Here is a 70426-nt window from a genome sequence, read left to right on the forward strand (position 1 = left end):
GAGGAGGAGCGCGCAGGCGCAGCAAAGCAAAGCAAATCTACCCCCACTCCACTCCTCCCCTCCCTAGCCTTCATCATTCCTCGCTCCCTCGCCCGCTCGCCCCTCCCCTTCACGAGATCCCCATCCCTTCCCTCTCCTTCCTCCCCCCCATGCCGCCGCACTAGCCAGGGAGCGAGCCAGCCACCCCCCACCCCAGCCGCCGCGAGATCCACAGGCGCTCGGCGGAATGTCCCACCGCCCGCCGGCGCCAATGCCGGACACCCTCTCCGACGCCTTCGCCGCCGCCGTGCTCCTCTCCTCCACCGACAAGCCCGACACGCTCCCGCCGGGCCGCCTCTCGCCCGTCTCCCCGCTCCCGTACTCCTCCTCCAAGCACCCCACCCCGAGCTCCTCCTCGGGCTCCTCCGGCTCCGTCTCCCGCGCCCCGCCCGCCCATGCCTCCGGCCTCGCCTCGCGGAGGAGCCACTCCGGCGAGATCCCGCTCCCCTCCGACGCGCCCCCGCGCGGGGCCGCGCGCCCGGGCCACCGACGCACCGGCTCCGGCCCGCTCATCTTCACCTCCGGCGCCAGCGCCTGCTCCAGCTCCGCCACCTCGCCGCTCACCAACGCGCTCCCGGCGGGGAACATCTGCCCCTCCGGCCGCATCGCCAAGCCGCTCCCCTCCTGCTCCGCGGCCACCCCGCCGCCCCCGCCCCCGCCGCGGGCGTCCCGCCACGACGTGCTCGGCTCGGGCACCGCCAACTACGGCCACGGGAGCATCGTCCGCTCGCGCAGCGGCGGCGCCGCGCCGGCATCCGAGGACGACGCCATGGTCAGGCGGGCCATGGCGGCCGCCGACCCCGAGGAGGTCAAGAGGGCCGGCAACGAGCAGTACCGGAAGGGGTGCTTCGAGGAGGCCCTCAAGCTCTACGACCGCGCGCTCGCACTCTGCCCCGACAATGCCGCGTGCAGGGGCAACCGCGCCGCCGCGCTCATTGGGCTCCGCCGCCTCGGGGACGCCGTCAAGGAGTGCGAGGAGGCGCTCCGGATTGATCCGTCGTACGGCCGCGCGCACCACCGCCTCGCCTCCCTGCACATAAGGTGAATGGATTGCTTTGCTTGCGTGGGCGGCACAAAGATCGCTTCTCGGATCTGTGGCTTTCGTGCCATTTTCCTTTTCCCTTTCGGCATTGTCGGTGAAGGCAGAGCTTCGTGTACAGCATGGACTGTGCTTTGCTCGGACGATCTCAGTCTCACCTAAAGAAAATCATATGCTAGAGTGGTTTGCCATTGCCACGATGATGTATCTCGAGTTCAATCCTAAACTTTGCTATTTTTAGTAGAGCTCACAAAACGGTCATGGGTATGATGGTTCAGTATTGGTTGCTCATGGGGGGCTATTTCCACAATAGGCTCAATGTATTTGTGAGTGCTATCTTACTTTAGAATGCTAGGCATCCATGTGGAACCAGGTCCATTTGATTATTGAACGCTGCCTTGTGTGTCGCTCTCCATTCCCTTCGTATGTATCTCGGAATTAGTTGCTTTTCTAGTTTCCAGAGAACTAGAAATGCTAGTTTGGTATAAAACCACAAATAGTAAACCTATAGACGTTCAATGCAGTCCTATTAGCTAGTTTTTTAAACCTGATTTCCTTGTTTGGTGTATTGTTCATGGTCGTTTCTTTTGTGCAGCCATCATTGATCCTTTGTATTGTTCTCATGAGTTGGACTGATTGATTATGTGATTCCTGAATTATTCACTTATGCCACTTTCTTTTATCTGATCTTACTGAACTTCAGGCTAGGACACATTGAAGACGCTCTGAAGCACCTATCCCTTGCAGCCCCACAGCCTGACCTCCTAGAGTTGCACAAATTGCAAACAGTGGAGAAGCACTTGGGGAGATGTCTGGATGCACGTAAGGCTGGGGACTGGAAAAGTGCCCTAAGAGAAAGTGATGCCGCTATTGCGGCTGGAGCTGATTCCTCTGCTCTGGTTAGATTCTACCCCTCACCTAATCTGATATGGTAACCGTCTCTTGGTTAAAGGGCATACCACTTATCTAATTCACATTTTCAGCTCTTGGCTACTAGAGCAGAAGCCCTTCTGCGGCTCAACCTACTCGATGAGGCTGATCTGGCTATCGCTAGTGCCTCCAAATTGGATTATTCATCTTCATCCTCCTCAGACACTAAATTTTGTGGGTTCCTCGCCAACGCTTACCTCTTCTATGTACATGCCCAAGTTGACATGGCATTGGGAAGGTAATTCTGCAACTTCACCTGTTTCCCACTACATACACACAAATAAGTTAACTGGTTAATACTATGATCCTTCTTCCCACCTGACTAAATGGAAAAATGCTGTGCTACCAAGTTATCATGTCTATGTAACTCATTCTTTCTCTTTTTAGTACATTTTTCCTGTTATAACAAACTGTAGCCAAATAACACTCGGTTGCCTTTGAGCATAGCTATGAGAGAGAGCAAAGAAGCTCGACAACCTTACTCAAAAGTATTTTGACTTAGCAGGTACTTGCAGGTTACCTGCTATAGCTTCATATCATATGATTTGACACTCCTGAACATTTTACAGGTTTGACCATGCTGTCTCCTCCATAGATAAGGCAAGGATAATAGATCCAGGAAACAGTGAAGTGGTAGCTATGCATAACAAAGTAAAATCTGTGGCTAGAGCACGATCTCTAGGGAACGAGCTCTTCAATTCTGGAAAATTTTCAGAAGCTTGCCTTGCTTATGGTGAAGGGCTCAAACAACACCCTGTGAATAAAGTCCTGTACTGTAATAGAGCAGCTTGTAGGTTTAAGCTTGGGCAGTGGGAGAAGTCAATTGAGGACTGCAATGAAGCTCTCAAGATTCATCCCAATTATACCAAGGCTTTGCTCAGGCGGGCAGCATCGTACGGCAAGGTAGCACAATTTTTTTCTGCAACGCTTTCTCTCTGTTTTTTTTTTGCCGCTTTTCCCGATTTAGACTTTGGGACTCAAAAGCAACTTTATTTATTGCTCTTTTGGTTGTTAGATGGAGCAATGGGCAGAATCTGTGAAGGATTATGAGGTTCTCAGAAAGGAACTTCCAAATGATACGGAGGTTGCTGAGGCCTATTTCCACGCCCAGGTTGCTCTCAAGTCATCTCGTGGTGAGGAGGTATCCAACATGAAGTTTGGAGGAGAGGTTGAAGCAATTACAGGAATGGAACAGTTCCAAATGGCTACATCTTTGCCAGGTTAGTCTTATAACCAGCCACATTTATTATTTCTTAATTTTGGTTCATGACTTCTTTTTTGTTGTTACTGCACAAACTTCTTGGAAATCTTATATTGCCTATAATAGCAGAAAATATTAAAAGACCATTTTTCATGTATCCATGCATAGCTACAATTCACTAAAACATGTATCCATTCCTTTAGTTCCGATAGCGAATAAGAACATCAACTTATCAAGTAATAGCCTTCCATAGAGAGAACAGTATCTGATGGAGAGCTTAGCCTTACATTGGATGCTCAACTTCAGAACAGCTCACCAACCAAATATTACCAGCATCTAATCAAGCTGATCCCAGAGTCAGTGGGTTTTGAATCTTCGGCAGATGCAAAAGTGCTGATACATAATAGTGGCCTCAGTGTCCTTAACTCCCTATCTTTCTTGTTCAGTTTGTTTGTCTATCGCAAAGGGAGCGATAGCTGTTGACCTAGGTGCGGTGCAACTGGATCTCACAAGCACCCTCCTCTGTTTTGTCGTCTGTTTTTGTTAGATTTACCCTTGACACGGGTAACAGAATCAGATCACTATTAATCGTTTGTATTGCTACTCAAGAGTCAAGACTAGGCTGTCCCATTTAACTGTTTCTGTAAACATGAATTTGAAATGTTGTGTTTCCTCTGCTGCTCATTCCTTGCACATGCAGCCGCTGATGTTGACTTGCAGATGAGTAATTATTGAACAGAACATTAGTACGACAATCTTGACCTTTTCTAATAGGCATAGGCATGAGGTTGCACCGCAGGTTGGCAGTACTTGTTACTGTTTTCTGACGTGCAAGCAATCTTCACATGGCATTTGTTTTCCTATCATTGTACTAATGCTGGTTGGAAGTACATAATTTGGTCACCTTTTGTCTTTTACTATTGGTCACTTGCTCCCTATCAGCCTTGTGCTCTAGCCTCTAGCTGTAGTAGTAATTCTTAGCTTTTCTTTATTTGATTTATTTTATTGGTCTGTTTGAAATTTACAGGTGTTTCAGTCGTCCATTTCATGACACCTTCAAATCAGCAGTGCTGCAAGATTTCCCCATTTGTGAACACACTGTGCACCAGATACCCATCTGTTAATTTCCTCAAGGTAACTAGCAACATACAAGGCCATCCACCTCACCATCCCATATCTACTTATCTAGACTACATTAACATGACATTTTGCTCTCCACTTCAGGTCGATGTGAACGAGAGCCCTGCTGTTGCACGTGCCGAAAACGTGAGGACAATTCCAACATTCAAAATCTACAAAAATGGTATGAGAGTGAAAGAGATGATCTGCCCCAGCCAACAGCTGCTGGAATACTCAGTGAGGCATTATGGGATTTAGGCCATGAAGCCGATGATTTGATGTTTCCTTCTGCCTCCAGCTTACCTGGAGCAAGCGCAGGCTTAGCTGGAGCAGAGCCAGTGAATACTGAAGTTCATCTTGATGAGCGCAAGCATGAAAAAGCAAAGAGCAACTTTCCCCGACATTTTCCACCCCACACCCCTTACATTTCCACCCTTTTCTCCATTTGTTGATTACCTACTCAATTTATTCATTTAATCTGTCTCGTCCGTACATCATTGTTGCAAAATTCCTTAGAACAAAAACACCATCTCCTGATTCATGTGAAGAACGACTGTAAATTTTTACTTCCATGTTTACCAGACAACCAAGGAAAGAAAGGTATAGATTGCATTTTGTACTCTCTAAATTCAGTCATGCAATATGGAAGTATAGGGACCCATTGTCTTTAACATTTCGTATCGTGCCTCGTGGAAACGCTGACACTGAAATGACCCGAATTCATATATTACTAGTATGGAATTGTCTGCACATTAACATTACTGAATAAATGAACTGTCAGGCTAATAAGTTGTTACCCTGGAGAAATAACGTGTTTTTAAATGTCCTCCCAACAACGCAGTTCCATCGGATGACTACGTTTGCAAGGATTTTGCTGGAGTTTTGTCAGATTTGATTGATATGTGGTAGTTTCTTAAACGGTCATTGGACATCATAAAAAATCCATGAAATTCGTACGAAATCCTTTTTAACCTTGTGGAAAGTTTGTGTGTGCCTTCAGAATTTCAAATTTCTTGGGCTTTCTTCACGCTCTACCCAACGAGTCGTTCTCAAGTTTTGACATCTTTCCTTTCGTAATCCCCGTTGCTGCAAGTGCGTTCTCGTTAAAATCATGCGTTCTGCGATTGTTGACCGTTTAGTTAGTTGTTCTCTGTACTTTAGCTACGGACACGTGGGCCCGGTGTGCATGAGGCCGACATGTCAACATCGCGTGTGGAGACTGGTTGGTTTGGCATGTTGCCTCTCCATGCATTTGTGTCCCATCACCATCTCCATGCCCATATGCGGACTGCAGTCGTTTCTTGTAGATCCCGGAACAGGGCGCACCTTTTAGCTGTTCTATGATGCATGCTGCATACTATCATGGAAAGAATCACAAGGGACATGTGGCACTGCCTGCCACGTCGGAAATACGAAAAAATGGCATGTTGGCACGTTGGTTAGAGTGACAGTCCACTGATTTTTAAGGCATTTGAGTATGCTATCACTTTTTTTTAATCACGAGACAATGTAAATGCTGGCCTTTATTCTGTCAATGGTCTTTGTAAAAAGACTAAGTTGCTGTTATTTGCTACTGTTTATTTCCATTAAAAATCTTAGAAATTTCTTAATTTGCCATCAGTTTTTTTTTTGGGAAATTGATGCCTGTCTATGATAATGTAGGCCCAGGACCCATATGTTGTTGATCAAATGAATAACAAATAAAGGGACTAGATTAACTTTACGAATAAGGAGCCAAATGAGTTTTCAATCTGTCGAAACAGATGCACAAAATCCATCAGGAAGCATGAGTACTGGAAGGGAACGATTTTACAGCTGTTCAATTCCTTTTTGATGTTTAGATACAAGAACCAATTGATTTCTGTTCTGTGCATATCAACAATGAAATTCGAAAGTTTGGACTGAGGATGTAAAAGTTACAAACTGAAACGCAGGAGGGATTGTCCTAGAAAATTTAATCTGGTCAAAATGGCAAACAAGACTGTAAATGGTTATCCAAGAAGGTGTTCCACATGGCGTGCTACAGATTTTGCAAGACTATCGGCTTCCACCTGTGTTGATGCCTCGGCATACACCCGTACCACATCTTCTGTACCAGATGGACGCACAAAGCATCGGCCGTGAGTATAGTTGGCTGCAATGACATCACAATTTGAATATCAAACACATTAACACGAAGTAAATTGGACTTACAAGAATGGGATACACAACCGTTAGATTACTTGACGTGATTAATTTGGTGCTTACCAGTCTCCTTATCTATCAATTCTTGCAAACTAGAAGGTTGACTAACTTTTGTCTCTGCGTCTGTCGTGACAATTGAACTTCGATCAATAACTTTCACCTGAAAAAAAGTAACAAGTTAACTAATTGTATTATGAGGACTCGTTTGTCCCGTAATCTTAGTAACTAAAGTCTTACATGAGAAACGAGTAGTTGAATGAAAAGAATAGGTGAAATATTTATAGTTTTCGTCATCTTCAGGGAACACAAGGAAAGTCAAAGGTCACGGTACGTACCTTCAACTGTCTGCTGGGTAAATCACTATATAGTTCACACCAATTCTGAAATGACCATCCCTTATACTGCAAAATAGCCTCCACTAGAAGCAGACCACTCAGAGCATCACCAACTGCCTGATTGATCAGCTGACTAGCTGCCATCAGTCTCATTGCAGCATGATACTGTGCTGAACCTAGGAAGGGCATCAAGATCAACCACATCAAACAAAACGTTTAGGAGGCTGAATAAGAAGAAAGAACCGATGGCAAGAGTTTACCATTTGCAGCTTGAGAGAGCTCGTTGCTTAATGACTCTAGTTGAGAAATGAAATCCTCCGAGAATACTACAGTCCCGTGTCCATTGGCTTCAAAATATATACCAATGTCATACTCTAAAGCCTTTTTGTGCAGATATTTCACTCCAGTAGGAGTGAATACCACTTCAAGGCCAAGGTTCTTGAGAAACTGTGTCGACGCTCCATTTGCATAAGCTGTCTGAACTATGCCAAGCCTTGCAGGCAATGATTTGTTTACTTGACTGCCATTTTTATTGATAATATCTAGCTGCTCTCTGATAAACAGGGCAAACAGAGATAGTATCTTGTCACCATCAACAAGATCAACCTTATTGTCACTAGCTGATGACATGCGGAAGTAGACAAGTCGATCAGCGTCACCATCCAGACTTGCACACCTGAAATGCTAGACGAAAATAGTAAGTTGACTAAAAAAAATAGACAAGCATCAAACATGACTAACAACCAAGCTCTCACCTGACACCAAGATCTTCAGAGCTAAAGCCATGAGGAGTAACTCGCTCCTTTTGAACAAAGTCAGCACCACACATGTGATTTAGTATCCCTTCTCCTTCCTTACCCGAATTCCTCACAATAATATCCAGGCCTGAAAGCTCTGCTTTTATTTGTTCGAGCTTCACCCCACCAATACCATTTGCTCCATCCACAATTAGTTTCTTGGCAAGCTCATCTCCACCTTTATCTTTTGGCACTAATTCCAACATACGCCTGATGAAATTTAGTGTTAGAAACTCACCATAAAAGACGCTAGTAGCTCATGAGAGCCTAAAGAAGCAGGACAGTTGCTAGAAAGTAACCTGAACGAGTTGATAAGTTGTGTAAAATAATCTGACTCGGAAGCCTTGATGCCTTTGTTTTTGCACCGGACCATCCAATGCAGTTGAGGGGTGGTCAAAATTCCCATATCAATTGTGTGTGAGCCAACTACCGCATTTATCCCCTTCAGTTTGAATAGAAGTCCAATTAGATTGAATCTGCAAATTGTTATGAGTACAAATGTAGCGAAGGAACAGATCGAAATGGCATACCTGCAGTGCGGCACCAAGGAGGTACCCTCCTGTTGGTCTAGTATCTCTGCCAAGCAGCACTTGCGCTCTGTGGTGGCCCCCCAATGGAATTCCCTCGTCCTTGACAAACTGAAGGACCAGCTGCGGAGAGAAGAAATGGTATTAGCATTCGCATTTGCATATGAGGCGAAAAATAACAGGCATTAGTTTGATTGCTGAATTGATGGTACATGTGTCTGGTTGTAGTTTGGGATTTGGATGCTAGCTTCAAGCACTAATTTGATTTGTTACTCCGGAAAACAAGTGCTAGTATTTATTATTCGTGTGAGAGTCAGTTTGCACAAACAGATCCTGCAACTTGATTACGTACCTACTAGAACGAAGGTGAGGAGTAGAGAAGGACTGAACGCATACCTGCAGGAGGGCGTCGGGGTCGGGGGCGTTGGCGAGGGCGTCGGCGAAGGGCTCCCAGTGCTGGGCCATCATGCCACCGTCCGGGTCGGCGATCTTGACGCCGTTGTCGCCGACGGGGTTGTGGGAGGCGGTGATGACGATCCCGACGGCGGCGCCGGCGAGCTTGAGGGAGCGGAGCGCGGCGAGGATGCCGGCGCGGCAGACGGCGGGCGCCATGGTGGCGCCGTCGGCGCGGAATCCCGCCGTGCCATAGGAGAACCTGCAGCCTGCGCCACCGATCCCATCTCATTCTCTCGTCTGCGCGGACTCGCTGCGTTGCTGATGGAGCAGAGGGAAGCAGCACGTACCGCTCGGGAGAGGGAAGCGGGACGCGACGTCGAGGAGGCGGCGGCGCTGCTCCTGCTCCTGCTCCTGATTGGCGGCCATGCCGCTCGCCGGTCGTCGTCGGTTGTTGGCTCGGATCTGACGCGATTTGGACACCACTTGTCGCCAGGGGATAACTGACTCGACTAGAGAAAACAAATCGGTCTGCCACTTCGTCAGGATCGGATCAGAATTCAGAGACCAGAAGTGCGATCACAGATTCAGTTCCGTTCAACCATCCAGGATCGCACTACAACGAAATTGCATTACTGGTAGAACTGCAACTCCTCCCTCCGGCTGCTTCCTCGTGGGTGAAGAAGATCTTCAGAAAGTTCAGAGTTCAGACAGAGGAATATGCCACCAAGCTCTTCTCGAATTTCCTGTGAAGGAGAGGGCTCAGTTACAAAAGGGGCATCACTTTCAGTCTGTCACTGCCCTCTTATTTAAGCCATGGTCCTGTTGGCGCCGCTGCCAATTCAGCTCCTCCTTCATCAAGGTCTGACTCTGACATGGGTCGTGTGGGGAAGATGAAGTACGTGGTGATGACCAGCGGCGTGGTGAGCGGGCTAGGGAACGGTGTCGCCGCCAGCAGCATCGGCGTCGTCCTCAAGGCCTGCGGTTTGCGCGTCACCTTCATCATGATAGGTAAGTTCTTCTGTGTCCTCCTTGACCTGCAGTTTCATTCATACAGGTCATGCCTGGTGTTAAAATGTTCTTGGGTTAACTCAGTTCTGAACAAAATAGATGCTCTGTATGACGTTTCAATTGTTTATGATGATATTCTGGTTATGTAACCTGGAGGGTCTGGTCTGAGCTGACGTGTTCATTTGCTGCTAGCTGCTTTGATCAATATCATGTAAAAGAACCCTTTGTCCGGATTTTGACGAAGATGGACCGTGCCTGTCCTTAGAATTCAAAAAGAAAAAAAAACAGCGGCCTTCCAGTGATGCTGTTTTATTCACTCTGGTGTTAATGATCCTGATGAACTTACTTTCAGTTATTGAAATGGAAATTTGGGTACCTCAGTTCAAAAACGGAGATTTTAGTGGTCCAAGTAATAATCATTTTATTCTAATTTTCCTTTCCAACTTTGCTGTTACGCCTACCTCTGAAACATTACATTTCCTATTTTTGAACTGTCTTCTCCAAGGAAAATTATGTTTTCTCTACTTCATTTTTTTAAAGAAAAACACTTTAATTTTTATAGCTTTACTTTTCCAGGAAAAATTGCTTGCACCATAGCCATCCTCTTTTCAAAATTTCCACAGTTCAATTTTTTGTTTCTGTACTTGGTAGCATGTGCCTTTATTTCGCATGCTTTCCCATATTCACTTACTAGTTCATGTTGCAGATCCATTTTTAAATACTGATGCTGGAACGATGTCTCCTGACGAAGATGAACACCGAGAGGTTTTTGTTTTGGATGATGGCAACGAGGTAAGGGCACTACAAACCTGTGGCTCTGTGCTACTTCAATATTTCTGTCATTGCATCTGATACACAAGTTGGTGTGGCTGGCAATATAATTTTTGGATGAGTGCTTACTTGAGCGATGCCGATCCATGAGACTTTGATATGAATGATATTTACTGTCTTCCATGCTGACAAATCGCAGTATTGTAGGTTGACATGGATATTGGAAACTACGAGAGATTCCTAGATGCTGAATAAACCGGAGACAATCTATCAGGCACTGAACTTGTCTTGTTCTTTGCAACTTGCCAACGTGTGCAAATTCCTTATCCATTTTCTCAGATGTGGTGTTTCCTTGTATGGTTCTTGCAGTATGTGATAGACAAGGAAAGAAGGGGTGATTATCTAGGGAAAACAGTACAGGTTTGTGAGTACAGTCCTGCAGTACCTATCAAAATTGCTGAACTCTTGTATATACAAAGTGCTGATGGAAGTTGTTGCACGTCTTTTTTCAAAACCTCTGAAGATTGTACATCACCTTACGGATGCGATTCAAGAATGGATCGAGCGTGTTGCTGTGATTCCTGTTGATGGCAGAGAAGGCCCCCCTGATGTTTGTATCGTTGAGTTGGGAGTGACTATAGGTCTGGGGATTCAGAACCGTTTTTAGATGACCCATTTGTGCAGTTCATTGGAGAAAACGAAAGTATATCCTTAATTGTGCAGGAGATATTGAGTCAAGGCCATTTATTGAAGCTTTGAGCCAGTTTTCATATCTAGATGGTAACATTTGTCTAGATTTTTGGTGGCTTGGTGATTTGCAGATAGTTGATTGGCTTAATTGGCTACCTCTTGTTTTCAGTGGATAATAATTTTTGTTTGATACATGCATGTCAGTCTTGTCCCTGTAATAGACATAGTTGGCGAACAGGTAGAACATGATTGAGTTTTAAATTTATTATCAGTTTTTGTTTACTGAATATCAATGATACGGAGTCATTTATTTTGGTACACCTGAAAAATGCAGAAAACGAAGCCTACCCAGTTAAGTGTTCAGAGCCTACGAGAGCTTGGATTGACGCCAAACCTTCTGGCTTGTCGTTGCGCAGCAGTATATTATCTTGCTTCTGTTCACTTGTTTTAGTTAAGCCTTTACTGTACATTGGAACATCTAATTTATCTGTATTAGTAAGCTGCCTTGATTCTTTGGTGTGCAACCTCTGAATAAAAATGTCAAGAGAAGCTTTCCCTGTTTTGCCATGTTCCGGTATGAGAATCTGAAGCTTCATAATTCATATTTTTATCTGTGTTTCGTATTGATCCATTAAAGTATTTATTCAGGCTGATTGCATTGTTATTCTAAGCAATGTTCAAATATTTGGCATGCTCCCTCTCTTCTAGTAGTACGTTCTACCTTCCATATGCTTTGTACCAATTCTGATGAAATAGTAATCTTCATACGTCCATTGCTGAAAAAGATATTACCCATTTCTGTTGTCAGGATCAGAAGGCTCATGAAGCTATTTTGGGAATTCTTGGACTTGCACGGTTAGTTGTTCGAATTCTCTCAATCTGTTACATTTCCTTTCTGTTCTCCTGCCTAAGTTCACAAAGTTCTCTTTCCTGTTTGCATTATGCAGCTTAACTGTGGAACCTAAGTTGGAAGCGTGGATGACGAATTGCATGTTCCTGTATGCTCCAATCCACTGTATCTTCCATATTTCGTAGTAGTTTTGCCAGTCTTCAGTTTATCACACCATATATGTCATCTTTCTCTTCTTTCTTCCCTATTTGATTGGAGAACAAATTTATGCAGGTCAGAATAGCAGTAGTAGTTGGTAAATACACCAATGTTTCCAATGCATACCACTCCATCCTCGAGGTGAATGACGACTCAGCAGTGTCCCTTTCACCTTATCTTAGAACATGCCAAGACTAATCTGGTCTCTTCAGATAATTGGATAAGATCCTTGATACTGACTAATTCTAGTAATGATGACGCAGTACTTCTATGTCTCATGTCTCCACAAAAATCATTATAAAATTTGTTAGCGGGTAAAAAGAATCATTATACATCGATCAAGATATGTTCTTTTTCTTAAGGCTATGCTTCATGCATATCAGTTGCGTGCCAGAGAAGGCTTGTGGTCGATTGGGTCCCAGCTTCTGACCTCGACGAAGAGACTGCGAATCAGGTCTCGCGAGTTCTGTTATACCTTTTGCTTTCACCATCACTAGAGGGTGCTGTCATGATCTAGACCTTGTTTAGTGCTAAAGTTTGGAGGTGCCAAATTACTGTTACAATACTGTAGCACACTGTAGCGTTTCGTTTGTATTTGTGAATTATTGTCCAAACCCAACTTGGGAAGTAAACAAGGCCTAAACAAGGGCCTAATCCTTACGCCTCTCTGAATGTGCTGTTGCTTGCAGTCACCTGACCTCCATGAGAAGGCACGGAGCTTGCTGAAGGTGACACTCACGAGACTACAAGCAGCAAACTACTGTAGATGTCATAGAGCACTGTGAGTTGAGTGTAACAGTGCGGAGTTTGACGCTGGCACGAGATATCCTTGTCCAAGAAGCTGCAGATGTGCGTAGGGTCAAGGAGGACTTTCTTCGGAACAGTGGACTGTAAATCTGCTAAACTGCAAGTACCAAGGAACACGCACGTACCCTTGCTCAAATTAGGCCCTCTCTAGTCTCAAGAATAAGTATGATCTTTCTTCTTTCTTTCTTTGGTGCGTATGTTTTCTCTCAACAGCTATGGTGCCAATCTGGAACCTGCCAATCTGTAGGCGAATCCTGACATGGTGAGCGAACTTGAGAGCGCTGGTGCAAAATTTGTGGGTACCATTGAAACTGGAGACAGAATGGAGGCAGCTACCTTGTGGTCATTGTTCAGAGAACCCGAATCAGCATGACTGAAACTCTGCGGCAGATCCTGGAGCTGCCTTGGCACAGGTATTTGTATTTTGTGGGCGTCCAGTTCCACCCGGAGTTCAAGTCCTGGCCAGGCAAACCGTCTCCGTTGTTCACGGGCACACACCGATCACTCTGCATCAGTACATTCTCAAAGCAGATGAAGCTAAGCATCGGTTGCAAATTTGCAATGCATGTTGGTCCTTCAGTTTTGCGAGTAGGGCATGTTGGTCCTTGGCCTGCCGAGCTGTCTTGTTTGTTGTTTCCTAGCCCAAAAACCTTCCCGTGCTGCCGCCCGGCCTGCGCACGACACGTCGACGCGCCCATCCGTACGTGCACGCACACGCACGGATGTTTTCCGGCGTGCGTCGTCGGTCAGGAGGAATCACGATACGTGCATGCGAATGCGATGCACTGCCGTCGCTTCCATCTCATCTGGCTGCGTGCAGGTGCAGCAGGAGGCTTTCAGGTCCTGCCACTGCCACTAGAGTCCAGGTGAGCCTCTCTGCACTGCACGAATGGTTCTGCTTCGGCGCGCGGCGTACGTGCAACGTGGCCACCGCATCTGGCACACGTTTGTTTTCACTGTTGAGATTCTGATACGACCAATCAAAGCCCAGAAAAGTTGTAAATAATATATCGTATACAAACTTCACGGGCAAAACGTACATGATCGGCTGATGCAATGCACCCCTGCATAAACTTTTATAGAATCACTGATTTGTGAGTGAACGTGGAAAACTTAAGTGTTTGGTTTGAGAAGTGTGTTTTTTCTGCGAAAAGTTGTAAAATAATATATCATATACAATTCTTTTTTCTGCGAATTCTAACTTTGACTTAACCAACTTGTTTGTTGTTTTTTTTTTAAAAAGAGACAGGAATATATGGTTCCAAAAATGATGGACTAATCTATTACTCCACCTCATCCATTCTAGGGATATAACCATATGATTGTTAGCTTAATAATGAAAAATTATTTCTTCCATCAGAATTCATGTTAAAGCAGAGGTAGTAGTGGGTGGCGTTAACTAGGTCGTCGTCCATAAAATTACCTATATAGATATCCTCCTTTTCCACTTGACTGCGATCATCCGATAATCCTTGTCTTCTTCTCGATGCTTCTACACCATTCGTGGGTGCTTCTCGATCACTGCTCTTGTCACATCCTATATTGACAGCGGTCACTGCAATTAATGCATCATATGTTCCTTGATTTTTACTCCCCAATAAAGTTCCAACTCTCACTTTATATTAAGTGCACCAACATTTACAACATTTAATTAGTTTCATTAAATTCATCGTCAAAGGTGTCTTGACATTGCATTTATTTGGTACTATATATGCTAATATATTTTTCTATAAGTTAGAGATGTTTGATTTAGGACAAAGCTAAAATCAACTACATTTTGGACACAGAGGGGGTAATAGGAAATGGCTGATGGTGCCGTAGCTTTCTTGTAATACTTTTAATTGGTTATATATATTTTCATTCATCCCTAATCTATTTTAAGCCACTAGAGAATACTCAAATGACAAAAGAAAATATCCCAGCTATATATGTAGGGAAAAAAATATAACTATGACTGCATGCATGCATGGTCCATCAAATGACAAGAGTACGGATGCCTATGTTTGGAGTTTGGTTGTTTGTTTGCAACAAGTTTTCAAGCTTTTGTTGAATATTAAATTTCGTCCAGGTTCGACATAATCTAGTTATATATTAAGCGTGCTAATAACAAAGAATAACGTGGCCACCAATTATATATATGATAACCCCACTTGAAGCAATCTTTGGGTAAATGAAAAACCCCACTTGAATGTATATGCAAAGTTTTATCATCAATTGGCTTGCATTGAGATGGTAGGTGCGTAATCAGACAAGAGATCTAGGAGTTGATAAGAGTGCGTGTGGCATCTTATCTTAGAGACTTGGACGAATGAGATGGAGATAGGAGAGGAGAGCAAAGACTGTGTAACAGTAACACATAAGATCAACATGTCACCGAACGACAGCGTCTAGTCGCGGCAGTCACCGAAAGACCTGCACCGGGAGCGGCCGCAGAGGATCGACACGTCAACCGCAACCGGGTGATTTTCACTGTGCGGGTAAACGGTGGTCCTTCGTCGACGTGTCGATGTCCTGGGGATGCCGGCGTGCTAGCTGTTACCGCGGCGGGGTTAAAACCAAACCAGTGGTAATTGTGGCGTGGACAGGACAGAGAGAGAAGAGAGAAGCCGGCAAAGTCTGGCGGGGAGCCAATGGGAACTCGACAGAGCCGGGGGGGTGACATGATGGGGCTGAGAGCCGTCACTCGTCGTCCTCGCATCGTTGCACAGAAAGCCCTTGCTCGCTCACTCACTGGATCATCTCTGGACTCTCTTCTTTCTAGTACTACTTCATTCACCTCAGGTAAATAATGTAAAGTAAAATCCCCTTCTTCTTCTTTAGTTTAGCTGTGTCGTATCTAAAGATTTCTTTTTTTTTCCTCTTTACTGTACCGCATACATAGTAGTAGCAGTACTTGTGCTAAGTGACAAAGAGATATATCCAGAGTAGACTAGTCAAATTCAAATTCGTATAGATGATGATGGTGGTGCAGAAACTCCAATGTCACTATCACTTGTTTCATCTACTACTAATATTATAAGTAGCGGGACGTTTACAAAAAAATCCTCATGTAAACTTGCTGGTTAAGAGTATGTAGCATAACGGCATAGGGATCGAGATGAAAATCAGTCGTCTTAATTAAAGCTTGCCGGCCAGCTCAATGAAACAGTAGGATCGGAGTAGATCATAGGGAGGAACACGGGCCTTGAGTTGTGTCTTTGATGATCTCGCCTCCTAGCAGCAACTTACCTCCTCCAATCAGGGCCGCCCGGGCCCCACCTGCTGCTCCGCTGCTTCCGCACGCTATCATCAGCTGCCGCCTAGGATCCTAGTAGCTTGCCGAGTGCTAGCTGCCTAGCTAGCTTAGCGATCGGCCTGCAGCTAGCCCAGAGGCCAGCTGAGAGAGCTCGCTTTACTGCCCGCGCGCTCTATAAGTAGAAGAAGAAGCCGCTGCTGGTGGGTGGTGAAACGTCGTGGGCGCGCGATCCATTATTGCTGGGCTCTCGCTCGTGTGCGCCGCTGGACGGAGCCGCCGGAGCGGAGGACGACGGCGACGAGGGGGAAGAAGGGAGCGAGAGGCAGCAGCGCCAGCAGCATGCAGCGTGGGGATCCGCTTGTGGTGGGTCGGGTGATCGGCGACGTCGTCGACCCCTTCGTCCGCCGGGTGCCGCTGCGCGTGGCCTACGCCGCACGGGAGGTCTCCAACGGCTGCGAGCTCCGGCCCTCCGCCATCGCCGAACAGCCGCGCGTCGAGGTCGGCGGCCCCGACATGCGCACCTTCTACACCCTGGTACGTACTGCACGTAACACGCCGCGCCGCCGCGCCGGAATTATTTTCTCCATTATTGCAAGCAGCCAATTATTAACCGTAATTTGCATCGATCAGGTGCTGGTTGATCCGGACGCGCCAAGCCCCAGCGATCCCAACCTCAGGGAGTACTTGCACTGGTAATTTTCAGCTTCTTCATCAAATTCGCGATCGCCAAAACGCATGCACGAGCCAATGCTTTCAGCAATTAGCCCACAGATCTGGCTACCTAATTCCATCAGAGCAAACGTAATCTGTGTTACCATATGAAAAAAAGCTACATCTCGATCGTCTGATGATCAAATCCGAATTTAGCTTTGTGCAGGACTTGAATTCTTTTTAGTAAACTATTAAAAAAACACACCATGCCACCCAACCCCTACCCCCTCCTCCGCCGCCGCCCCACCATCAGCCGACGTGAGCAGCATCACCCACCCCGCCGCAAATCCTGCGCTGCGAGTCCTATCAGCTTCAGCCCCAGCCACCCCACCTGCCACCCCACACACCCTCTCCTCTTCGGAGAAGTTCGTCTCCGACTCCCCACCTCCACCACCTCAACATGTCCACCTTGCCACCGTGGACGACAAGTGCGTGCCGGAGACCCCGGATTCGCGGGCCCAACTGACGGATCCGCGACCTGCCGCTCGGGATCCGCCCCCTGCCAAGCTGGATCTGAGGGCTAGCTACGCAAAGGTCGTCAGGAGGGGGCGATTCAATGCCCCCCTCCGGCAAGCGGCACAGCGTCACCGCAACGAAGCCCAGCGCGCCTCCTCCCGAGGGAACAACATTTACTCCGACGAGGTGACGAGGACGCAGCGCATTTACTCCAGCAAGGCATCAAGGATAGGGCGAGCCTGGATGCCGCGTCAGGCGCCCACACGACATGCTGCACAGGCTTTAGCGCAGCAAGGGTGGACGCCAGCCAAGAGCCGTAGAAGGCATTCATCACAGCGTGCACTGCCCAACCCACTCCGATGCGAGCCACTGCAAGGCGGTGCTTCAATTGCCTGGCCCCGGACCATCGTGCTGCTACCCGGTGCGTTGCTTCTGCTGCCGCCGCTCAGGTCACCTGGAGCAGTTCTGTAAAGCGTCTCGCCCCCCTACTGTTGGCACCCGCCGGCTGGCGACGCGACACCATCCGCAGCCCCATCCACTATCGACGCCATTGCCTCCTCCTCCACCACCACCACCACCGCCACCACCACCACCGCCGCCACCACCACCACTAGCTACGCCTACGGGAGCGGCACCAATGGCGATAGGGGATCCCAACACGCGCCCTGACGTGGAGACAGTGTTCATCTCCAACTTGTTCCACCTCAAGCACGATGCGCGGGACTGGGAATCCTGCGCCCTCGTCCTGTGGGCGCTCCATCTGCCGCGCAACGCCGGTGCATGCGACATCGCGGACCTCCTCACTCGAGAGCTCGAGCTGCAGCGAGGAGAGGTCTCCGTCAAGCTCCACCAGCTGAAGCCCTACCTGATCCGCTTCGAGCACGCTGCCCATGCGGCGGAGGCTCGCCGCCAAGGACACTTCACAGGAGGAGGCATCGACATCTACCTCCGCACCTGGAGTAGCCTGACGCACGCCCTCGGCTTCCACATCTTCTACAGGGTGCACCTCTGCCTAGATGATATCCCGTCCCATGCCTGGACATCGGAGATCGTCGAGAGGGTCGTCGGCCACAAGGGCGCGCTCTAGTGCATCATCACCAACCTCATCCAGCCGGCAGACACAAGACACATCGAGCTCTGGGCGTGGATGGCGAACCCGAGCGAGATCCCAAAGAGGGTGTGGCTCACCTTCACACACAAGCCAGCTGACAGATCCTCAGCAGTCTTCATTTCTGCCGAGCCACCACCGGAGTCATGGCAACAAGGCGCCCGCTACGAAGTGTTCATCCACATGCCACCTCTTGAGGACTACTCGGCGACGGCACGCAACCTGCAAGAAGCGATCGACAATCCGGCGAGCATCATGCCAATTCATTGGCGTTACGAATGGCATTACGACTTGGTCGATGGTGCGCCATCGGATGCGCGCTCGCGCTTCCCGACCCACCTACCTCGGCCACCGCGGGAACCGAAGGGGCGCGATAAGGAGGAGTGCCACCGTGAGCTCAGTGGCCAGGAAGAACAACGCTCATTTGACGAGCGTGGACGGCACAACGACAGTCGCGGTAACGGTGACAGGCGCGATGCCCGTGACGCCTATGATGCGGGGGCCGGGGGCTGCGGCCGCGCCCAGCGCGCATGCCGCGGGCCACAGGATGAATGCGAACGCGGGCGCGACAAGGAGAGGGCGGGCAGGTCCAGCTGCAAGGACCGCGCCTTCATTTGGCCGCTGCACCGCGGAGACGGAGATGATGAAGATGGCAGCGACTACATCCATCCAGGCCACGAGCAGCAGTACGATGATGATTACTGGGGAATCGGCAAGCACTTCTGCCGGGACTGTACCCGGTCTCCACCGCACCGCGACTACGGACCACGACATGGATGACGGCACGACACGGATGGCGAGGGACTGAGCAACATGAACAAAGCTCAACTGCAAGCCCTGTTCGCGGCCTAGGCACAAGCATTGAAGAGCTACCTTCAGGAAGGTAATCACCGCATCACCTGCTCAAGCTATTCCTGTGGATGTGTATGTGTGAAGGAACCGCTAGATGGTTGGAGCTGAGGAGTACATCAGGAAGGTCTGCTAGCTAGCTGACAGCCTGGGACTTGAAGATGTCCATGCTGGGGAACGAGCCTGGTCCGAGGCGGTGGTAGTGCCCCGCGCCTTCACCATGCCGCGGGTGGTGCTGCTCCCCGCACCACTGCCGCCGACGGTCAATGACGTCGAGAAGGCCCTGGACGACATGGTGCTAGGCATGAATCACGCCTTGGTGCGGGAGCTGACGTCGGACAGAAGCAACGGCGAAGCGGCACAGGGAGGGGCACTTGGGCCTCCAACTGTCACCGGCAGCCAAGAAGGCCGAGGCAGCCCGCGTGGAGGTGGCCTGCGCGGATGCGACCCGCGTGGCCAGAAAGTCAGTCCACGTGGTCGAGGAGGTGGTCTTTGCGACCAAGGCGGCCCATGTGGTCGAGGCTAAGGCAGCACGCGTGGAGGTAGCCCGCGTGGCTATGGAGGCTGTTCACACGGCCCAGGAGGTGGCGGTCGAGGTCGAGGTGGCCCAAGTGGTCGAGGTCGAGGCCAGGGCGGACATCGCGACCGAAGAGGCCCAGGGGGCCCACACGGTCGCAGTGGCCCAGGAGGTTGGGGAGGCCAACCAGATGGCTGCAGAGAACCCTGAAGGGGTTCTAGTGGCTCCTGAGGCCACTCCAGATGGGGCCCAGGACTTCGGCCCACACGAGGAAGAACAGCCGCGGGATCAGACTGGGATAGAATCCCTATTCTGCACCCCACGGCCGCCGCTGCTACAACAGCTGGCGCCGTGCCGTCCCCGACAGAGATGTTCCTTCGATATGATGACGGTAAGAAGAAGCGCACGACTTGCAAAGAAGCCGTCCATCCCAGCCGCGGAGCGAGCTCAGAGGAACCTATGGCGCAAGTTGGGCATCTCCAACGATGAGATGGCTCCCATCGAGGAGGTACTGCGCGACTTCATCTCCATGTTTTGCGGACTGCTTCCAGAGCACATCGTGGTGGCAATGACAGCCATCTTCGACTTAGATGATGAGGGAGCGGACATGTTGGACGAGGCCCTAATCCGCCACGCAGGCGCGGCGGTGGCGGACCTACAAGAGGTAAATGCAATGCTTGCGATCTGAACCTTCAGCGGCGAGCGTCGAACTGCACAACATGTATCAGTCTACTAAGTCTACTTTATCTACTGTTTCAAAAAACCCTGCTGGCTTTGACCTTCGGGCAATCGAACATGCACGCCCTGCTGGCCTCGACCTTTGGGCGACGACTATGTGTAATCTGAATCTAAGAACGTGTACGCGATCAGACACTACATCACCCAACGCCGGGGACTCGCTGAAAGAACGCAATGAACGGATGGAACTACGAGGCAACACGAGTGTTAAAATGTGCATCATGCCGAACAAAAACGTAGACATCCTATCCTAGAACGTCCGAGGCCTAAACGTGGCAGCTCGATGCCTGACGGTGCACGAAATACTGACATCAACACCATGCCATATTGCTTGCTTACAAGAAACCAAACTCCAAAAAGTAGACTCGGTAATGGCAAACTTCCTGGGGGCCTATAAGCTAAATAATTAGCGTACAAGCTGGCGGTAGGCATAAGAGGAGGCATTCTCCTGCTCTGGAATGACATGGTAGTAGACATCCAGAACCTGCGCATTGGATGCTACTCAATAATGGTGGACGTAACAATTAGACACTGCATGACGACCTTCACACCATCAAGACGACCCGAAAAAGAAACCTTCCTAAGACACATGCGTCGACTTGAACCATCGGACAACTCGAAATAGGGGATTTTAATCTCATCTACCGCGCAAGAGATAAGAACAACAGAAACCTAAACCGACTAATGAGAAGATTCAGAAATGCAATAAACTTATGCGGTCTCAAAGAAATAAATCTGCAAAATAGAAAATTCACACAACCATTTGGTTTCCTTATCTACGCTTGTCCATCTTGACAGAGTCTTCTGCAACCAAAATTGGGATCTTGAATTCGACAATTGCCTCCTCCACGCACTGTCATCCTCGCACTCAGATCACTGTCCTTTGTTGCTAACCAACCAAGTAGGCCTGAGGTGACCGATCCCTTTCAAATTCAAAAACTTCTAGGTGCGACTGCCTCATTTTCAGGAGGTGGTCTCCAATGCTTGGAATACACCTACTCAACACACCGAGCCATTTCACAGACTAGGTCACAAGCTCCATGCAACATCCCGGGCCTTGAAGCAATGGAGCAGGTTCATGCTATTTGAGGCTAGGATGAAGATGCACATGGCCCAGGAGGTCATATTACGACTGGATGAGGCACAAGACGTCAGGACACTATCACCGGTCGAAACATGGCTGTGGGGGAAGTTGAAATAGCGTCTCATGGGATGGGTAGCCATTGAAAAGAGGAGGAAAAAACAATGTTCTAGGATAACTTCCTTGAAGGAAGGGGATGCCAACACGAGATTCTTCCATCTAAAGGCGAACGGAAGACGTAGGAAGACCTTCATTCAGAGACTACGCAAAGACAACGGATGGATCTTCTCTCACAATGATAAGCAGCAAATCGTGCATGATCATTTTAAGAACATCATGAAAGAACCATCACCGTGAGCCATGGATCTCAACTGGCTAGCGCTGAACCTACCAACGGTGGACCTATCCTCCCTAGATAGCCCGTTCACAGAGGAGGAAATTCTACGGGCAATCACTCAAACACCAAAAAATAAAGCCCTGGGATCGGATGGCTTCACTGGTCTCTTCTTTAAGCAGTATCGGGAGACAATCAAGTCTGACCTAATTGCAGTCATCAACTCCTTTCACAACTCCCGTTGCGCAGATCTAAATTTACTAAACAAGGCCAACCTCATCCTTATTGCAAAAAGGATAGAGCGGAGGACATTCAAGATTTCCGACCAATTAGCTTAATCCATGCTATAGCGAAGATCATAACTAAGATCCTAGCCCTGCGCCTAGCTCCATTCATGAAGGAGCTTATATCGTCCTGCCAAAGTGCCTTCATTAAAGGCCGAAGTATTCACGACAACTTCCTCTACGTCTTCAAGTTTTTTTTTCGAAACTCAAAACCTTCATTGCACTAATATACAAATTATTTCAAGATACCCCATGCACGCTTTCATTGGTCTTGCACCACTAGCTAGCTTGATTTCGAACTGTTCAAGACGGAGAGGCAGATATTTCAGTTAATGATACTGATCACCTGGAACACACTAGACTTCTTTGATCAGTGAATCATTATCTTCTCTCTCAAAACCTGGAGTGTTACTATTATGTTTAATTTGTCACATGTACTACTATCCACTTCAAAGTCCAAACACATGACCAATTGCAGTTCAGATAGAAAAAATGTAAACTTGACTTTGATTCCTCGATCATGATCTGATAGTCTTTGATCTGGTATTGCAGGCTGGTCACTGATATCCCGGCGACGACAGGAGTTTCTTTTGGTATGTCATCAGAAACAATAGTGTGATTGACCAACCTAACTCAGATCGATATCAGTCCCCTGCTAATTTGAGCATATTCATAACTGAACACGCAGGTACTGAGATTGTGTGCTACGAGAGCCCACGGCCGGTGCTCGGAATCCATCGGCTGGTGTTCCTGCTCTTCCAACAGCTCGGCCGGCAGACGGTGTACGCCCCAGGGTGGCGGCAGAACTTCAGCACCCGTGACTTCGCCGAGCTCTACAACCTCGGCCTGCCGGTCGCCGCCGTCTACTTCAATTGCCAAAGGGAGTCAGGAACTGGTGGCAGGAGAATGTGAGCTCGTCGATCGGGGTGAAATAAACACTGATGATTATTGATTGGGTATATCATATATACACTGTGACAACATGGAGAAAAATAACTGCGACATGGACTATATATTGTCTAATTAATTAGCTGATCAATATGCTAGCCTTCATTTACATTTGGGAGGAGTATATTTGATAGTTCTGGAAGATTGGCATGATTATGACTACTATAAAGCAAGCAATATTATGCAGATGAGGGTTCAGCCTCATCAGTCAACATGACTACTGTCTCTCCCTTGGAAAACAAGATGCATGTCTGCCTCCTTTATGCGCTACTCCCTCCGTTCCAAATTGTAGGTCGTTTTAGATATTGTGTATGTCTAGATGCATAATAATATTTATGAACCTAGAAAACTCAAAATGACCTCTAATTTGGAACTGAGGGAGTACCATTTATTTTAGATCATCAGTTGAATTGCCACTTCAATTCTAAAATTAGAGTGTCCAGATACAGATCAAATAATCTGGAGATTCCAATCAAACAAGGTCAAATAATCGGTTCTTTTACAACGTTTATAACAATATATTGACAGCTAGATATGTAACAGCATTCACAATAAGGTTCAAATACTGTCACCATAGCACACTAACGTCCCCAACAACCTTCCTATTGGAGCGTTGCTGCCTGAAGACACCCTTCCAAATAGTCTTCACCTGCAGCTCATAAGTTCTTAGCCTGTGAGTACGTTCTTCAACATCATGCCTTAGAACAAACTTAAGGCATTTAGTTTACTGTTACCCTGACAAACAGAAATACTAGTGTATAGCAACAGGTCTTTATTTAGTGGGACAGCTACTATATGACGACGAGTTAACGAAACAGATCATCCACCACTTCCAAGTTTTGGTTCACATGTGTGGAGCGGCTCTAAAAGAGCCTGGCACCGATCATCTACTCTCCACCACTTGTGATCCAGCATCTGCTGATGAATGTCGCTGCTGCCACTGCACAGCTCGTCGACGTCGTCCACATTCTCGCCGCCGTCACCGCTGCTACTCTCGACCGGGCTGCCTGCTGGCTGCAGCACGCGCTGAAAACAAGCAAAGGTTTTAGTTTTTACGCGTCGTGTAGAGAAAAACCTTGTGATGAAGATGGACAAAGAAGGCGGCTTCGCATATGAATGATTATTGGACGTTTAATTTTGGATTATGCACTCACAGTCTCGATTCATGTCGAAGCTGATGCTCGAACGCGTCGAGGTCGGTATCCACGGCGCAGCACTCGTTCCCGTCGCCGCCACCGCCACTGCCGGGGAAGCAGACGAATAAGTAGAGGATGAGATTGAGGATTCCAATCCTTGTTCATGCATGACAAGGAAACGAATAGATTCATGTCGCATCGCATCAGATGAGGAGCGTACCTCCAAGTCAGTCAGACAGGGGCTGCAGGGAAATAGGCCCATGTCGGCCCAACTTGCGGGAGAAATCGGCCCAGCACATGGGGAGGTCAGCTGCGCAGATTTTTTTTCTTTTTTCTTTTCCCTTCTAATCCTTTTGTGAGTAATTCATCATGTCCTAGTTTCATGTCTTCCAAGTACATTGCCACTCCAATATTGAAATTCCTAGTACATGCTTGAAACAAGGGAATTGATTAAAAACCAATGCAGCGACTACATTGCCACTTCTACATTAAGAGGAAGCTCAAATACAGATCAAAGAAGGGCCGCACAAAGACCACAAAGTACTCGCACCCGTATTATGTACATTCGATAATGTTTTCTAATGTCTGAGTGTACTTGCTATCCTGCTCTGCAGCCCGGGTCGGCAGTCGTAGCATGGCAGCAATTTTGACGATCCAACCGAAGAGTAACGCCCCAAACAGTCCAACTTCAGCTTGTTGTGGGACATGTTTCTGATTTGGGCCAAACGTGGGACGAAAACTGAGGAAGGGGCAAACAGGGGACAAAGCTGGAGATACTAGGAAGAGAATGGAGATGACTCTTCAACTGAAATCTGGCTTGTGGGCTTTAGTTCCCAGTTGCGTAGATTGCTATCTGTCAACTCGGACTTTGATATGTACAGGGCCTTGTTGTGGAACTTGTGAAGTGTTTTCCGGTGACCGACGCTTATGTAAGTAATGCCTGCAGCCTCAATTTGACTGTATAGATGAGCCTGTGGCACAAAATAAAATCAGAGTCTACTTTGTTCATCCACAAAATAGGATGGTTTAGAACATCAACCCCTTCCCTTTTTTATCCTCAGCAATGGGGTGAAAACATTCGTGCAATTGGTGGGTTGTAAATAAAAGCCTAGCATTTTCCATCGTTCAAGGAAAACAAGTATAGCAGCAGGACGAGAATTATTACCTCATTTGCTTCATCTAGTGCACTTGTTGACTCATCTAGTAAGACCAAAGTGGGTTTAGCAAGTAACAACCGAGCAAATGCAAGTCGCTGCTGCTCCCCTAGCGAAAGAACACTGGCCCAATCATGCATGGAGTCCAAGCCATTGAAACGAGGCAATATATAGCCCAGCCTCACAACCTCAAGCACTCTGACCAGTTCAGCAGTTGAGGGCATCTCCGGCTTGGCACCAACTCCCTCTGATGTGGAAACTTCAGATAGAAATGGAAGAGGATCTGGTAGTCATTTTTACAGAAAGACTTCAGCATAGCTGCACATGCATATTTTGGGAACTGTTGCCAAGAGTACTTTGACACTAGCAAAATTTGTGACGATTGCTTTATTCCACAATCCAACAACAAAAAAATGTAGTACTCATGCACATATAGGAATAGAATGGTGGATGCAGTCATGTGGTCACATGTACATGTGGTTCTACATTTTCCGTGATGCAAAACAATAGGAATGAGAAAAGGCAGAAGAATCGACCGGATCGAGTTCTGCCCATACTGACTTTTACATTTTACATTACTTCCATTTGACGAGATGATCTGAATAGTATTTTTATTAAACTTGCTAAATTCTAATCTATCCCCATAGTGTTAGTTCCTGACCTCTTCCAAACATGTGATATCGTGTATGATAGTATAGTGCATATCCTTTTAATTATTAAGACTGTAATGCTCGCAGGTCCAAATTTCTAACTTTTGTCCTCACTTCCCTCAAAATGGGTTTATATACTATATAAAAACTTTAAGCTCAACTAAACTGATTACCATAATTCCACAAACACAGGCAACTTAGACTGTAGCACTCATCACAGCATCCAAGACACCACAAACAGAAGATTAGTTAACTGACAAGTCATTAGTATGAATGATGAGTGGAGAAAAGAAATGGAACATGTTCAATGCACACGAACTATGCATCTATAACTGAATCATTTCTTTTAGAATACCAAAAACCACGACAAACTCAATAAATATAGCCAACACCATGAAATATCTATCACAATTCACAAATCGCCCCTCAGTACAAGTGCAATAGTGCAAAGGGCAAACCATGCAGGCATTCATCAACATAGAAATGTTCTATTATAAAAGGTTGAAATCTGTCTGTCAGTGCATGGGTCTGTTTGGCAATGCTCCAACTCCAAGATCCACTGTGTCAGGATTTTGAGTTTATAGAATAAAATGAACTAGTTTAAAGCACTGTTTTAAATCCAAAACAAGAACAAATGACACAACCAAATACCCTCAGTTTTCCCAAGAATATCTGGAGCCAGGGCTGAACAGTTTCAAGAATTATTGGTGCTGGAACTCTGCCAAACATGCCTTATGATATCCAACTTTAAGAGTTTAGATTAAAAAAACAACTTATGTTGGCACAAACAATAAAAAGGAATATTCGTATTGTCGCCTGAGTAATGTTTTTTTCTTTTTCATGTTTTCTTTCTTTATTTTATGAGAAACTCACTGTTTTCAGCAGCATAAGGATAGTTACCTGTACTTTCAGCATCATTATTTGGTGAATGATGAACATCTTCACTCCATGTAGGATAGAGTAATTGTTGACGAAGTGTGCCCAGAACCATATATGGTCTTTGCGGGACAAAGAATATGCCATTGTCTCTTCTTTGCTTGGAACTTTGTAGTACTTCTTCACCCTCTAACTTCATATTGGATGGCTCATCAGAACTTACATTTGAATTTTCAAACTGCATAGAACCTCTCACATGGTATATGATGTCCCCAGTACCACTAGTCCAGAGGCCAGCCAGAGCACGCAACAGCGAGGTTTTCCCACTTCCACTAGGACCCATCACCTAAAGGTTAAGATAAGCATATCATCCCAATCAGGAGTCAGTACTAACATTTAGTTTGCTGATTTAAAGTAGTTCAAGAAACCAGTACCAGTAGGTGGTCCTTGTCTTTTAGTTCCAAATTGAGGTCAGTAATAAGAACATTTCCGCTCCTCGGCGTTATCAATGTCAAATTGAGGATCTCTAGAACCATGCATGGATCAGATTGTGTTAGTGATCCATTAGAACTAACAACAGAAGACCTGCTCTTGAAAATAATGTTGATATCATCAACACTATCATTTTGGGATGATAGAGAAGACTCATTTCCATCCAATAGATCATCAAATTCACCTGTAATGAAGAATTTAATGTCATTCAAGTTATCAAAGGGAGGGAGGGAGGGAGAGAGGGAGATAGAGAGGTCACCTAGACGATCGATAACTGCTGAGAATGCACTAATTGACTGGAATTGGAAAACAATGAGAGAAAAATCACTAAGGATATGATTGAAAGCAGACACTGATTGGTTGATCACTCCAAACTCAATTTTCCCTGAGAAGTACATTGGAGCTACAACTGCAGCTGGAAGGATCTGAATTAAATACCGATAACCACTGGTGAAAAATTCCAGATTCCGAGAAGCTATCAACAATTCCTGCAACATAACATAAACACATACGTAACAAATGTTTCTGGCTAAAAATAAAAAATAAGGAGCTGCAGAGAGTGCCACTTCAAGAATAATAGAAATACAGAGCTAATTACTCTAGTGACCAACTGAACTGGTTTTGAGATTTAAAATCTAGCTTACTCAATATTTTAATACTATAAATAAGAATTTTACTATTGTGGCATGGTAATAAAATGTATTGGTAACAAATTTACTCAAACTTAGGCAGCAGCATTTCAATGCCAAAATGTAACCTATGTAATGATTACCGTATTTTATTTCACCTTCCATTGCATCTTCATCTAGAAGTTTTTTTGGAACATCTTATAATTATAAACTATAGTATTTCATTAGTAATTTAGTACAAATGAAAAATTATTGCCCAATGTGAGTGGTGATTTACATGATTATCAGAGCTGACTCCAGACAAACCATGATATAGAACTACTAGTAAACTGCTTTACCAATGCCATTAAGCATGCAAATTATCTTAATATAGTTTCAGGGAGAACGGAAGGGAAGATTGAAAACGAGCAAGTTTATGCGATCCGATCTTGGTTGATTTCCAAGTTTCACTCTAATCCAACTGTCAGCATGCTGGAACCATCAACTAATGGTAACTGGTTCAGACATGACTTTGAGAGTGCCGGAACAAACAAACAAACAAGAACATATGGCGAAAGGAAAGAAGTGCTTACACTTAGGTTGTCAAAAGCCCTTCTGAATCGATCCAACAACAGTTTCAATTCGTTTTCCTCACCTCCATAAAAAGCAATTGATTCAGCATTTTCTCTAACACGGACAAGTCCATACCGAAAATCAGCTTCTTTCTTCTCTTGCATGAAGTTCAAGTTGACCAAATTCTGTTGATGAAAGCATAAGCTAATTATCAATTGTTTGAAGAAAGAAAATAGTGTGACCAATGTAATATACTTCAATGCACGTTAAGATAAATAATGTTGACTAGTAACTTACTTTACCAAGGAAGACACTAATAGCAGTGCCCCCAAGAGAGTAGACAACAAGAACGATGAATAACGGTGGATAGATTCCATAAAGGATGTTGCTAAATGATATCAAGTCCACAGCAGCATTGAAAAGTGTGAGAGAAAATGCAAGCGCTGTTCCAGTGAATGCGCTGAGATCATCGTTTATCCTTTGGTCTGGATTGTCAATTATTGATTGAGACTGAATCTTATAGAAAGTTCTGTTATTGAAATAACGCTTCATGTAATAACTTGTCATCCAAGATCGCCATCTCAATGAAAGGGTTTCTTTTGCATAATCTCTCAATACAAAGAACTGCAGAATAGTGGAAGCAGTAATTTGGCAAATTGAGTTAAAAAAAATCATAACATCAAGTCTACAAAGAACATAGTTGCACACACTGCAAAATGAAACACAAAGCAAAGAAAGTACGTTTATCTATTGGTGGGTGCTAATACTAGCAGAAGCAACTCCCAGGACACACGCTGGAAACCAGGGATGAAGTTAAAGAAACTGGCAGTTTAGCCATTCAGTGTGGTAATTACATGATGTTCAGCTGTACAAATTTTGCTGGGACAAATTGTTGAAGGAAGAGAAAGCCTTTCAGATAAAAAAATGACCAGCAATGTGCTGGTATCTTTGGCACAGCTAGGAAATTATCAAAACTTTGAATCTAGATAGCCTAGGAAAAGAGGCTTTATTATTTTGGCAGAAAATTCTTTCCCTTTTGGTTGCCAATAGTGAAATGAAGTCTTATCCAGGCGATAAAAACAGTTGAAATTAGGCTAACAGCATGAAGAGCAATACCTAAAAAGAGCAGCAATATGCTCACCGGAATTCCTCCAGCAAAAGCACCCAGGTAGTAGAGCAGTTGCTGGGTAAATTTTTCTTGATCCTTATCTTGCAAAAGAAAATAACCACAAAATGTGAATTAGCAAGTTAAAAATAATAATCTATTGTATGAAATGGCACTTTTAATTATAACATATAAGTAGACTTGCTTATATGGCTGGAAATGTCATTACTTGACTACTTTGGATATGGAGATCACCAAAATGAAAATGATTTTTTTAAAAAAATTAATAGAACTTTTAAGTGCTATAAGGAAACTATCTCTGTCCTAGTCTCTTATCAAGTGTGCTTGCTATTCTGTGTCTGTCTATTTTATTTATAATTTTAATACCGAAGTTGCAAGATCATAACAATCATTAACAGAACTCCAAGACATACCAGCAAGGGCATTGTAGAAGTCACGACCCAAGAAGTTAAATCCAACACTAATCCCTGTGGTTCCCAATGTGAGTGCAAACACCGCAGCAAGCCTCAGCCTTGCTTGGGTTTTATCCTCGGACCACCAGTAGGGGGCAGCAACTTTCCAAAATCTTGTAGCTAGTGTCTTGATATCTGTACCAGCCCTCTACAAGGACCAGCATGGCACCAAAAAGATAAATGCACATTTATCAGCGCGCAGGGAAACAGCAACCCATCACAAAAAACACCAGGGTTTACTGAGCAACAAGCACAACCTCCACAATGCCGTTTCGTACAACAGCATGGGACTGTAAAATAACACCAACGGACAACGGTAAATCTAGGATCACTAAACGTGCCTTTACATGAATTGAAACTGAACTGACTGATGGCATCTAAATTTTGACATCCTCTCCACAAAAAGAATGATAACTAATCGCAGAGAATTAAAACATAGTAAGCACAAACCAGAATTGCATTTGGAATAGGATAAATGGATCGAGGTTGTGAAGTTTGACAATTGACATTAACTCAACCAGGCTGAAGCACATTAAGACAGACGTCAGAACAATAATCCATCCAAAATTTGAACTTAGCTTAATTTCAGTATCTATGAAACAAGTGGTCCAAAATGACATCCGACAGTCTCTTGCACGCCAAATTTATTTGCATCTAGCACACACCTCCAAGCTCCCACCTGGCATAACAGCCAAACATTCCACTGCGAAATCTACCAATGCAGTGAAAGTGTTGCAATTCTAAAACTACAAGCCGGTGGCATCAATACTCCAGTAGTACGAACTCTAAAATCAAAGTGAGTTCTACACAAAGGGAGCACCAGCACCGGGCAGATCAAGCAGAAAAAAAGGGGGAAGTCCCCCCACCACGTGGAAGAGAAGCGTCAGCGGAGCATCACCTTTTCCTGGGAATCGGGGGCAGCGGCCTCCCCGCCGCCGCCGGCTGCAGCGCCCGGAGGGGGCGTGGCCCTGCGGCGACCGCGCCGGCGCATGGCGGAGACCACGGACGGAGGGGGCGGGAGCCCGAGGCGCAGCGCCGCCGAGCCAGGGCCAGAGGCGGAGGCGAGGCGAGGGGATGGCCGCGGCAGCAGCGGCAGTGCGGGCAGTTGCGGAGGTTTAGTGGAGGGGAAGCATATCGGAGTAGACAACTGCATCTTTTTCGCCTCGCTTTCCCACCGCCCACACCCTCTGTTGTTTGGTTGTTTCAGGATTTCTTCCGTGCCTTGCAGGGAAAGCTTTGCGTGCTCCTTGCCACGGGGAGCAATGGCGAATGCCGCAACAAGCAGAGGCGGGGAGGGCCCAGTTCGGCAGCTCCACCGCAGCGAGACGCTACGGCTAGTCGGCTACCGGGCCGCGATGGGTCGCTAGCGTGTGGGTCTCCGATGGAGCGGGCAGCGGGGCTTCAGGTGGTAGTGGCCAGGGCGACGGACCCGTGGCGTGCCGGGGACGAAGGTGCCAGCTAAGCCACACGTAACCTATCCACGCCTCTCTCGATCGCAATTTTTTTATTTTTTTATGAATTTGCAGAAATAAATAGTTGAACCAAAAATTTACATAAATGGACTTACCTTACCGCCCCTCCCCCGTCCGGCAGGCCACCCACATATTGCAACAGCGCGAGTTTCAAGGCACTATCGCCGTTTCATCTGGCGGAACTGGCACCCCGCCAGTTCAAATGGTGGAACCCTTTCCGCCGGATGAGCCTGCGGGGCCGTGCCTAAATAAGTGATGCGCCCAGGCGCCAGGGTGCTCGTCCCTTTTATTTGCTCGCCGCTTTAGAGCCAGACAGAGAAGAGGAAGGAAGGGGAAGAGAGGGAGAGGAGAAGAAAGGAAGGGAAGGAGAAGGAGAAGGAAAGAAAGAAAGAAAGAAAGGGAGGGAGGGAGGAGGAAAGGGGAGGGGAGGGGAGATTGAAGGCTCGTTCCTCACGTCATTACATGTACTTTTTTAATTCCCTAATTTAGTTAATTCCTCACGTCATTACATGTACTTTTTGTAATTCCCTAATTTAGTTAGTTTAGTGAATAGATTTAGAAGTAGATAAATGTATTAGTTTAGATAAAAGTAGATCCGGTGGATTTGAGACGTAGGAAAATGTAGGTTAGATAGTTTAGTGAATTTAGCTTAGGAATTTAGTTGACATTTAAATTAGGTTGTTGATTTAGGTATATTAAATTTAGATAAATTTTATTTGCAATGCTATGGTTATATTATTAGATTTAGTTAGAACTTCTGAGCTTAGTCGCGTATATCGGGTAATTGACTATGATAGTGTTGGCGCTAGAAATCGGTCAACCGAATCCCAGCGATCGACACACGACCCGGGAGAATCTGCTTAGCTCCTGTTCGGGTGAATGCCCTGGTGCGGTTCGCGCGGCGTGCCAGCCAATCTGACCTGTTGATTGGCAAGGAAGAACACGTGTCAAATTCAGAAACTACGATCGGCTAAGTTTCCGATCGAGAGAAGCTTATCGGCAAATCGGCCGATTTACTATGATAATGAAATCGGCTATAAGACAGCACGATCCCTGTAGCCTTGTAGACAGAAAAAAATACTAAAATAAATCGGTACAAAGCTTGAAATAACAGCACTAGGAAAAGATCTAATCGGCAACGAATAGATCTAACAACAGAAACAGAAAGTAATGAAAGCCGATACTACCGATTCCTAGCAGGATAACTGGTGATAAAAACTAGGAAAACAGGCAAAAACCTATGAATCTAGTTGATATCGATAACTGATGAATAAATCTAAACGAAACAACAGCGATGCGCCGGAAGTTAAGGCTTAGATATTACTCGATAAACGGAACTTACAGAATCGGCCGGAGATCAAGTTGATGCAGTCCTGCCAACCCGTACGAACTCGTGAGAAGAAAAAAGTGATGGCGAAGTCGCCTGCTCGAAAGTAAGTACGAAGAAGAAAGTAACTTGTTGTATTGATTGATTGTTGTGTTTACAGATTTACAAAGGTAGCTATTTATAGCCCCGTACAAATAATCTTCTTAACCGACTAGAACTCTATCTCTAATTCAAACAGAAAACAAATATCTACAAGCACAATCCGTGCTAAACTAATTACCCCACGCTTCATGGGCTGACCTCCACCTTATCCTTCCATCCTTCCAAGCCCATACAGGCCCAACTAGTCCATCTTCCTGATCGGCCGATTTCTTATCGGCAAAGGATTGCCGATTGGGAATCCGGCGCATTCACCCTGAAGCGAAGTAAAAGCTGCCGGCCGATTCCGCATTATAGCACCATTTGACCGATTCCCAACTGTACTTCTTCGACTTCCTTTCTTCTTGGCGCCGATTCTACTGATGACGAAATCCGGCGTCAACACATGCCCCCCAGTTTCGGAGTAAAACACAGTCTTTTACTTCGAAATTCTTTATAACTTCCCCTCCGAAACGGCCGCAGTGAAAATATCCTTCCGTTTCGCGGTCTCCCGGCTGATCATTGCAATTTTTGAAACGGGCGCCCACGACAGCCACTACCCCGAAAAACTCGACGCGCCGGCGCGGTGAAAATTCCATCTTTACCCTTTCTTCAGGCACCCTATAAATAACATTTCACCGCAGCTCATCTTCAAGCTCACGTCTCTTTTTCCAACGCGCGCACATCCTTCTTTCTTCAATTCTCCCTTGCCATTGAAGTCTTCCAGTTCCAGCTCCTGTCACTTCTTCCCCTTTCCCTTCAATGGCGACTCCTTCCAGCAATTCCCCCGCACGCGATGCTCCAGGAACAGTGCCTCCGATGGTGGTAGCGACGGCCGTCACTTCTTCCGCAGATGAAAGAGCTTCATCAGAAATCCCAATGGCGGTCCCCATCACGGCCCCGCCATCCGCGTCTGCGTCGGCGACCACGCCGATTACTCAAAATTTTATCCCGGAGGTAAAAACCGAATCCTTCCCCTATCGGCAATATATTCATCTTAGATCTACTCCTTACATTCCTATGCCCCTTTTCCTTTTTAGGCGGTTAGACATAGAATTACTATTCACCTCACAGGCAGTCCTGGCCTTGTTTGCCTTGGTCCCATGGGAGACCCGGATCCGGCGGATCTTATAGATTTGGAAACTGATCGGATACCTTTCAAACGGTCCGATATGAACTTAGATCAATGGGCAAGCACTTTTAGATCCTGGCCGAATGAAACCCCAGGTTGGAGGGAATGGTACCAACGGGTGGCCGCGTCAAGGAGCGTCTCGTGGGATGAGCTCAAAATCGGCCAATGTATCAACCTCTCCCTGTCGCAAATGGAGAAAAACGAGCCGCTAGTGATGGCGGCTTCCTATTTTTGGTCTGACGCACTTAATGCGTTCTTATTTGGACACGGTCCTATGACCCCCACTCTGGCCGATGTGGTCCTCTTGACCGGCCTGGACATATCCTCCCCTGACAAACCTTTCCAACTTCTGACCGTACCGTCGCATCGGCTGGACACAAGAGGAATCGGCGGCTGGAAGGGCTTTATCAATAGTAACAAGAAGACCGGTACTGTTGAGAATAGGGAACACACCGCTTTCCTGATGATGTGGCTAGAAAAACACCTTTTCTGTGGAAGAGCCGCCGGCCCAACAACCAACACCCAATCTTTAGCTGAAGCACTGTCTAGAGGAAACCATATTCCTCTCGGAAAACATCTTCTGGGTGCCGTGTACCATATGCTCCATCAAATCGGCACAAAACTTTCCAAGGGAGAACCAATCGGCAACCCAGGTGGACCTTGGTGGTTTGTCAATCTATGGTTGAACCTTTATATGAACAGAATCACCCGGCAACCAGTGGACCATATGATGTTTCCCAATATCGAATCGGCGGAGGACCCTACCGAGCGTTGCCGATGCATGTCTTATGGTGAAGCAGCGTCAGCTTTTCCAGGTTGTGCGTATTCCGCTATAAAGGTAGCCGAGTACTTTCGGTGCTTTTATAATGGATTTAATGAGGACGCAACTATCTGGTTTCCATACCAGCGAGACATTCCAGTTTTCGAGCTCCCCTCCTGCTTCGATTCAACTTCTGGCCGGTTTGATGAAGATCTTTATGAAGAACTAATCAAACCAGGACTCTTACCGGCCAACTTCTTTTCGGGGAAAGATGCCCCTACATACGAATTCTACAACCCGTCTACTGCGGCACGACAATTCGGCATGGGTCAATTGCTGATACGGGTGTATTTTGCTGGCCGAATCAAGTTCAGAGAAGCGCTTAAAACTGGCCTGGATTATTGTCGGCTGCGAGACCGAATTCCGGACTCCAGTACGATTAATTTGAATGACTGGCTATTATATCCATTTGCCATCCAGTCGTTCAAACTTTGGTGGGCCGAATGGAAGCAATTTTTATTCTGCAACTCAGCATCGGCATACTGCAACCTTCTAGATCCGGCCAACATTGATCCCAACGCCGAGGTATTTCTGATTACCGATTTTATTCTTTTCAACATAATTGAGCACTAATGATTTCATTGTTTCTTCAGGCCGAGAATCAAGTCCCTCCAACGCACAGCCGCAGCGGTCGGTTAATGGAGAGCTATCCGTACACCACTTATCCTCTTATCGGCCACGACGCTCCGTCAGTTGACATGATTGCTAGCCGATCGAAGAAGGTTCATAAGAAAGTCGTCAAGAAAACCAGTCGCCGAGTTCGGGCTCGTACGGAATCGGTAGACCCTCCTGTGCTCGTATTGGCAGAAACCTTGACTGCACCACCCCAGGCCACACAAAGTGCTGATACTCAAACCGTCATACAAGCCGGAGTGGCTGCCGCGTCATTATTGTTGGAAGCCATGCAGGTAAGTCCGAATTTTGCCATTCTCCGATTGTTATTTAAATATTAACTTTTTCTTAACTCTGTATTTCCCAGAGCACCGCTACGGAAATACCACAATCGGCGAGAACTCGACCGGACGCCAATGCACCCTTGCCCTCATCCATTGAGGTATAGTACTTATCTTACGGATTTCCTTTGGGTATCCGTGTAATGTGCTTAACCGATTTTTAACGCAGGCCATCGGCACACCAAGTGCTTCCCGACAACCGATTTCTTCCCAGGGAGTTGGCCCGAGCTCCGTGGCGATTATTGTGGAGTCCTCTTCATCAGATGAACCCATGGCACAGGCCACTGAGCCAGACACAACGGCTTTACCAGCACAGTATGAAGAAATTCGTTTTAAAATGGTAAATTCATAATCAGCTTTCACCCAGCCGATTTTCTCTGATTCCATGCCGATTCACCCATTTTCCTTATCATTTTAGGAACAAGACTCCCCCAACAACAGCCTTTTCTCCTTTGCGGTTGCTTTTTCTGATGATGAGGAAGTCGCGTCCCGTCAAGTCGCTCTAAGCTCCGTTCCTGACGACGTCCGGGCTAAACTCACCAACATCCGATCCCTCCTTCAAGGGGACATCGGCCGACTGGTAGAAGACGCTTCGCCGATTCGGCAGCTCTTTAGTGACGTCAGCGGACGAGTACCAGAGGAGGCGGAAGAGGCCTTGGCACCGGCGGCCTTTATTGAGTCCATGAGGATTCCCGTCTTTAGGGCCCTCCGTCATATGGCCGATCGCGCGAAACTGGCCAAGATTCGTGAAGATGAAAATGCCTTTAAGCGTCAGGCTCAAGAAGCGAATCGGCGTATCCATGTCCTAGAAGACTCACGCCCGGCGATCATTAGTGAAATAGATCGCCTCAAACGACGGAGGGCGGAACTTGCTAAAGAGATGGAGCAAGTGACCAAAGCAATCAGCGCCGAAGAGAACAGGCTTCAAGATTTACCCTCTGCTATTGCAGATTTGACACGGGAGAGGCAGCGTTTTGCTCAAGAGGCTCTGAGACTCCACCGCAACGCATCGGAGGTCCCTGGATCGGCAGAAGAAGACCAACGGGTTCTTGACTCTGCCGATCAGATTCGGCGTCGGGCTATCACGGCTATCGATACCCTTCTGGGTAATCTGTAAAACGCTGACCGCTTTGTACGAACATTTACTGCCTTCTTTGACCGACCCTTCGCGATGCCTTCTATTTACTGCCTTCCTTATTACCGATGGGACGTGGCCTCATCAGATTTCCACGTATTTTCCCCATAAATATCGACCTCGGCGCCTCCTCCCGATAGCATCGATCTGGCTCCCACTTCGCCTTTCCTCTTCCTCTCATCGGCGCAACTACTTTGTCATGGCCTCATCGTCATCCTCTTCTGTCAATCAGGTGACACTCCGCCCTCTCCTCTTAGATCTTAGGAAAAGAATGCGCCACCTTATTCCTTCTTTGTTTCAGCCCCAACGCCTTGGTCCAGAGCTCGTGCGTGCCATCGAGTGCATCCATTCCGAAGACCCTTTGACCCCGGAGGACAAGGCTCTGATTCTGGCTCATCAAGAGGAGCTCTAAGACCACATTACTGCAGATGCTCGTGTAGTCTTGGATGCCGTGGTGAACGAAAGCCATCGCCGATCTCTAGTCATGAGGGGTCGTCGCCGTGACGTTCCCGGAGATGACATCACTTCGACAGCCCGCACGATCCTGGACTTCTTGGAAAGGAACGGCAGCCCGCGGCCTCCCACCGATAGGGTCCGTCTGCTTCCTCGGCCCGTCATCCTGGCGGCGGCAGAGGCCTCGCGCCTTCGTGCTTTGGAGCGGAATGGGGAATCATCTCAGAAGAAGGATAATTAGTTTGTTTTTTTGTAATTTTTTGTTCTAAGGGCGACTTAATGTTTTGTCGGCCATGTAATCTGTCGCCCGTACCGAATGAATGTAATCGGCCGTTCCGGTCGACTTTATGTGCGTCTCAAAACCGAATCGTATCGGTCATGTATGATCGTGTTGACTCCTTAGGCACCGACCCATATACTTGGGTAATATCTTTTTAAGTACCTCCCATTCAGAGCTCTAGTGAATTCTTCTCCTTCTATTGTTTCCAAGATATAGGCATTCCCTGGAGCGCATCTGCCGATTTTATACGGCCCTTCCCAGGTAGGAGACCATTTGCCGAATTTAGGATCTTTCGACCCGATCGGTAGTACCAACTTCCATACCAAATCTCCGGGGGAGAACTGCTTGATTTTGACCTTTTTATCGTACCACCTGGCCACTCTCTTTTTATTCTCTTCGATACTTATTAGAGCCCTTAGTCGTTGGCCGGCCAAATCATCAAGTTCTTCCTTCATCAGAGATGAGTAGTCATTGGTTGACAACTGGTCCTGAAGTGAAATGCGCCTTGATCCTGCCCTCGACTCCCATGGAAGTACTACATCGTGACCGTATACCAAGTGATAGGGAGATAACTTGGTAGCCCCATGACAGGCCATTCTGTATGCCCACAGGGCTTCGGTGAAACATAGGTGCCACTTCTTCGGGTATTCTTCAATCTTCCTTTTGATCAACTTGATTATTCCTTTGTTGGAAGATTCTGCTTGACCATTGGCTTGAGCGTAATACGGAGAAGAGTTTAACAATTTGATGCCCATATCGGTCGTAAATTCCTCAAATTCCCCCGATGTGAACATTGTTCCTTGATCGGTTGTTATAGTTTGAGGGATACCGAATCGGTAGACGATATGATCCCTTACGAAATCGGCCATGATAGCCGAAGTCACAGTCCTTAGTGGGATTGCCTCCACCCATTTGGTGAAGTAATCAGTAGCAACCAGAATAAACTTGTGTCCCTTGCTCGATGGTGGATAAATTTGGCCGATAAGGTCTATTCCCCACCCTCTGAACGGCCATGGTTTGATGATGGGATTCATGGCCGACGCGGGTGCACGTTGGACATTTCCAAACTTTTGACACTCCTGACAACCCTTATAATATTTGAAACAGTCTTCGAGGATCGTAGGCCAATAGTACCCGTTGTTTCTGATCATCCACTTCATCTTATGTGCTGATTGGTGAGCTCCGCATACCCCTTCATGGATTTCTCCCATTAGAGTTTTGGCTTCTTCTGTCCCAAGGCATTTAAGAAGAACACCATCGATCGTTCGGTAGAACAGATCATCTTCGAGCAATACGTACTTGGTAGCGTGAAAGCGCACTCGTCGCTCCACCTTTTTAGACGGATCCTTCAGGTAATCGGCAATTTCTTTACGCCAATCGTCAGCTGCAAGTTCTAAGGCCATGGCGCCCGGAATCGGCCGATACCCAGATGCGTGTTGAGCGAGTTTGTTTGCTTCCTCGTTGCGGTCTCTTCGGACATGCTCGATTACTGCCGATCTGAATTCTTTTAAAAGCTGTAAGCAATCTTCGTGATGAATTCGTAATATGTCATCTTTGCACTCAGCCCTTCCGGTTAGTTGATCCACAATTAGCATCGAATCTCCGAAGACCTCAACAGAATCGGCCTTGACTTCTCTCAATAATCGTAAGCCTTTTAATACAGCTCTGTACTCCGCTTGATTGTTTGTGGCGGCGGTTTCTATCGGCAGAGAAAAATCATATCTTGCCCCCCGAGGCGATTCCTGATCCGACTCCGCATGATGACCCATCAAAAAATAACTGCCAAGGCGCTAATTCCACGAAGGCGATCTCCGGCCCACAGTGCTGGGCGACGAAATCGGCCATGACTTGACCCTTGACGGCTTTTGCCGATTCATACCGTAGGTCAAATTTTGATAAAGCTAAGATCCATTTACCGATTCGTCCTTTCAATATCGGCAGCGACAGCATGTATTTCACTACATCATCTTTGCATACGACTATACATTCTGCCGACAGTAGATAGTGCCTGAGTTTGGTGCACGAAAAGTAAAGACACAAACACAAACGCTCCACCGGAGGATATCTTGTTTCGGCATCCAGGAGTCTCCTACTGACGTAATAAATGACTCGCTCTTTGCCTTCAAACTCTTGGACTAGAGCCGACCCGATAGCTTTTTCATCGGCTGATAAATACAGTTTAAACGGTTTACCAGCTTGAGGGGGAACCAAGACTGGCGGTGAGACCAAGTATCGCTTGATATCTTCCAACGCCTTGCGCTGTTCCTCTCCCCATATAAATTCCTGGTCTGGCTTCAACTTCAGAAGTGGCGTGAATGCCTGAATTCGTCCAGATAGATTAGATATAAACCTTCTGATGAAGTTCACCTTGCCGATTAGAGACTGTAATTCAGTTTTGTTCTGCGGGGCGACGACTTTGTTGATGGCCGCTATGGTCTTCTGATTGACTTCTATGCCACGTTCGTGCACCATGAATCCTAAGAACTGTCCGGCGGAGACGCCGAAAGCGCATTTGTTGGGATTCATCTTAAGACCATGCTTCTTGGTACACTCTAGCACCCTTCGCAAATCGGCTAGATGTTCCTCGTGGCTTTTGGATTTGACCACAACGTCATCGATGTAGATCTCCACCAGGAGGCCAATGAGTTTGTGAAAAATGTAGTTCATGGCTCTCTGATACGTAGCACCAGCATTCTTCAAGCCGAAAGTCATCACCACCCACTCGAATAAACCAAGATGGCCTGGACATCTGAAAGCCGTTTTGGGTATGTTCTCTTCGGCCATAAGTATTTGATTGTATCCGGCGTTTCCATCCATGAAGCTAATAATTTTGTGTCCTGCGGCAGCGTCGATCAGTACATCGGCCGTAGGCATGGGATAACCATCCATCGGTGTGGCCTGATTAAGATTCCTGAAATCAACGCAAACGCGCAGCTTCCCGTTTTTCTTGTACACTAGCACGATATTAGAAATCCACTCGGCATAACGACATTGCCGAATAATTTTGCTTCAATTAGCCGAGTTATTTCAGCTTTTATGTCTGGTAAAATTTTAGGATTGCATCGCCGTGCGGGTTGTTGGTACGGCCGATACCCTGGCTTTATGGGTAGCCGATGTTCAACAATAGATCGATCTAATCCGGGCATCTCGTGATACTCCCAAGCAAAACAATCCTTGAATTCTCTTAATAAATTTGTCAATTTACACTTATACTCTGGATCTAAATTTGCACTAATAAAAGTCGGCCTTGGTTTGGTCCCGTCACCTAAGTCTATCATCTCTAATGAATCGGCCGACGTGAATCCGTGTCCCAGCTTCCCGTCTTCTCGGGCGAACTGATCCATCTATTGCGCTTCTTCGGTGCCGACTGCTCGGATCGGCTGTAGGCCAAAATCGGTGACCTTCAGGAAATCGGTTTCCCACACCCTACCTGATATGCATCTGGCGGTTTCGCAGCTCCATTGCTGTGCGTCGGCTGCTGCGATGCTGTACGCGGAATCGGCTTTGACCACCTCGATGTTATCGCCGACCCATTGTACAAGGCATTGATGCATAGTTGACGGGATGCAGCAGTTTGCGTGTATCCAGTCTCGGCCAAGAAGCATATTATAGGACCCTTTGCCATTAATGACGAAAAACGTGGTAGGAAGGGTCTTACTGCCGATGGTGAGGTCGACGCAGAGGGCACCGCGAGCGTTTGACACCTTGCCTTCGAAGTCCTTGAGCATCATATCCGTCTTGGTTAGGTCATCGTCGCTCTTTCCCAACTTTCGGAGTACGGCATACGGCATGATATTGACGGCAGCTCCCCCGTCGACCATCAATCTAGTGAGGGGGCGACCGTCAACATGCCCTTTAAGGAACAACGCTTTCATATGTTGTCGTTCGTCGTCTTCGGGCTTTTCGAACGTGGCCATCATTGGTTCTAAAGCCAACCGTGCTGTTTGTTCCTCTATCGCCGACACGTCCTGTTGATCGGCAGGGGTCATGAACTCCATCGGCAGTATGAAAACCATACCGATTTCGGCTACCGATTCATCACCCGCCGACTCATCGTTGCCCTTGTCGTTTCTTTTGGGGCGCCACACCCGAGGCCTCCCTTCCTTCTTGTCCATCGCGCTCTCTTCTTCTTGCTGTTCCCATTGGCGGAGGCGTTGGATTCTCCGTTTTTGTGATTTGGTTAAACCGTCGGGGCACCATCTGGGGTTTATTGGCCTCGCTTCTTTCCCGGCGCGTTCCCATTCCGGTTCGCGTCCTAACGGGTTTTCGTCCGTTACCCGAGCATCGGCCATGTCTTCGAGCCGGCTGTGAACGCTGGCTTTGCTATTTGATTGATCGTGTCGATCGGTCCTGCCCCCCTGCCTATTATGGCTTCTACCTTCTGACCGATCATATCGGTCACTTCTGCCCCCCAGCCGATCACGCATGGAAGGGCGTTGATCATCTGGGTTGCGCCAATTCCTGCTGATCGGTTCCGGCCTTCCGTCTCTGGAGCGAGACCTGGTGAACGGCCGATTGCCTCGATAGGGACCGTTGCACTCTGGGCAAGTGTCGGCCGATGGTAGCCTGAGGTTATTTTCCCAACAATGAATGAAGAATGGGCATCTCCAGTGCTCCTCATGCTGACGCATCGCTTCCTCTCGGGACCTTGAACGTTCATGTTGGCGTTGGTACTTTTGGAGTAGGAACTGGGAAGTAATGCGTGGTCCTTCTGACTCACCATCATCGTCCTCCATTCGTCGCTTTCCCTTGATGTCTTCGGATGTAACTTGATTTCTGGGATCGACAGCGCCACTCTTTTTGGCCGACTCGGACGTCAGCACTTTTGTTTGGAGAGAATTCTTTCCTGTGTCAGCCATGTTGGTAGGAAAAGGGTGCTGGTCGATTTTCATTGGTTTGGCCAGTTTTGCCGGCACTTCAAATTTGAGTCTACCCTGCTCAATGGCCGACTGTATTTGTTGCCTGAAGATTTTGCACTCGTTGGTATCGTGTGATGTGGCATTGTGCCACTTGCAATACTTCATCTTCTTCAATTGTTCGGCAGAGGGTATTGTATGGTAGGGCGAGAGTTTAATCTGTCCTTCCTGGAGTAGAAGATCGAAGATTTTGTCAGCTTTAGTTGTATCGAAACCAAATGCTTCCGGCTCCTTCTTGCCGAACGGGCATGATATCGGCTTCTTTCCCTTAATCCACTCTGCAAGTCCGATTTCGGCATCTTCCTCATCCTCTAATTCTTCCAGGAATGCCACTTTCTTCTGGAAATTCCTTCTTGGATCGAATGAACGCACCTCCTGCCCGGACAATCGGTGGACAATCTGGCTCAGGCTCTCGAACTCTTGTGAAGCATATTTTTCTTTAATGTGTGGCAGCAGGCCTTGGAAAGCTATATCGGCCAACTGCGCATCGGTTAGAGCCAAGGAGTAGCATTTGTTCCTGATTTCCCGAAACCTTTGTATATACGAGGGTATCGGCTCATCACTTCTTTGCCGGAGGCTAGTCAAATCGGACAGCTTCATTTCATGGACCCCAGCATAGAAGTATTTGTGGAACTGCCTTTCTAGATCGGCCCATGTGATAATTGAGTTTGGTGGCAAAGTGGTGAACCATTGGAAGGCCGATCCAGACAAGGATGATGAGAACAACCGTACCCGCAGGGCATCTTGCGTAGCTGCCTCCCCGCATTGGATGATGAATCTATTCACATGTTCTACGGTAGAAGTGTCATCCATCCCCGAAAACTTGGTAAAATCAGGAACTTTGTACCGATGGGGGAACGGTAACAGGTCATATGTAGATGGGTATGGTGTTCTATAGGTATAAGTTTGCACCTTCGGCTTCAAGCCGAATTGTTCTTGCATTACCTCCGCAATCTGTGCCGACCAATCTGGTTGTTGCTGGGGAACAGTTGGCTGCGGTATCGGTACGTGCTGATAAATCGGAGGCTGAATAAAAGGAGATTGATGAAAAGGTGGTATCTGAGTGTAAGCTGGTGGTGCAGTAAAGGACGGCTGCTTGTATGAACCACTTGTTTCATCATATAGCATGAGCTCTGACGTCTTGTTGACCTCCGGAGCGATAGGCTGGTATGGTGGTATGATCGGCCGAGTGGCCGTTTGGGAGGGTATCTGGAACGGAGGATTTCCTTGACTGACCGACTGATTCAAACCGGTCGTGTTTAAGGGTGCCCCCCAGGGTAAAGGGATGACTGGAGGGAGTGGTGCAGAGGACGGTTGGATAGAGCCATATCCCAAAGGAGTTGATGACGTAGAAGCACCGGATCCTCCGACAGAGGATTGTAGCGGCTGTGAAGCCTGATAAGCCTGATTTGGTGGAATCGGCTGAAAATACGTTGGTCCCCTGTACCCTTGAGGTATACCTCCGGCGAAGGAGTTGACAACAGCATTGTGCACCATGTTTGAGAGTACCGGGGATTGGTTGACGAAGGCGTGATGAAGAGATTGTTCAATCATATCGACATTTTATCCGAATCTTCAGAAATTGTGATCTGGCGGGGAGTAGGGAAAGGAGACTTTTTAACAGTTTCCCCGCTCCTGGAACGACTGAAGGATTTCAAGCAAGTTTTCCGGACTTGCTCCAAATACTTATTCAGATCTTCCTTTTGGTCGTCCTTTAGATCTGCTTCCGTCACTTCGATGACGTTATCTTCGGAGACTTCAGCAGCTTTCGACATGACAGCGGTTGTATTCGTCCCACTGGGCGTGCCAAAAGTGTGTTGGCGCTAGAAATCGGTCAACCGAATCCCAGCGACCGACACACGACCCGGGAGAATCTGCTTAGCTCCTGTTCGGGTGAATGCCCTGGTGCGGTTCGCGCGGCGTGCCAGCCAATCTGACCTGTTGATTGGCAAGGAAGAACACGTGTCAAATTCAGAAACTACGATCGGCTAAGTTTCCGATCGAGAGAAGCTTATCGGCAAATCGGCCGATTTACTATGATAATGAAATCGGCTATAAGACAGCACGATCCCTGTAGCCTTGTAGACAGAAAAAAATACTAAAATAAATCGGTACAAAGCTTGAAATAACAGCACTAGGAAAAGATCTAATCGGCAACGAATAGATCTAACAACAGAAAGTAATGAAAGCCGATACTACCGATTCCTAGCGGGATAACTGGTGATAAAAACTAGGAAAACAGGCAAAAACCTATGAATCTAGTTGATATCGATAACTGATGAATAAATCTAAACGAAACAACAGCGATGCGCCGGAAGTTAAGGCTTAGATATTACTCGATAAACGGAACTTACAGAATCGGCCGGAGATCAAGTTGATGTAGCCCTGCCAACCCGTACGAACTCGTGAGAAGAAAAAAGTGATGGCGAAGTCGCCTGCTCGAAAGTAAGTACGAAGAAGAAAGTAACTTGTTGTATTGATTGATTGTTGTGTTTACAGATTTACAAAGGTAGCTATTTATAGCCCCGTACAAATAATCTTCTTAACCGACTAGAACTCTATCTCTAATTCAAACAGAAAACAAATATCTACAAGCACAATCCGTGCTAAACTAATTACCCCACGCTTCATGGGCTGACCTCCACCTTATCCTTCCATCCTTCCAAGCCCATACAGGCCCAACTAGTCCATCTTCCTGATCGGCCGATTTCTTATCGGCAAAGGATTGCCGATTGGGAATCCGGCGCATTCACCCTGAAGCGAAGTAAAAGCTGCCGGCCGATTCCGCATTATAGCACCATTTGACCGATTCCCAACCGTACTTCTTCGACTTCCTTTCTTCTTGGCGCCGATTCTACTGATGACGAAATCCGGCGTCAACAGATAGTATCATGTATATTTTGTAAATGATTATGATAGTATCATGTAAATTGACCGGGTAAAATGAAATGTATTAGTTCGTAAGGTTGGTTTACTTTTAAATAGTTATTAGTGTCGATGATAGAATTAAATGATTCCACCGTTTATTGAAATGAAGGTGTTGCTCTAGCTAACTGATTTAAGTTATTGAGTGTAATTTGGACCGCTCATTTCGTGTATGTTGGCAGGCATGTCGAATAGTTTATATTTCCAAGTGTTCTATGGTCCGGGGGAGGTTAAATATGGTCCAAAAGGGGTAGATTTGAGTGGATTTCAGTATTTCTGCAAGTATTTACCAAGAGCAAGAGAGAGAACTTGGGGGATATGCAGGTGGCTTTGTAAGGATTTTGGTGTTGATAGAGATCAAGTGGATGTGTCTGTGAGGGTTGTAGTGAAGAGACGGTCCGACATAAACTTTTGGAAGCTGCTCCCGCTTGAAGGAACCCCGAGCTACCGGGGTTATGTAAAGGCTTGCATGAGGCGTGATTTACCGCTCATATGGTATGTTCAAGCAGTCAGATAGAAGAAGAAGTGGGAGGTGCTGAAGTTGAAGCCGAGGAAGATATGGAGAGTACTTATGGGGCAAATGAATAAGTTGATGATGATGGGTAGAAGGGAGATATGCAGAGGATGATGTTGCAGTCTGTGAGCTAAATAGGAAGGCTGATGAGGGGGAAGAAATTGCTGAGTTAGTTGAGCAGTGGAGAGGGAAGGAGATGAGGCCAATGGTGCTATGGATGATGACTCGTCGGATGAGAAAGATGCTTACCCTGTCCCGTGGAACTGGTCAACTTATGACCATTCGGCCCTACAGGTTAATGTAGGGGAAAATATCCCTTGGGAATACAAGGAGAATGAGGTTTGCGTGGGTGCTTTGTACCGTAGTGGGGATGAGGTGAAGGCAGCTGTGAAGCGATGATCCACTTTATCTTTACAGCGTCAGTTCAGAGTGGAGAAGAGTAACCTGGCAGTGTATGATGTCCACTGTGTGAGAAATGATTGCCCGTTTAGGGTGCACGCATACAAGGGGAAGTGGAAGTATTACTGGAAGGTGTCTACATTGGTTGAGCACCAATGCTTGCTTGATGAATTGGAAGGAACACACCGCACCTCACTGTTGATTTTGTTGCGCAATACATGTATCCTCAGATAGTGGAGAATCCTAGCTTCGAGCCCAAGTTGATTTTTGTGCCATAGAGGAGAAGTTCAAATATAAGATTAGCTACAACAAAACTTACCGAGCCAAGCTGAAGGTACTGGAGATGAAGTGGGGTACTTATGAAGCATCATAGGAAAACCTCCCTCTCCTGTTGTACACCATATGCCAGAGAAACCCAGGAAGCTTCTACGACCTGAAAGCCTATCCATGTTCTCAGTTAAAAGGCAAACAGGTCCTGCAGCGGTCATTCCTGACCTTGGGTCCTTGCATTGAGGCTTTCCAGCGATGTCGAACAGTCATTTGCATTGATGGCACATTTCTGACTGGAAGGTATAAAGAAACAATATTGACAGCTATTGGGTCCGACAACAACAATCAGGTGTTGCCGCTTGCGATCGTATTTGTAGAGAAGGAGTCTGGAGATAGCTGGTATTGGTTCCTGGAGAGGGTGAAGAACATGATTGTGAAGGAAGTGTGTGTGTGTGGGGGGGGGGGTATGTCTCATTCATGATCAGCACAAAGGCATTCTAAGTGTAATTGAAGACCTACAGAATGTAAGTGCGGAGCGTTTCAGATGGTGACATGGCCGAACTTGAAGAGTAGGTGGTGCATGAGGCATATGGGTGCAAACTTCTATAGGCAATTCGAAAACAAGATCCTTATGGCATTGTTCAAGCATCTATGCAGCCAGAATCAGAAGAGGAAATTCAACCTGCTGTGGAAGAAACTTGACGATCTTTAAAAAAACAATGCGAAGACCTAGCCAAGAGGCCAGTCAACAGCGAAGCCAACCACTCTGTGTCTCTGGAGGACGTCGAACTCGATGGTCCGACTATCAGGCGAAGACGGGGAAGGTCCATCAAGAGCTTCTCACAGTGGATTGAGCATGAGCTGAAGCAAAAGTGGGCATTACTCTTTGATGAGGGAGGTGCTCGGTGGGGTATAATGACTACAAATCTGACTGAGGTTTACAACTGGGTCCTGTGCGGTGTTTGGGGACTGCCCCTTGTTGGTATCGTGTAATTTTTCATGTACCGCACCATGAAGTATTTCAAGGAACAATTGGCTGATACCAGAGGTCCAATATCAATGCATGGGTGGACGAAATGTTGAGACGCGAGCCTGACGTGATCGGTCCTTCGCAGTTGGGTGATGCCCCGAAGGCTCCTACAAAGGGTGGGACCCAAGACTTCACGACGCCACTTGTGGCCGCAGCAGAACGTCCGCCTCGCAACGTTGCCCCATGGGAACCCTTGACATATGACCAGTACTAGACCAGAGTTGCGCAGCGGGCAGCAAGGCGTGGTCGTGGTGAACCTCGTTTCAAGCGAGGACACATTTAGTGTGTAGGACCTTCTTTATCTTTTATAGGCTGGTGTAGGCTATCATGTGTATGATTGTATAGCGTATGATGTCTGGTCATCCACAGACTACTTTATGTAGGCCGGTGCAAGCTACGATGCTATCCAATGTGTGTTGTGTACGTTTTCATAGCTAGGCCGGTGCTGATGTCTATGCATGTCCTTTTCCATTTGCCATTATGGACATGGTCCATCTCAGTACCGTTTTCGACCAACGTTCAAAACTACTACATATTTTACTTTAAAAAATGTCATACAAAAATAAAGAATTTTTTAAAACAGAGTTATAGCCTCAAATTACGAAGTTACATATTGCAACTACATATTTTACTTTCAATAATGTCATACATAAATAACAGAAAAATATTTAAAATAGATCTATAGCCTCAAATTACGAAGTTACATATTGTAATGAAACTACATTTTTTTACTAAAAAAACGTCGTACAAAAATAAATAATTTTTTTAAACAGAGTTATAGCCTCAAATTACGAAGTTAGCGTATTGCAATGGAACTACATATTTTACTTTCAATAATGTCATACATAAATAATGGAAAAAAATTTAAAACAGAGCTATAGCCTCAAATTACGAAGTTACATATTGCAATGGAACTACATATTTTACTTTCATAAATGTCATAAAAAATGAAGAAAAAATAATTAAAATGGAGTTATAGCCGGTTGGAACGGCTATAGGAAGTTATAGCCATTTCAACCGGCTATAACATCCCCAACCCGGCTGAATCATAGGCTGGCCACTTACCGCTGCTTGAAATGGTGGTAGGTGGCGTATTGCCATACGAAACAGCAGTATGTGGCCTACCGCTGTCTCAACTGGCAAACCAAGCCAGGACGACGTGTCTGGCATCCTTCCGCAGTTTGAACCGGCGGAAGTTCTCCTACCGTAGTTTGGTCTGGTGGCATAGGTCTATTTTTGCAATTTTTTGGTTCAACTATTTATTTCTGCAAATTTGTAAAAATAAAAATAAAAAAATTCCTGCAGTAGCGGAGTGAGTTGGGCTGCAAAGTGCCTGGAGTTGGGCTGGATCAGAGAGGACTGTGCGATCTTTTTTTTTTACGGTCAAACAGGGTGGGGGGGCAAGATTTTCAGCAATGAAAAACAATATAGGTTACAACCAGATTACAACAGCATAAGGAAGAAAAAAAATGCACTCATACATACACACTTCAAATGACCAGCTATGATTCAGAATGAAAGAACAACCATCGATGACCGATTAGAGTCACCACTGAACAACATACTCACCGGGTATGTCGTGGTCATTACACATCCAGTCCACCCCTCATAGCTACACCGCTCCGTTGTCACTCTCCATCTGAGGGCCAGGCCAATGAAATGGGGACTAAAGCCGGTAGGAGGTGCGTAAACCAAAACTCACCGGATATGACGATCTCTTTTGAAGCTGATGGTAAAACCATTTGCCGCACATCCGAATCCATGTACCGCCATCCAACACCGTGTGAGGGGGAAGCCTCGAGGGGAATGGCAGTAAAGGCCGATATTTAATTTAATTAAATTTATTAAGTCCTTAGAAAAGAAAAACTAGACCACACTTGTTGCTTAAATTATTTTTGGTGATGGAATTTTGGGTGTTACAGCAGCGATAGGGTCTGTGGACACGGCGGTCCCAGGCGGCGGTGGTGCAAGGAAGCAGTCGCGTGCACAGCTGCAGCTGCTGCAACGTGTGCAGGAGCAGGGTGCAACCCATGATTTCCTAGGCGTGGCATTGTTGAGGTGCCTAGCTGCTCGTGTGAGCCACTGAGGGCTCAAGTAGTGGGGCAGAAGGGCCGCACCTGGGACCGTAGGACACTGCGGCTGTAGCCACAATGGCTTTTGCAGCGTGAGGCGGACGACGTGGATGTGCGCACCTAAGCAGCGGTGCCTGTTTGTGTTTGGTGGCGGAAGTCGCCGACAAAAGCCAACCTTGGTCCTTGTTGATATTTCTTAACATTTATGAATGAATCTGCAAGTGCACGGATATACCGTTGTAGCATTTCACCCGAAGAGTATTCAGGGTATCGTTATTTATATTTTCCCAAAGGATGGCGTGGTGTGAAAGAGTTTATCGGATACATAACTTGGACAATATGCTCAAGTAATGGACTAAATACTTATGCATGGGTAAGCAATGATAGAGTATAAGGGTAATGTGACACACACACACGTAAGCCAATCTCAAGGATAAATAAAGAATTAAAGAATTAAAGAATAGACTAAAGGTTAGCGGGAGCAAGGCATACAAGAGGGGTCCTAGTAGCATGTATTCATACTAGCAAGGGTCATACAAATATATGATTAGCGCTAAACCTACGCATACTGTATACAGGGAGAATACCCATCCCTGGTCTGCCAAGGCAAGGTATCTTTCAGAACTCCTACACCATACCCGAATGTGGGGACTACGAGGGATGGACATGGCTGTCACCACCTGCCGCCTACCCCTCAGACCATGTGGCATAGTCATATTCGATGGATACTATTCCTTCAGGACAAAAGATGGTTGAGTCGGCCAGCTGCAACCGGATCTCAGTGGGTATCATGATGGGGAAGTTCATTTCATCATACATCGCCATGGGCATGATGTTGACACTTGCTTTGAGATCACACAAGGCTTGTTCAATGTGGACATCCCACAGTGAACAACTGATTGCTGGGTACCCTGGGTCTTCTTGCTGTATTGCTGCCTCTTCCCACGAGTTTCTTCCTTGAAACCAAGGTCTCCCTGCATGGTTAGTGACAGGTAGGTTCGAAGATGGGTTTCCCCACCTAATGGTAACCGCACTCACATTCTCAGGTTGCCTCGGGATTTTCCCAGGTTCCGAGATGGGAACAACAACATCAATTTAAGCTAGTTGAGTTTCTATGATTTTATTAAAGCTCAATTGATTTTTATAGGTAGAGGAAAGACTCTCAATTTTAACAATGATACTTTCCAAGATTTTATCATTGGTAGCAAGATTTTTAGAGATGTTCTCATTAATCTTAGCTGGGCCAAGAACAAGATTCGGATTAAAATTGGAATTGAAATTGTTATCTTGGTTATTACCTCCTTGGTACGGTGGGCGCGACTGGTTCCACCCCTGGCCTCCTTGTGGATGGTACCCGTTGTTGTAGTTGTTCATGTATGCCACTTCTTCATGGGTCTCGGGGCAGTCGTTCCCCAAGTGTCCTCAATTCCCACAGACCTCGCACGTGAGGTGCGAGTCTAAGGCTTGAACGGGTTTGAGCATGGATTCTTGAGGTTTCTCCTATTCGTCCATGCACTTCAGCAGGAGGTCCAACTTAGCGGCTAGCATGTCCATCTCCTTCACGGTGTGCATGCCTCGTGCACGAGGTTGGAGTCTTTCTTCACTCCAACCTTGATTAGAACCATCTTCTCAACCAGTGTTGTAGGTTTGGCGATGGTGAGGTCGAAGAAGGCTCCTCCAGCAGCAGCATCAAGATGGCCCCAGGTAGCCCATTGTAGAAACTTTGGAGGACAAGCCAGTTGTCCATCCGATGATGAGGGTAGGCGAGGATGTATTCTTGCATTCTTTCCCACGCTTCTGGAATCATCTTTGTGCTAGTCTGCTGGAAACTAGTAATTCTTCTACAAAGGGCATTTGTTTGCCCAACGGGAAGAATTTAGCGAGGAACGCCGCAGAATCATTTGGCCCAAGTATCAATAGTGTTTTTGTCCTTGTAGAACCACTATTTCGCTCTCCCGAGGAGGGAGAACGGAAATAAGCGGAGTCTGATAGCATCTTGAGAAATTCCTTGCATTGTGATAGTGTCACAAAGACTGAGGAAATGCTGGAGATGAGTGTTAGCGTCCTCATTTGGCTTGCCACAGAACGGGCTAGCCTGAACCATGTTGATGAGGTTCGTCTTCAGCTCGAAGTTCACGTCCCCCAAGTCAACATCAGGGCGATGGCTACATTGTTGGTGGAGGGGATGGAGAACTCGTGAAAAGTCTTCCCAACCATAGCCTTTGAAGTGATTGGTGCTTGGATGACTGGTTTGGCTATCGAAGGAGCTTTCTGAGGTGAGACAACACGAGGTCAGACCCTTCTCACGAGGTGCTCAGGATTTTTAATGAAGTTTGCCAGCAAGTCGAAACCGGTCATACACTACCATGTTCTCATCCATTAGGAGAAAACATAGACAAGTTAGTTTGTACAAGCAATTAGTCATTCCTTAATCATATAGCCATGAATATGTATCAATAAATCTTTTAACTAGTGCCATCCCTGGCAACGGTGCCAGAAATGCTTGTTGGTATTTCTTAACATCTACGAATGAATCCGCAAGCGCACGGATATACCGTTGTAGCATTTCACCCGAAGAGTATTCAGGGTATTATTATTTATATTTTCCGAAAGGATGGTATGGTGTAAAAGAGTTTATTGGATACATAACTTGGACAATATGCTCAAGTAATGGACTAAGTACTTATGCAGGGGTAAGCAATGATAGAGTATAAGGGTAATGTGACACACACACATAAGCCAATCTCAAGGATAAATAAAGAATAAAAGAATAGACCAAAGGTTAGCGGGAGCAAGGCATACAAGAGAGGTCCTAGTAGCATGTATTCATACTAGCAAGGGTCATACAAACATAGTATTAGCGCTAAACTAATGCATATTGTATACGGGAAGAATACCCACCCCTGGTTTGCCAAGGCAAGGTATCTTTAAGAACTCCTACACCGTACCGAAACGTAGGGAACTACGAGGGATGGATAGTCTGTCACTATCTGCTGCCTACCCCCTCAGACCATGGGGCACAATCATATTCGATGGATCCTAAGATGCCTAGGCACCACACCTATGTACGTGATCACTACTCTAGCCCCTCCGGAACCCCGACCATGATAATCGAGAGGCATAGAATTAGAGCAAGCCCAAAGGCACACCAAACCGATACAATACGGTAAATCTAGACTAAGCATACGAGTATAACTATATAAAGCACAAGATATGTCATATTATACTACCAAGATAGTATAAATACCAAACTTTGTATCAATACGATGCTGACGAGTCGAGTACAAGGCCAAACCGAAGGCCGGAGGTTGGTCCCCACCCGACCCGAGGAAGGGCTTAGCACTACTAGCGAGAAATCTCTAGTCTAAGCTCCACTAGCCTAAGGACTCGTAGAGAGTTACAAAGGGAGAGAGGAGAGATGCCTTGTGGTGTTGTGTGTGTGTTGAATGAGAGGGGGGGTCCTCCTCCTTTTATAGGGTCTCTGAGGGTCTTCTGGATGGAAACTCCCTCCACCGCCTTAGGGGTTGCATAGGAGATGTTCGCGCCAAAAGTTGGTGATCGCGGCACCCTCCCTGGGTCGGCTGAACCTTGGGTTCGGCCGATCCCAGGTAGTGCCTCCTTGCAACCGCCTTTCACAGGTGGGCCTTGGCCTGAGTCTTCGTGGTCTTGGCTTGTTTTGGCCTGCTTAGCCTTGATGTGTGGGCTCTTTGATAATTGTGCTTTGCGCATCGTGTTGTTCAGCGTGTTTTCTTCTGCATTTGTGCACGTTTTCTCCCTTTTGCAGACTTGTGTCCCTGAAATGCTTATTTGGCCAGTACATGTGGAACTAGGTTATTAATAATAAATATGAAAGTAACAAATGTTACTTTTCCTTTATTTTTTGGGTAATGTGATGGTCGGATTTTTGCCATAAGGACCGTCAACAGTCATCCATGGACCACCGATGAAGTTGACACCCACGGGTGCCGATTCCTCCATAGAGGCATTGTCATTGCGATCCCAGCACCACATACAACCGAAACTGTGCAGTGAAAGCATTGCGCCCGGTGCGTGAGGAGGCGGCCACCTCCGCACAGCTTGTGAGCTGAGGCTACTAAACCCAAGGTGATGCTACCATGATGCTAGATTATTAGATGCCATGTAGCATGGTGTTATGATATGTGGATGTGCCATAATTTCACACTTGTGCTGGGGCATCATGTTTTTATTATCCGTGGTCTTGCCACACTTTCGCCCTTGAGCAATGGCGTGGTGTTGTGTCCCGATTTATTGCGAAGCCAAGACACAATGAAGATGGAATGGAAATCGAACCATTGCTTCAATGAACAGTGAATGCAAATTTTTACATTGGGGTAGGGCTCGCCCTACACATTACACATTTACCTATGTTTAACTACTACATTCTCGGAACATACTTTACACAATGGTCATTTGTGAGTGACGCTTTTCTTGCCGCCCGATAGCCTCGTGATTTGCGCTCTCACATGGTTCCGCAAATCACGCTCCCACGTTGTTCACGTCTTCAGGCTTCTTGAGCTCGCACCCGAAGTCGCTCGTAGCTTTGGTGGATTTGTGGCTGTGGATTTGTGGCTCAAAAATCCCAGGCTTTTTGGCTGTGGATTTGTTTTTGCCAAAAGAGACTAAAGTTGGTCCTTGCTTTCAAATTTTAGCATCAGGTTAGCACCTATTCTAATCAAGCATGTTGATCATACAATTAGAGACAAGCATCAATATTATCATCATCATTCTGTTCCACTTCTTACTCAGTGCAGCATAGCGATCAATTAGTCCCAAATTGTGAGAAGTAGACGATTTGAATCGAATTTATTAACCATGCATGGTGAACCTAACCTCACGACATCCGCGAACCACACCGGGTTCACTTCCTTTGTCAGCCGTCACCATCAATCCCCAAGCACGTGTCAGGGCCAAACTTCCCTTGGGCTACAAGGCTCCACAGTCCCGGATGACACCGTGCTATGACTGCACTTGCACCCACATGATGCACCAGGGGAACTACGTTCCAGGGACAGTAGGAGTATAAGCCACGTCCCAGTTCAATCAGGTACTAGGCTTCCCCATCTCATACTAGGTATGAGATTAGTACTTTCAAACACTTGATCACGAACACCGACACGGTTTGACCTTAGCACTTTTCATTTAGACAGACGAGGCAAACCACCAGTACCGAACATAAGCCCGGCCCCGTCCATCGTCCTTATGGTTGTAATAACATAAGTAAATGAACAATTCCTATAACTCACGAGTGACAGGAAATCACTCGACTTTTACCGTGTCCTATTAGCATAGCCTCTACTCGACTTATCATGCTAGTGTTCAGATCATAGGTACTAAGTTCATGCAGCTAAGTTTCCAAGCAACGCCTATCAACTTAAATGCACAAACATAATCAACATAAAGTAGTGCACAATTTAGAAAATCAGGATATGCTCCGGGGCTTGCCTTCGTTCTCGGCGGGAGTTAGTAAGTCTTTGGAAGCTTGGTCTTGCGCTAGGTCAGCCTCCACGTAATGTAGGTCCACCAGGGGCTCCTCTTCCTGAGTGGCGTGAAGCTCGTATGTCTCGTCGGTGAGATTGACCTCTACACGTGATGCATGTGCAAATGATTCAACATTTCGTACTTATAGAGTATAAATGGCATTTCATATATTATTATGAAGTAAAGTTCATTTCAAGACCGACAACACCTATACCAACACTTACAGTACTTTCTTTACAGTTAAAGTGTTTTCATGATTTAAACACTTGGCTTGATTTTGATGGGGATTGTGTTCATATATAAAATAAGTTCATTAAACTTTAGATCGGAAAGTTATCATGTTTCTAAATGTTTTTCTGTACCTCATCCAACATTACCATTCTATCCTTACTACTACTTAATGTGCTTCTATTCATTTAATCGGGTTTAACTTCCAATCTCTATTTCAGCATGCCAACAGTGAGGTATGATACTAAAAATTTAACAGGAGCTCAATCATGTCATTACAAAGTTGCTGTAAAAATTTGGAGTGCATTGGATTAGTACAAAAATCGTTAAAATTATTTCATTATCCAAATGTAGTAAGCACTTAACTATTTTTAACTCGAAATCTACAGAGATTTTGTTGCTGAAATGTTAACAGCACGTTATACAAGTGCAACGGAGTCTTTGGTGAACTTTCCAGGATTTTTGGTGAAGGACATCTATTTTCCATATTTTCTATTCATTTAAACTTGTACAAAAAGTTAAAACATGTTTCATCAAGTTTCATCTAGTGACCATTACTTGTCCTAGCTAATATGTTTCATTTGTGATCCAACAAAGCTGGTTTCATATTTTTCTCTGACAGATTCTATTTATTATGTAAAAAAAAGATTCTACAATAGATTTCAAAGATAAATCTAAAACAGTGTGTAAAACAGCTACAATAGGGTCTTAACCATTTTTCTAAGCACAAGCTTGCTGTCACAAAGCTAACAGAAGTGGTTTTGTTATTTTACCATTTTTCTGTGATTTACTATGCATTTAATGGCTTAAACACTAATTAAATCCTAGAGAAATATACCTAACAGTGGCATGTGCAAAAGTATTTTATGTGAAACTAAACAACTCAAGGATTCCAGCCAGGTTGGTTTGAAATTTTTATCATTTTTCTACATTTAGTTATGCATTTTCAAAGTTCAGCATATTTATTTCAAACTTAAATCAGAAAAGGACTGGCGGTTTTACACGAGGCCCCTACGAGTTTCAATTAATCGCAGATAGGCCCTTGAAATATTACACGAGGGACCCTGGGCAGAACTGAATTCTCGCAGATAGATTGTCGCGGTGGCCGGCGGCGAGCTCGATCGAAATTCGGCAATCTACGGCACAATCGGGGAAACTAATGGCTCGGGCGCGTAGGTGTGCTCACCTTGAGCGGGTTTGGTGAAGGGTGGGGCGGCGGTGAAGGCTTGACGGCGGTGAACGTCGTTGGGGACAAAAGCGGGTGGCGGCGGAGAACTTCGCGGTAGGAAGACCTTGGCGAAGGCTCGAGGAGCAGCAAGGGGGATGTGGGTGGCTAACTGGTGGCTTGGGAAGGCAGCGGCGCTGTGTGGGAGAGGGCTGTCCATGGTGGGGTGCGCAGCGGTGGAGTGAGACAGAGGAGCGGCAGCGCGTAAAGTGTGCTACGGCGAGCATTTAAGCCTTTTATGGGTGCGGGGAGTGTGCGGGGGAGCGGGGTGAAGCTAATGAGTGTGAGAGACGTGGCCGGCGGGCAGCGGGGACCATCAGCAGGGCGTCTCACTGGCCAGCGGCCGTGGTTGACCGGAGATGGCGTGCGGGTTTGCGGGGATCTCCTAGGCATTGGCCGTGCGGGATAGCAGGGCGGCGGGAGCTTCTTTGCCTCGCACGCGCGTTGGCTAGTAGTAGGCATCGTTAGGTCGTGTCAAGGTTGCGGTTGGAGGAGCGACGCACTCCGGTGAGCGGAGGCGGTGTGTCGCACGGTGGCGTGTGGAGGCGGCGAAGGCATGGCGTGCGACTGGGCAGCGGCGATGCAACGCAGAGGATAGGGATAGCACGGGCGAGTGATTGGGCGAGCGGGCGAAGCGTCTCGTCGTGTTTCCGGTGACCATTGGGATGCGGGACTGCACTGGTGCAGTGGCACCACGCGGGGCTCTGCGACGCACCGGGTGCAATTGCCCGATCCGGGCGCACATGCAGCGCAAGGGGGCTGGGTTTGGGGTGAAATTGCGCCAAATTTTCAATTCAAACCTCCCCAACTCCAAATAGCAAACTTTCAGTTTAAACTATACTCTACAATTCCTAGAAATACATTAGGTATAAATTCGTGCTAATTTGGAAGTTATTTGATGCCAAAATTCTTGGGAACGCCGGCTTTGGGGACTTGCAGTTTTTCGATTTGAGGCTGATTTTGAGCATTTAGCCAACTTTGGATCCAATTTTGAAAAGGTTATGCTGGGAATTAGGCCAAGGTCAAATGGATGAAGTTGTAGTAAACATTTAGTAATCAAACTCTTATAAATGGTTCAGTTCAAGTTCAGTTCCAAATTTAGGAGAAGTTGTCATGCCAAGGTGAAAGACATACACTGTTTTGGAAACTGAGGCTGTGTGCTGAATCTGCAACTGGAGCTGACTTTATCCTAGAATTTGAAAGGGTTCTAGTTCGAATTGGTCCACGATCAAAATGACAAAATTGTTCTATAAGATTTATTCTACAACTTTTATAAAAGCTTCAACTTTAGACTAGATGTAGAATTGAAAGATAGCAGAAGCCAAACTTCTCTAATCAGCTATATTTTCAGGACTTAATGATTATGAGATGTGTTTGAATTGCTACTGAATTTAAATATAGTTTTTGAACCTCTTCCTCTCTGAATCAGAAAAAATGCAAATAATAAATGTTGTTTGGTTTGAGAAGTTCTACAACTCTTATATTGGCAAAAATTGAAGTTTCTATATAAAATATCAAGTTATGATTTGCCTCCAAATTAAGCTTTAAAGGGCATTTTAGTCCTTTAAGGTGCTAGATTAGTTGCTAATCAATCACTCCACTTAAGCTTAAGCAAGGTTAATTAAGCTAGGGTTGTTACAAGTAGCCCCTCATGGGTGAGGTTAGACACCGACGACTGAACCCGCGAACTAGAGATCTTTGCCCAAAAAATGTCACCCTCAAGCGTCGGTGCGAATCGAGCCAACGGTTACCTTTTGGCTGTTGACGTGTCACTTTTTTACCGGGCGACCTTTCACGTCCCGCGTGCGGGTGCAGGCGCCATTTCAGCCCTTTTTACCGCGCCTATAAAAGGAGGAGGAGGGGTCGCTTTCACCCGCACCCTCGAAGCTAAGACACCATTCGCAGTTGCTTCGCTCTCGCTCGTTGTTGCTTTTCGCCTGCACCCTCGTGGTTGAAACATCGTCACGAAGTCGCTGCTCTTCCCGTTCCTTGTTGGCTTCAGGCATTTTGAAGGTAATGAGGTTACGCGTTTTTATTTTGCAGCTTTAGATTCTCTTCTTTGCGTTCTCCTACTTAAACAGTTGTCTTGATTGCAAAGCTGGCTCGCATTATCCAGACCGCTCGACCGATGTCTGCCGAGGAGCTCGCTGTGCAGACTAGGCCTCGCGACGAAGCTAGGCCAGCTAATCCGTCTGAAGAGCTTGATATTGAGGGGGTTTCTACGGAGGGTGAGGTTAAGAAACTTGCTTCTGAGGTTGTGGATCTTGCTGCCGATGACAAAAGCTCGTCGAGTGGTGAGATGTCATGTTTCAGCTCTAAGGGCGATGAAGCTGAAGGTGGGGAGGAAGCTAATGGTGGGGACGAAGCTGAGGGTGATTAAGAGGCTGACAGAGGTGGAAGTGGTGAGGACCTTGGTGGCGTAGACATGGATGTGAATGAGCTTGTGCCCGGGAAAGAGACATGCATTCCCACCATGCATTTTGAGCGGTTGTTGGTCACCGAGAAGTGCATAGAGTTGTACATCAACAAGGAATATTTTCCCGAAGGTGTTGCCAGAGTGCCTAAGGGCGAGGTTATCCTGAAACCAGAGTATCGTGAGGCCGTGGTGTTTAAATTTTTTTTTCCTGCCGGACTAAGGTTTCCATGTGATCCAGCTTTGCCAGCTTTTCTGGACTGGTACAAGTTTTTCTAGGTTCAGAATACTTTCAATGGCGTTGTCGATGTGGATGGTTTCGTGCGGTTATTTGAGCTTCATATTCAAAAGAAAAAAGGTTGTGTTCAACGGCGAAGCCGGCATCTTTGAGAATCACTTCGGCTGTTGCATGTTTAACACCCGAAGGAAGAATGAGAGGCAAGGACTGGAAAGAATTCAACTTTCCTTCACGCAGAAGAATAGGTGGGATGATGATTGGCTCAACTATTGGTTCTATGTTAAAGTTCAGATGATGAGTACTGGGAGTAGCCAAGTAGTCTATCCTGTTCATACGACGATAATTCCTATGGATGTTGCCACGACTCCACCAGTCGTGAGGTCGGAAATGGTTAAGAAATGTGAAAATGCTTTTATTACAGCCTCGGGCTCCATATCTGGGCGTGACCTGGTGGAGGAGTATGTTGCAGCTGATAGGTGGCCGCTTACTCCTGGCTGGGGACCTATTGAGGTAGAGTTTAAAGAGGTCTCGTGGAAAGCAAGTCCCTTGCCTTATCCCGGCATCGGTTCTGGAGAGCTGCCCGAAGACTTTGTTCCCAACTTGTATGTTGAGAACATTGAGAGACGTGCTGTTGATATTATAGAACATGTCTCTAAAGCAGAGATAAAGTCTTTAAAACTGGTTATTAAGCACGATCTTCGAGTGAATCGTGCTTTAGATAGACTTGGGAAGAAAGCTCAGGGATTAGGTGGCAGTGGGAGGGGAAAGAGGAATAGGGGTGAGAGTTCTTCCTCTCAAGCAATCACCCGGCCAGTGTGGTGCTAGAAGCCGCCAAGGCGAAGTTGAAAACTAGTAGTCTTAAGGCTCAGAAGAAAAAGGAGAAAGTCACTAAGAGTCCTTCTGTCGTTGCTTCAAGGCTAATCAAGCCGATTTCATCCAGGGCCCCTCCCATGAGCATCGATCTCGAAGCTAGAAAAGATGTCCCCTAGGCTGGTTTGAAAGTTAAAAGGCCCATGAAGAAACCTCGCTTTTCTCGAGTTGTCGATGATGATGATGTAGTTGCTGTAGATCCGGCTGCACTTGCTGCTGCCAAGGCCAAGCGCAAAGCTAAAAAATCTAAGATGGCTTCGAACGCAAGAGATGTGACGACCACTCCCGAGGCTGTTGAAACGCAGGCTGAGGTTGAGACTGGGGATCCAAAGGGAAAAGCCAAGCAAATAGATGAACCGAGTGAACAGGTGGCCAAAAGTAAAGCTGAAGTGCCCCCCTGCGGCTTGGGTACAAGAATGAGAAGGAGAAGATTGTGGAGGAGCTTGCTCAGGCGAGGAAAAGGGTTGTCAATGATCTTGCTAGGGCGATCAAGGATCCCTCTTCGAAGGTGGCTAAATCAGGTAAACATGTTGACGTGCGCCTGCCCAGGTTGAGGTTTTCTAAATATACAGGGGCTTCGATGAAATTTCTGCTAGACTTGGAAAAAACTGTTGGCGCTCTTGGGGAGGTGTATAGTGAATCTCATCTAAGGCTTAAGGTGAAACGTTATGCTGCAGATGCGAAGTTGCCTACATCTCTGGAGAGCTACAACAAAGCTTTTGGCACGACCCTGAGGAAGGAGATTGTTGCGGCTCATGCACCGGGGTCAGGTGAGGATTGCAATCCTTTGAACTTATCCTTGCAGTGGGGGGCTGAGGCTGAGGGGTTGAGACATGGCGTAGGCAAAGTTGTGGGAAGCAGTGCTGGAGCCAGCAAGGTGGGTGTGAAGGACAAGGGCGAAGCTAGGTCTGTAGTGGAGGTTGAGGGAGGTAGAGCAGAAGTTGAGGTTGCGGGTGAAGAGAGGTTGTTTAATCCTAAGGGTAAGTCTTTTCCTTTTCCTTTCCACTTTTCCTTCTACTTGCATTGTTTTTTAGCGAAGCTTTGACGTGTGCTTGTTTTTACCAGAATTTGAAGGAGTTGTTAAACGTTTAAGGGATGGAGAGCTTGCTCAGATGGTTTCTACCCTCAGGCAAAAAGTTTGATGGGATTTCTTCTCATTTTGGTTTGATGTTGATCTAGTTGTTTGACACATCGCTCGTTTTTGCAGTGCGCGATAGCTGGTAAAGTTGCCAAGGTGAGAGTGGAGGCTGAAGAAAAGAGTACGTTCTTGCTAGGATGGAAAAGATGTCGGTGCTCAAAGCTAGGGTCACCAAACTTGAAGATGAGAAGAAGATACTTCATGGCCTAAAGGACGAGCTCAAGGGCATAAATGCTAGGCTCACGAAAAACAAGAATCTGCTGCGAGGAGCTTGTGCAGAGTAATGAAGGTCTTACTAAAGAAAGGGACGAGCTTCGCCAGGAAATTGAAAAGCTCAGGTGGGATCAAGCGGACAACGTTAAGATTATAGAAAATCTTTGTGCTACCGTTGAAAAAGATGCAAAGACCATTGCGGAGCAGATGAAGGGCATGTTTCTCATGGGCCCTGAGCTTGAGGAGAAAATGAAGTATATCGATGGGGCTGAAGCTGCTTTGAAAGGAAAGTTCACCGAGCTTTATGAAGAGTACAAGGCTTCACTCCTTCCTTTCAGTGCTGAACCTCTTCCTTATCCAGGTGATGGGAATGTTGTGGAAATCTTTGAATGGTTGAAAAGGGAGTTTGAAAGTCTGCCCGGAGTTATCGCTGGGCTCAATGATTATGCCGTGTCCTTTTGCTTGAATAGTACTCTTCAGCTTCTCGAGAAGCAAGATTGCGATCATTCCTTGGCACTTGCTGAAGATGGGTATGTTTACCCCTCGGCTTCGAAGTTAGGAGCTGAGGAGAAATCCAGGAATGTGAAAACCACCAAGCTATGGATTTTCAGACAACTCTGGACTACTTTCAGGCAAGAGTATATTCAGCAACTTGCTAGGGAGCAGCTAGAGTGCGAGAAAGAGAAAGCAGTGAAACTCGAAGCTGAGGACGAACGTGATGATGATGCGGGGACGTCTTAGTTGGGTTTTAGGCTAGCTGTGGTGACAAATTTTATAAGACTTTTGATGTAAATATTTGTCTGCCTTGTGACAAGGTTGTAAATATGTGTAACTTGGTTGATGCTTGTTTAAGCCAAAGCTAACTTGTTGCGTACTTGATTTCAAAAAACACCCGCAGGTGAACGCGATCGATTTTTAGTAAGAAAAACGTCACCCTCGCTTTTTGTTTTTGCATGCCTTTTTTTGCTTTGTTTTCGCGAGGCTAGGTCGGATCGTTTCCTTTGAACAAGACTCGTTACGGTTGCAGACCCTGCAATTGTTATGCTGAAAACCGCGAAGATAAGTCAACATAAAACTTGAGATCAAGTTTTGTTGACTTAGTAAAACAACGAAAGTTTTGTTGATATCGTAACTTACGGTTGCTTCAACCTTGAATTTTAAGGGAACAAAGAAATAGGGTAGGGATGTGGGTTCTGCTTTATGATTTAGGGACAAGACCTTTGGGTTGAGGCTGTAACTCTTCCTTGCGCAAGGTTTTAAAAGGTCGCATGTTTCTGAAAAACATCACCCCCCTCGGGTTTTCGTGTGGGAGGAGAGGGTGCTGGGCTAAAGCCGCGGTCATTCCTCATGGAAGACAGATAAGGAAGTGTTTTTGAAAAAATGACACGCCCCCTCGGGCTTTCACGAGGAAGGAGAGGGCACCAGACCGAAATCGTGATCCTTTCTTGTAGGAGGAAGGTAGAGGGTTACTGTTCTTGAAAAAATGTCACCCCCCCTCAGGCTTTCGCGAGGAAGGAGGGTGCCGGGCTGAAGCCGCAACCCTTTCTCATGGAAGGCAAATAAAGAGCAACCATTTTTGAAAAAATGTCACCCCCCCTCGAAGTTGTTTCAGGTGAGGCTAGGCATATTTGGATGTTTCGTTTGAAATTTGAAGTTTGTGAGGAAGAGAGAAATATTTTTGCAACTATGTTGCCCCTTCGGTCTTGGCCAGAGTTGGGCTCCCTTGTGCGATGAGGTAGGTGTTTGCATCTTTTTCAAAGAACGACTCCTTCATCATCGTGCCGCTTCACGAGACAAGGTGCGAAGCCGGAGGGTTGCCTCGCTCGAGATGATGTTTCTTGTCGTCGTGGCTGACTTCTTTTGTGAACGAGAAAGAGGAGGGTAAAAGATGTATATTTTGTGTGCGTAGTGCGCTTTTGTAGTATAACATGCATTAGTATTGCTAGGCTCGTCAAGAGCCGCTACCTTTCCTCCACGTAAAAGCGTGAGGCTACGCAACTTTTTTGCTTAGTTGTATGGAATCACATTTTCCTCCTTCGCATAAAAGTGCGAGGTTACGCAACTTGTTGTTGCACTGAGCCTTTCATGGAAACACATTTTTCCTCCTCCGCATGAAAGCGCGAGGCTACGCAACTTGTTGTTGCATTGAGCCTTTCATGGAAACACATTTTTCCTCCTCCGCATGAAAGCGCGAGGTTACGCAACTTGTTGTAGCACTGAGCCTTTGATCATAGGGGGAACTTCGTTGTATTATATATTGAAAATTTTACATGGATCTACCTCATTAAAAACCTTGCCTCCAGAGTGGAGCCCCCCAAGCAAGGAAAAGAGTACAGTCCAGACTCGATGATGAAAAAACAAATAACGAAAAGTAAAATCGTTACCTTTGGCATTGTTTATAACTCCACGAGCCGAAGGTAATGGAGAACAGAGCTTTTACGGGTAGTACTTGCGTAGACTGTCTATATTCCAGGAATGCTGCAGCTCCATGGTAAGATGATTCACAAGGTGAAATGACCTTGGTCTATTGCTTCTCGTGACAATGTATGGTCCCTCCCACGCTTCTTGAAGCTTACCGAGGTTCTCCCAATTCTTCTTCTCTTTATGACAAGGTCACCAACTTTGATCTCTCTTTGCTCCACTTTCTTATCTCTCCACTTTCTAGTTTCTTTTTGATATTTGTCAATGTTGTCCGAAGCTTGGATTACCTTGAGTTCCATCATATCTTTCTCAATCTTGATGGCATCTTGGATGTCCTCAGAATGCAGCACCCTTAGGCTGCTATTTTTTATTTCCTCCGGTGTGACAGCTTCGGAGCCAAAGAGCTGCCTGAAGGGAGTGAAGCCTGTGGCTCAAGATTCGATAGTGTTATGCGACCAGACTACCTTGGGGAGGTCATCAACCTACTTTCCTTTTTTCTGATCAAACATGCATTTCTTGATTGCTGAGAAAATCAGGCCATTTGCCCTTTCCACTGCACCGTTTGATTACGGGTGGTACACTGAAGAGAACTTGACCTTCGTTCCGAGGTTAGCACAAAATTCTTTGAAATCGTTGCAGTTGAATTGCTTGCCGTTGTCCACAGTTAACTCCCAGGGCACTCCGAACCTGTAGACAATATTCTGCCAGAAGAATTTCTGTACCGATCCCGAGGTTATCGTTGCTAGAGGCTTGGCTTCGATCCATTTGGTGAAGTAGTCCACAACGACTGCTGCGAACTTGCAGCTGCCTTGAGCTATTGGGAGAGGGCCTACCAGGTCCATTCCCCATCTTTGCAGTGGCCATGATGGTCGTATGAGCTGTATTGCGAGGGACGGGGCGTGTCCTTGGTTTGTTGTTTTTTTGGTAGGCTTCGCAGCCTCACACGAGATCATGAGCATCATGAATGGCCAAGGCTAATAAAATCCCTGCCTTAAGGCTTTACTCACGAGGGCCTTGGAACCAATATGCGACCCGCAAAAACCTTTGTGAATCTCGGCTAGCAACTTCTTCCCACTCTCCGCATTGATACAGCGAAGCCAGGGCATTGATATTCCAGCCTTGTACAACTCTTCGTCTATATTGCGTATCCTCTAGCCTTCTGTTTTAGTCTGGTGAGCTCTACTTCGTCATGAGGTTCGAAGTGCCCTCTCATGTATGCCATGATTTCGGCCCGCCAATCGAAGCTCTGGATCGCGTTCATGGATTTTGAGGCTGTCTCCTTTGTCGATGGAGTCTCGATGATCTCGTAAAACACGTCTAGAGGAATTGGCTCGTTTTGAGCTGCTTCCTTCGCAAGCTTGTCTGCTTCGTCGTTTTCCGACCTCAGGATGTGCCTGACTGTGAAACCCCGGAAATGTTTTTCCATTGTTTTGACCGCTGCGGGATACTTCACGAGTTCGGGCTCTTTGGCTTCACTTTCCTTTTCGATGTGCTCCTTGATCACCTTTGAGTTTTTTTATTATGAAGACTTGTTGCCCCAGAGCTTTCATTTTTCTTAGTGCCAAAAGCAGTGCTTCATATTTAGTGGTGTTGTTTGTTGATCCTGACTCGCTAGGGAATTTTAACCTCGCAGCGTATCTTATTTTTATGCCGGTGGGTGAGGTTACGATGGCTGCTACTCCAGCCCCTCTGTCGCACCAAGCACCGTCATAGTCAATGACCCATGGGGTGTCAACCTCGTCATTACTCATACTTGGAGATGTCCAGTCAATGATGAAGTCGGTTAGGACCTACGATTTTATGGCACTTCTCCTTTCGAAATCTACCACGAACTCTGACAATTCGGATGCCCACTTGGCGATCCTAGCCGAAGCTTCTCTATTCGAGAAGAGGTTGGTTTGTGATGGCCACGATTCTATGACCCTCGAAGTAATGGCGCAGCTTGCGCGCTGCCATTACTACTACATAGGCAATCTTCTCCAACTCCAAATAGTGTAGCTTCAAGCCGCTGAGGGCTTCGGACGCGAAGTAGACGGGGATTTGCTTTAGTTTTCCTTCAATTTCTTTTTCTTGGATTAAAGCTGCACTGACTGTCATGCTCGAAGCCGAGACATAGAGCAACAGCGGTGATCTTGGCTCGGCAGGGCATAATTTAGTCATGGACTATAGGTAGTCCTTGAGTTCTTGGAAGCCTTTACTCTACTCCTCCCCCCATTCGAAGCTCTTGGAGCTTCGTAAAACCTTGAAGAAAGGCAGGCTCCGCTTTGCGGCTCGGGGAATGAATCTGTTGAGGGCAGCAACTCTCCTAGTTAGCCGATGAACGTCCTTGACCGAAGCTGGTTCCTTCATGTCAAGAAGTGCTTGAATCTTGTCGGGGTTAGCCTGAATACCCTTGGTGGTGACCAAACATCCCAGGACCTTGCCTCATTGTACCCCGAATACACATTTCTCAGGGTTTAACTTTAAGTTTGCTACCCTGAGGTTGGCGAAGGTTTCTGCGAGGTCACTGTGACATCATGGCCCAAGGCTTAATAGGATTGATAGAATACTCATACCAATAAGTTGCAACTTCTTTTCTGGAAGCTCATCCTCAAAGAACTCTAGGGTTAAGCGTGCTTGGCCCGAAGCAATTTCGGGATGGGTGACCGATCGGGAAGTTCTTCCCGGGTGCGCACGAGTAAGGACAAAGTGCGTAGAAAAGACTTGTGTTGGTCTGTGAGGGAATTCTTGATATCCTAGAGAGCTGCCAGCTGTATGCGGGCCCGGCCCCGGGGGGGGGGACACCACAATCACGAATGTGATCAGCCCTTCTATCACTCTTAACGACTATGTCATCAATTTAGGCGAGTATGCTCCTGCGAATTGCTTGGCGAGGATGATGGCGATCATTCTTGAAAAAGTTTAGCCCGCAATCTTTCCCTCGTCTTCCTTTTTTATTCTGATCTGATGATAGCCTAAGAATAGATCTAGCAATGAGAGCATTTCGCTGTTAGCAGCGTCATCCACCACCTTGTCTACCCTCTCTAGCGGGTAGTCATCCTTAGGGCAGGCCTTGTTTAGGTCCGTGAAGTCGATGCACATTCTCCATCTACCATTCTTCTTCTTGACTGGAATAGTATTGGCCAGCCACTTCGGATAGAGGATAGGCCTGATCACATTAGCTTCGAGCAGCCTGTCCACTTTTGCCTTCACTGCTTGGACTTTTCATCAGACATTTTCCTTAGCTTTTGTTTCTTTGGCTTTGCGTCGGGCCTGATGTCGAGGCTGTGTTCAATTATCTCTCTATTTACCCCCTGGAGATCACTTGCGGACTAGGCAAAGACATCTTTGTTCTTGTTCAAGAACTCAGTTAATTCATGCTCCTCTTCGGGCTCGAGGTTAGCCCCGATGGTAACGTATCTATCCGCGACGTAACCGTCCAAGAGGACCCTTTAGGTTTCACCATCAGCACTTATCTTTATCTTTTCTTTGTCTCTCTTAGGTTCAACGTAAGGCTTCTTTTTCTCCTGCTGGTCAGCTTCCCTCTAGTTAGCTAGGTGGTGGACATTCTTTTGGCTCGGGGTTGCACCCTTCTCTATGTTTCTTGCTGTTTGTTGATCACCGTATACAGTGATGACCCCCTTTAGGGCCGGTATCTTCATACAGAGGAAAATTTACCTAATGGTTGCGTCAAACTTGTTGATGAAGCCCCGCTCGAGGATGGCGAAATAGGGGTAATACATTTGGCCACATCGAAGGTGATGTGTTCTGTCCTTGCATTATCAAGATTTCCAAATAAGACCAGTAGCAAAATTTTTTCGAGAGCTTTGATTGGTCTCCCCCCGAAGCCGAGTAATGGGACTTCGGCCGGTTGAAGGAGGTGAGGGTCAATCTTCGTTTCTCTGAAAGTGTTAGCGAAGATGATATCTGCAAGCTGCCGGTGTCGATCAAGACTTTTCCTATCTGCCAATTGGCGATGATTGCCTCTATTACCATTGCGTCATTGTGCGAGGCTATCTTTAGTTTGAAATCTTCCTCTGTGAAAGTTATTGGCATGTGCGCCCATTCTGACTTTGCTGAGGGTCCATCGGGAATGATTGTGTTTACTTGTCTAAAGTAGTCTCACTTCTGTCTCTTGTTTTCAAACTCGAGAGTGGATCCGCTAGTGATTGGCATTATCATGCTGAAGGTTGGTATGGCATTAGAGGTACCTTCACGAGGTTCGGATTGCGAAGATCCTCTAGAGATTGGCATTATCATGCCGTAAGTTGGTATGGCCTTGGGGTTATTGTTTTGTGGGTTTGGCTCAGCTTTTGGGATTTCATTGGGTAGGTTCGGTGGTGGTAGCGGTATTTCATGTCATGGTTGTGGTGGTAGTTGGTTTAGGTTTGACGAAGCTAGGGGGATTTGGGGTTGGAAGAGAGGCGAAGGTTGCCAAGTTATTGGTGGTTGGAAATTTGCGAGGCTAGCTGGGTTTGGGTAATATGGTGAATGTGTTTCTTAGGTAGTGTGGTGGATAGTTTTAGGCGCTTGAGCTGCTGCTTGTGCTACCTCCTCAGCTATTTTTTCCTCTACTTCTCTTTTAGCTTTGGCTTCGAGTGAGACCGGACACCAGTCCGTTGCATGATCAAGCTACTTTCCGTGGAATGTGCAGTAGAATGGTCTTTGCTGCCTAACCTGATTGTTTGGCTTCGGAGGGCCATTGCTTCGCCCTCTCCCCCTTCCTGCTTGGCCACCTCTCTGGCTGTTGCCGAAGCTGTGTCGATTTTGGTTGTGTTGCTGTTGATGTGAACTATTGTTACGATTTTGACCCTGATATGGTGGTTGGTTGCCTTCGATTGCCATTACTTGATTGGGCTGATACTGGTTGTGATTCTTGTTGTAGTTTCTTGGCGAAGCATGCCAATTTCTATTTTTCTCTGATTGCCTTTGACGGTTTCTTTCGGCTACCCTTCTTCTGTGATCCTCATCTTATTTGCAATATTTTTCCAGCTCCGCAAATAAAGCTTCCATGGTTTTTAGCTTTTTTCTGGTTAGCTTCGACACCGTTGGTCCTGGATTTAGCCCCAAGATGTAGGCTGAAATTGCAACACTATTGCCACATGTGGCGTTTGGGACTTGAGTTGAACAAATCTTCTTACATAACTTGCTAAGGGTTCTATGTCGCTCTAGACACAGTGAAAAAGATATCCTTCATCGGATATGGCTTGATGAAAGCCTTGGAAGATTTGGGTTAGCTTGGTCTTTCGGTCCACCCAGCTGCAAACTGAATGCAGTGGGAGGAGCAGTGAGTACCGGCTGCCCCCTTGCAAGCAATGATGAACGACTTCGCAAGTACAACGTCGTCTCCTCCGGCCGAAGCTACTGCAGCCTCATAGCTCATTAGGAATTGACATGGATCTGTCTGGCCATTGAACTTAGGCAAAGTTACTGAGTTGTATGTGCTAGGCCATGGGACAGTTTGAAGTCCGATCGACAGCGGGGAGTTCTTGTCGATGGCTGCACACACATTCACTGCAGGCGGCGTGTTGTGCGGACCGAAGCTGGGGTTGGAGAAGATGACTCATGTGGAATCAGTGTTGAAGGCTTGGATAGGTGGTGGGGTCGCTGCTGCGGTGCGTCACACTGGTACTCAAGTTCTTTCAGTTCTCGCTGCAGCTCAGCTAGCTGTTTCCTAGCTTCGTTTAATCTCGCCAGCCTCTTTGTTGCTTGCCTATGGGCTTGCACTTCTTGCATGAACCATTCCTTCTTTGTTTTCAACTCTTCAAGCTACCTTAGTGCCGAAACTAACTCATCTTCTGACTCACTTGATGGCTCATCTTGGGTTTCTGTCAGCAGGGGGACTTCGTCCGAGGCTCCTTGTTCGGTTCTTTTGCTCCAGTGCTCTTTTTCTTAGATTTTCTTCGATCCTCTTGAGCTTGATTTTCTTGTCCATAATTGATGAGGACATCACCTGCCCATATACAACCACATTAATAATTGTTGACTCAAAGGTGAAACAATTCTTTATTATGATTGTATGTGATACATTTGATGAATTGATGTTGCACCATGATGTGTGTTCATTGTCAATTTCAGAAATACATATGTGGATCAAAAATAGTGTTAAACACACATGGAAGGCATGGAGGACAAAAGAAGTAGATT

The 70426-nt window shown here is 46.5% G+C and overlaps 4 protein-coding genes and 1 pseudogene across 5 annotated transcripts; 3 read left to right on the forward strand and 2 right to left on the reverse strand.

The window, feature by feature from the left end:
* Positions 1–226: 226 nt before the first annotated feature.
* On the forward strand, positions 227–5001 carry LOC101781907 (TPR repeat-containing thioredoxin TTL1). Its single transcript, XM_004968580.3, has 7 exons — positions 227–1080; positions 1782–1977; positions 2062–2246; positions 2578–2911; positions 3024–3228; positions 4237–4343; positions 4434–5001. The coding sequence occupies exons 1-7, from the start codon at positions 227–229 to the stop codon at positions 4584–4586; spliced, it is 2034 nt and encodes a 677-aa protein (XP_004968637.1). The 3' UTR covers positions 4587–5001.
* Positions 5002–6117: 1116 nt separating this feature from the next.
* LOC101782305 (phosphoacetylglucosamine mutase) lies at positions 6118–9253 on the reverse strand. Its single transcript, XM_004968581.4, has 9 exons — positions 8915–9253; positions 8568–8833; positions 8175–8294; positions 7944–8086; positions 7603–7854; positions 7108–7523; positions 6848–7023; positions 6576–6672; positions 6118–6462 (listed from the first exon to the last, which is right to left on the reverse strand). Exons 1-9 carry the CDS (start codon positions 8991–8993, stop codon positions 6320–6322), a joined length of 1692 nt encoding a protein of 563 aa, XP_004968638.1. The 5' UTR covers positions 8994–9253; the 3' UTR covers positions 6118–6319.
* Positions 9254–9410: 157 nt separating this feature from the next.
* On the forward strand, positions 9411–13027 carry LOC101784611 (annotated as a pseudogene).
* A 3003-nt stretch (positions 13028–16030) lies between these two features.
* Positions 16031–23394, forward strand: LOC101782709 (protein RICE FLOWERING LOCUS T 1). Its single transcript, XM_004968582.4, has 4 exons — positions 16031–16660; positions 16757–16818; positions 22757–22797; positions 22893–23394. Exons 1-4 carry the CDS (start codon positions 16466–16468, stop codon positions 23114–23116), a joined length of 522 nt encoding a protein of 173 aa, XP_004968639.1. The 5' UTR covers positions 16031–16465; the 3' UTR covers positions 23117–23394.
* A 1245-nt stretch (positions 23395–24639) lies between these two features.
* LOC101783133 (ABC transporter D family member 2, chloroplastic) lies at positions 24640–31564 on the reverse strand. 2 transcript variants are annotated; one of them, XM_004968584.4, is made up of 10 exons: positions 31118–31564; positions 30181–30367; positions 29783–29850; positions 28939–29265; positions 28662–28826; positions 27720–27948; positions 27403–27644; positions 26993–27314; positions 25454–25725; positions 24659–25259 (listed from the first exon to the last, which is right to left on the reverse strand). In XM_004968584.4, exons 1-10 carry the CDS (start codon positions 31370–31372, stop codon positions 25065–25067), a joined length of 2262 nt encoding a protein of 753 aa, XP_004968641.1. In that variant the 5' UTR covers positions 31373–31564; the 3' UTR covers positions 24659–25064. The 2 variants fall into 2 exon arrangements, with proteins under 2 accessions (XP_022682575.1, XP_004968641.1); XM_022826840.1 differs by lacking the exon at positions 31118–31564 and having other exon boundaries at positions 24640–25259; positions 29783–29845; positions 30181–30337.
* Positions 31565–70426: the final 38862 nt, after the last annotated feature.

This window comes from Setaria italica, chromosome V (genome assembly GCF_000263155.2).
Source record: "Setaria italica strain Yugu1 chromosome V, Setaria_italica_v2.0, whole genome shotgun sequence".
Taxonomy (NCBI): Eukaryota; Viridiplantae; Streptophyta; class Magnoliopsida; order Poales; family Poaceae; genus Setaria; species Setaria italica.

Excerpts from the sequence above, each read along its gene's own strand:
- LOC101781907 (XM_004968580.3), top strand. The coding sequence starts at position 227 with ATGTCCCACCGCCCGCCGGCGCCAATGCCGGACACCCTCTCCGACGCC. Across the intron at positions 1,978-2,061 it reads GAGCTGATTCCTCTGCTCTG|CTCTTGGCTACTAGAGCAGA; the intron begins GTTAGATTCTAC and ends TCACATTTTCAG. Across the intron at positions 2,247-2,577 it reads GTTGACATGGCATTGGGAAG|GTTTGACCATGCTGTCTCCT; the intron begins GTAATTCTGCAA and ends AACATTTTACAG.
- LOC101782305 (XM_004968581.4), bottom strand. The coding sequence starts at position 8,993 with ATGGCCGCCAATCAGGAGCAGGAGCAGGAGCAGCGCCGCCGCCTCCTC. Across the intron at positions 8,087-8,174 it reads TCCTTGGTGCCGCACTGCAG|GGGATAAATGCGGTAGTTGG; the intron begins GTATGCCATTTC and ends TTCAAACTGAAG. Across the intron at positions 7,024-7,107 it reads GCTCTCTCAAGCTGCAAATG|GTTCAGCACAGTATCATGCT; the intron begins GTAAACTCTTGC and ends TGCCCTTCCTAG.
- LOC101782709 (XM_004968582.4), top strand. The coding sequence starts at position 16,466 with ATGCAGCGTGGGGATCCGCTTGTGGTGGGTCGGGTGATCGGCGACGTC. Across the intron at positions 16,819-22,756 it reads CTCAGGGAGTACTTGCACTG|GCTGGTCACTGATATCCCGG; the intron begins GTAATTTTCAGC and ends CTGGTATTGCAG. Across the intron at positions 22,798-22,892 it reads GACGACAGGAGTTTCTTTTG|GTACTGAGATTGTGTGCTAC; the intron begins GTATGTCATCAG and ends CTGAACACGCAG.
- LOC101783133 (XM_004968584.4), bottom strand. The coding sequence starts at position 31,372 with ATGCAGTTGTCTACTCCGATATGCTTCCCCTCCACTAAACCTCCGCAA. Across the intron at positions 30,368-31,117 it reads CCCCCGATTCCCAGGAAAAG|AGGGCTGGTACAGATATCAA; the intron begins GTGATGCTCCGC and ends TGGTCCTTGTAG. Across the intron at positions 28,827-28,938 it reads TTAGTGTCTTCCTTGGTAAA|AATTTGGTCAACTTGAACTT; the intron begins GTAAGTTACTAG and ends TTTCATCAACAG.